This window comes from Neoarius graeffei, chromosome 13, assembly GCF_027579695.1.
Source record: "Neoarius graeffei isolate fNeoGra1 chromosome 13, fNeoGra1.pri, whole genome shotgun sequence".
NCBI classification, from domain to species: domain Eukaryota; kingdom Metazoa; phylum Chordata; class Actinopteri; order Siluriformes; family Ariidae; genus Neoarius; species Neoarius graeffei.
In genome coordinates, this window is record NC_083581.1 from 8,451,181 (window position 1) to 8,523,269 (window position 72,089).

Consider the following 72,089-nt stretch of genomic DNA (forward strand, 5'->3'; position numbering starts at 1 on the left):
TGAGACTGGAAAAATACTTTTCATTGTATTTGGTCATTATAATGTAATTTTACAAACAGATTTTCCTGACTTTGTGGCTAATATGAAGTCTTGCGCATAATAGTTTATGCGCATGCGTCGTTACTTCTTCTATTGTTCTGGTGTCTCCGAAGGGACCGTCTTACAGTGCCCCTAGAGGTGTGGCATGTGTATTGCATCGTTTTCAGCAAGCGTTGCGTTGCCATATGGACCTGATATTTTACTGATTGTTGCCCATTTGGACGCGATATATTTTTAAATAACATCTCGTTGCCGTTGTCGTGTGGATGTAGCCAAAGAGGCTATTTCTCAGGTAACACAATAATTAGGCTTCTTCACACAACAATGGGAGGCAGGTAATAGTACGTTAGACTTATTCACAAATTTGGGGGGGGGATTTCATTGTAGACTAAAGTCTGCACTTTGGGCCTTCAAGTGTTAAAAATATGGTGTTAACTCAAAACACTTCTTATTCATTGCAAAATGTTTATTTCAGCGCTGTATACAGGTATTGAGCTCACAATGTGACCGCTTTTATGCGGTAGCCTAATAATAATAGAACAACCTGAAAATTGCAGGGTAACCCCAGACCTGCGCAAGTGATGCGCTACTGGCAAAAGAGCCAGCGACGTATGAAAAAACCCCACACCTTGGACCAAATACATATTATTTTCGGCACACTGCTCCACCAGTCTGTAATGGTATTTTTCATATGATTACATTATGGTGTAAATGTGGTCTTGAGAAAAAAAAAAAACATGTTTGCAGACCTTTTGTTAAAATCACTAAAAGTGATGTTGTAATATTGAAACAATGGGTCTTACAGGGTAAACTACAGTATGGTGTCTAACCTTTTGTAATGCGTAACAGCTCGTTTGGCTGGAATGCGCAAGCTGCCCTACCTCCCATTCAGTGAAAAGGGACCATTCTCACCTGTCTTTGAAAAATGCAAAAGGCATCCCCCAGAACATTCAGAACCTGTTTTTCTGTCTCTTGTAAACTGCTAAGGGCAAACACTCAGAACACACCCTGAAAAAAAATGAGACTTTGGATAAACTGTGGAAAAACCAAATTAAATATTAATTTATGTCTATCATATATAATTTGTGCTGAATATTTTATTCGGCATTAATAAAAACATTTTAAGATGCCTAAATTTGCGGATGTGGTCTAATCTCGCGTACGTTTCCGATTCCTTTCTGCACATGTTTTTTCAGAGGGGAGACACACACACACACACACACACACACACACAATGCTAATGCACTACTGCCAATGTGCAATTCTAATATTTTTGCCTGTGTGTGTGTGCGTACATAAGTGTGTGTGTGTGTGTGTGTGTGTGAAGTCTTCTTATATTTTATTTTGTTCATACACTGACACTCTCATTCTCTCTCTTCTCTCTCTCATGCACTCATTTTATTTGTTCTTTCATTTGTTTTTTCTCTTCTTTCTTCCTCAATGTCAGTCTCGCTTTCTTCTTTTTCACTTTCAAACTCCTTTCTTTCTTTTTATTTATTTTTTTCTTATTCCTTTTTATTTTCTTCATTTCCTGTGTGAGAGAGAGAGAGAGAATAGCCTCAGTGTAACATGACACTCTGGCCAAACGCTGTCAGGGTTTTACACACACACACACACACACACACACACAACATGCGGACAGATAGAGAAAGATTGAGAGAGAGAGAGAGAGAGAATAGCCTCCGTGTAACATGACACTCTGGCCAAACGCTGTCAGGGTTTTACACACACACACACACACACAACATGCGGACAGATAGAGAAAGAGAGAGAGACATACAGATAGACACAGAGACAGACAGACAGACAGATAGATAGATGCAGGCCCGGCGCCATGGGGGGACGAAAGGGGGCGTCGCCCCCTCGTGGCTACAGCCCCGCCCCCTCAACGGAGACTCATCTCATTCTCATTCTCTCTAGCCGCTTTATCCTTCTACAGGGTCGCAGGCAAGCTGGAGCCTATCCCAGCTGACTACGGGCGAAAGGCGGGGTACACCCTGGACAAGTCGCCAGGTCATCACAGGGCTGACACATAGACACAGACAACCATTCACACTCACATTCACACCTACGGTCAATTTAGAGTCACCAGTTAACCTAACCTGCATGTCTTTGGACTGTGGGGGAAACCGGAGCACCCGGAGGAAACCCACGCGGACACGGGGAGAACATGCAAACTCCGCACAGAAAGGCCCTCGCCGGCCCCGGGGCTCGAACCCAGGACCTTCTTGCTGTGAGGCGACAGCGCTAACCACTACACCACCGTGCCGGAGACTCAGATCACTTAATTGTTTTCTTATGAAAGTATAATGTATTATAGACGTATTAATAATTTGCATTTTCAAATACGAAATATTAAGTGGTTGCGCATTGCACAAAAATACATTTCACGTAAATCACTACTAAAACTGGCACGGTAGAACAAATCTGATTGGTTGTTATGATTCTTACGTTGCAATCGTAGAATTCAACTGTATTAAGGTAGGATTATTTCAAAAAGCCTGAATTTAATATTAACCCTGTTTTAGACATATGTATCAATCCTAACTACTGGGGACTAGTTATTGTGGGTGTGTGTGTAACACAGCCGCGCACACACAGACCTGTGATAAGGACAAGGGGAGGGGTCGTGCGGGCGGGGGTTTTACATGTACACTTACAAGTGCACTGTCTGCAATATCCTGTAATATGCAGTCAGTTTACGGGAGTAGTCTTTCCCCCACCGAATTAAACAAATTCAATCACATTATTGTGAATCCATTTTCTTTCTTTGTAGGCTAAGTTTATATCCGTTTATGTTGGTGTATGTGTTCATATATGGTCCGCTTTGTGCGCAAATAGCGTAAGAATATGTGTCGTTGACGTCACCCCCATGCAGCGGGGGTGAAAATTCATCACTTCAGAGTGTTTAGTCCCCTACACGCCTAAACTGGGATCATGGATTAAGTGGTTAGCGTTGACTCGGTGCGAGTCAGGAAGGCTATTACTGGTGCAGCCGAGTATTTTTTTTTTTTTTTAATTATGATTTGGCCGCCGAGCCAAGTACCTTAGACTTGCATTGACGTTTTGTTTTCATGCCGCGGAGCTATTTGTATGTATTTTAAATGTAAAGGACTTGCCTGTAGGTTTGTGTGTGTGTTTTTTATGTTTGGCATCTTTCCGGTTGTAACGCGTGTCTGTGAGAAAATCGGAGGGGAGGGTTAACAGGTGGGCACGGGGGCTGATAAAGCGCAACTGCCCTGGTAATATGTCACATGATTTTCCCGGACTAAAGCAACCTTCGGGGCCGTGGTTTTGTGGTTGGCGCAGTTAATTGTTTGAAACACGTCAGACCGCCATCACTACTACACACTATATGAAAAATATTTGCCCCCTTGCGATTTCTAATTGCCCCCTTAGTAAACTCAGGCCCGTAGCCAGCATTGTGGAGGGGGGGGATCTTTTTTCCCCAAAAGTGGACTTCATCTGGCCCCCTACTCCCGTACCCCCCAAATACACGAGCACACTTCAAATCTTCTAATTTAGACATTTTTTTTATTCGTTATAAGTTCTCTGTTGTCTAACTTATTATTATCTTCCTACAATTGTGCTGTGACTTCATTGTCTGTCTCTGTTGCTCACCTCAGTTGTCTGTTGTTTCTCTTTTCCATTGCCTGTCTCTGTTGCTCTCCTTCATTGTCTGTCTCTGTTGTTGCTCTCCCCTCCTCTGTCTGTCTGTTGTTGCTCTCCTTTATTGTCTGTCTGTTGTTGCTCTCCTTCATTGTCTGTCTCTGTTGTTGCTCTCCTTCATTGTCTGTCTGTTGTTGCTCTCCCCTCCTCTGTCTGTCCGTTGTTGCTCTTCTTCATTATCTGTCTCTGTTGCTCTCCTTCATTGTCTGTCTGTTGTTGCTCTCCCCTCCACTGTCTGTCTGTTGTTGCTCTTCTTAATTGTCTGTCTCTGTTGCTCTCCTTCACTGTCTGTCTGTTGTTGCTCTCCCCTCCTCTGTCTGTCTCTGTTGTTGCTCTCCCCTCCTCTGTCTGTCTGTTGTTGTCTGTCTCTGTTGCTCACTTCAGTTGTTGTTTATGGCATCAGAACACTCCTGATCTGCTCATGCTTTAGCATAAAAAACAACAATAATTTCTAATTGAGATAAATGTTTCAAGTAATCCTGAGATTGAAATAATATCGCACAGCCCTATAAGGATAATTAATTTAAAATTGCCCAAATGCAGCAACAGTGGGTGTTTTCACACACACTGGTCTGAACATTTTCATTTTTCAGCTAGTGCACACGTTTCTTTTCACTCTGATCCAAATGCCAAACCACTGACAGGGCGTCATGTTACCATGATGCCATGTTACCATGACGACTGAAAAACATGTGCTCTTAAAATCTCGCATTTTACTGTCTTCACACCACACCACAGCTCCGATTTCCCAAGCTGAAAAAAAAATAAAAGCAGCCCCAGGTCCGACGCTACTAGTACCTAACCATCAAGCCACCTAACTCATCTCTGTGTGTGCGTGTCACTGACACACATAGACTGACGGACGGGCTGATGCTACCCCCCACAGATCACTCTGACAGATCGATCTACCACTACTGTTGTAAACAAAAGAAAAACAAAGTCCTGCACTCAGCACCTTACCCATTTTGGCCCTTTTTTAGAACATGGCGCCAATATTTTGAGACAAAGTAGCAGCAGATTTCTTGCGTTTTCTGTCTTTATCTTCTTTTTTCCCCCCATTTTCTCTTCTATCCAGGGCTACCGCGTGACGTCACCATACCGCGACATTTTGTTAGGCGCCATATTGGAAGACCAAGTACATGCATACATACATACTCACAATATAAAACAAAGTACGAGCGAGAGTAAAGTGATACGATGGCTGATAATTCTGGTTATGTGAGTACATTACCAGTTGCAGAAAGGGCACAGTATGTGGAGAAACTGGCTGTGATTGATGGGTTTGACCCATATGATAAGACTCGGGGCAAGGGAGAATGGATTTTTTTATTTCATAATTTATTTTTAATTTACTACTCAGGGACGTCACTAGGTTTGAGAGACAGGGGTAGCTTAGCACCCAGAGGAGAAAAGGTATTGTGCGCGCGCCGAACATTTTTCAGAGCACCTACTAAGGCTGTCAATCAATTCATTATTTCAAGAGCATCACACCTTGGGGACACACTTCCCACCATTTCTATTCTATTTTAAAATTGCTTTCATCATTTAATTGCTTGCTGAAGCAACTTCACCAGCTAAACTACAAAAATGTGAAAAAAACAATGGTAGGTGTCATGCATTCCTGCGCAAACGAAGCCCGCACCGCGCCTGCTGCAGAATGCCCGCGTAGTTTTTTAAGTCCTACTAGCCTACCACTCGACGTGACGCTTGCCACAGAGCCAATGAGGAGGAATCATAACGATATTAATAATATTGCATTAAACAATAAATAAGCAAGCAGAAACTGTTGTTCGGATTAACTTGCGTTGTTGATGGCTCATGTTCAGTGCTTTACTGCCTTTGTTTTTTTTGGGAAAAAAAAATAAAAATATAAATAATTTAAAAAAGGGCAAAAAATATAGGGTGGCTTTGCCATAAGATAGGGTGGCTGGAGCTACCCTAAAATGGGTCTGGCGACGTCTATGTTACTACTTATCTGTTTTTATTTATATGTATTTGAATTATTTGGACATGGGGAAAAACTATATTTAAAATCCAAAGAGGGATGGAGGGAGGAAAATTAAAACAAAAGAAGAAATGAAATATAGAGTAGAGTACATTTGATAAAATTAAGGATGTTTTTATTCAGTAAACATTTAAAAAAATGTTCTACAACACTCTAGCCTAGTGACTTACCAGTAACAAAATAGACTTGAAGTATTCAGATCCGCTCTGCATAAAGCAGCTAAATCCTCTCTCTGTCTCCCGGCAGAAAGCTCCTTGGTTTGCTCCCCTTGTGCATAGCGCCACCTTCCTGACTCGCACCGAGTCAACGCTAACCACTTAATCCGTGATCCCAGTTTAGGCGTGTAGGGGACTAAACACTCTGAAGTGATGAATTTTCACCCCCGCTGCATGGGGGGTGACGTCAACGACACATTCCTACGCTATTTGCGCACAAAGCGGACCATATATGAACACATACACCGACACAAACGGATATAAACTTAGCCTACAAAGAAAGAAAATGGATTCACAATAATGTGATTGAATTTGTTTAATTCGGTGGGGGAAAGACTACTCCCGTAAACTGACTGATACAGGATATTGCAGAGACAGTGCACTTGTAAGTGTGCATCAGTGGTGTAGTCTATTTTTTTGCAGTGGGTATACTCAGTGCTTGCCATGCAACCCCTCCCCCCCCGGGGAAAAAAAAATTATACTCACACACACATTTTATATATATATATATATATATATATATATATATATATATATATATATATATATATATATATATATATATATACACACACACACACACACACATACACACACACACGTGTGTGTTGTGGCTATACTGTTATACTTGTACTCATCCATCTTGTAACTGTCCGATAACCTGAAAGCAACACCTCATGATTTGAAGTCATATTTATGCAGAAATATAGAACATTCTAAAGGGTTCACAAACTTTCAAGCACCACTGTATCTAATATGGTAAATAATAAGTGAAACTATTTAACATTTTTCTACTATAAGATTTTTTTTGCAAGCATCTTTTTCAATTGAATGATTAAAAATTCACATGAAAGAATGAGCAAATAATAAGCTAAATAATTAATTAAAATGTTTTTCCTGTGCTCACTCATTTTATTGTTATAAAATCAAGAGCTTAATTTCCCTTATAAATCAGCATGCAGCTGAGTGGTATTTGGTGTGTGCAGTGGAGGTGAAGAAAATGAGGAAGCTGACATTTACGAAAGGCAACTTGTCAAACAAGCAGTCAGAGTACAGGTGGCTAAGAGTGTCAGTGCAGCCAGGAGCTGCTCAACATTGAGAAGGAGTTGCTTCAGTTGTTCCAAGACATGCATGACCAAAGGGAGCTACAACATCAAAAGCGGATGGCCTTTAAACCGGCAAAACTAGACCTGCTGGCCAGACAAGTGACATTTCAGAGTGGATTCGCTGGAATTATTTCAGCTGTTCTCCACAATGCCAAATGGACAATGTTTTGCATATATATGTGTGTGTGTGTGTGTGTGTGTGTGTGTGTGTGTGTGTATAGCACCCTCCACAATTATTGGCACCCCGGTTAAGATGTGTTAAAAGCCTTAAAATAAATTCAATTTTTATTGCAGAAGCATAATCTCACACTGAAAATTGTAGAAAAATGTAACCCTTAACTCAAGTGAATTAAAAAAAAATCCCTGACTAAGAAATAATTATTTTTCATAAAATCACCTGTTGCACAATTATTGGCACCCATAACAATTCCTAGAAAATAAATGTAATTGAAGCATTTCTGTCATTTCTACTGTAGTTTATAAAGTTGATCAGAGTATCTAGGAACATTTAATTAGTAATTCATCACATCTTGTTTCCCTGGGGTATAAATATGATGTGACACAGAGGCCTATTTCTCTTATCCACTCTTCAACATGGGAAAGACAAGAGAACACACCATTCAAGTAAGGCAGATGTGTGTCGACCTTCATAAGTCAGGCAATGGCTACAAGAAAATAGCCACTCACCTACACCTGCCCATATCTACAGTCAGAGGAATCATCAAGAAATTTAAAACAACTGGAACAGTGGCAAACAAGCCTGGATGAGGATGCAAGTTTATCTTGCCACCACGCACAGTGAGGAGGATGGTAAGAGAAGTAAAAAGTTCTCCAAAGATCACTGTTAGAGAATTGCATCAAAGAGTAGCATCTTGGGGTCACAAAGTCTCCATAACAACCATCAGGCGCTATCTACATGCCAACAAGCTGTTTGGGAGGCATGCACGGAAAAAGTCTTTTCTCACTTACAAGCATAAACGTAAACATCTGGAGCTCACTAAATGGTACTGGGGCTTCAACTGGGACTGTGCGCTTTGGTCAGATGAGACCAAGATAGAGCTTTTTGGCAACAAACACTCTAATACATCACAAAAGATGAGTATGCGGAAAAGCACCTCATGCCCACTGTGAAGTATGAGGGAGGATTGGTGATGCTGTGGGCCTGGTTCTCTTCCAAAGGCCCTGGGAACCTTGTTAGGGTGCCTGGCATCATGAAATCTTTGAAACATCAGGACATTTTAAATCAAAATCTGGTGGCCTCTGCCCGAAAGCTGAAGATGGGTAGTCACTGGGTCTTTCAGCAAGATAATGACCCTAAACATGTGGCCAAATCTACACAAAAATGGTTCACCAGACACAAACTCAAGCTCCTCCCATGGCCATCTCAGTCCTCAGACCTCAACCCAATTGAAAACCTGTGGGGTGAGCTGAAGAGGAGAGTGCATAGGAGAGGACCCAGGACTCTGGACGATTTAGAGAGATTGTGCAAAGAGGAATGGTCAAAGATCCCTCTCTCTGTATTCTCCCATCTTGTGAAATGTTATAGGAGAAGATTAAGTGCTGTCTTGTTGGCAAAAGGGAGTCGTACAAAGTATTAACATCAGGGGTGCCAGTAATTGTGGCACACATGATTTCATGTAAAATAATTATTTCTTAATGTGGGATTTTTTTTTCCCACTGAATAAATGCACTTGAATTAAAGGTTGGATTTTTCTCTTTTTTTTTTGCATTGTTGTCCTATATTATTAAAAAAATAATTTATTAGAAGCCTAAGAACATATCTTAATGAGGAGTGCCAATGTTACAGGTTTAGCAATTTGTCTTATTTATGACATTAAATTAAATAATCACTTTTGTTTTGTACAATTGGAGAGTGAAAAAAAGAAAAGGAACACCATGTGAAAGTTTGGGCCCCCCAATACATTTGAGTTCTCAGCTAACTTTTACCAAGGTTCTAGACCTTAATTAGCTTATTGATAATCTTCTTAGTTTATTTGTTTATTTTTCTTTCAGATGTGCACTAAGCAATAATAAGACAGCAGGAAGGAAAATATCTGTTGTGACCACTATTGAATCATAAGCAGGCCCTCTATATGTTTGTGTCATTTTTGTGACAATGATGCGGGACAACATGCAAGTAGGAATTTCATTGCTTATTGTACTTTTGTATTGAAAGTTCTTCCTTGGTCTTTTTACTCAATAATTCAAAAAATAATATTGTCTAAATTTAGAAGTTCTGTTCGATGAAAAATTGGCTCAAGTGACATTAGCACTTTAACGATTGCAACTCTATCATTAAGTCCTGGCTAGTACAGGTTAACTAGCTGATAATAATAATAATTATTATTATTAACATCATTGTTATTTTTAACATTTCATCTAATTATGGAACAGAAAAGGTACCTGGTTTGGTAAACAAAAAATTGAGGAGCGTTTTTTTTTTCCCTTTGTTACACTGCTGTATGAGGTTCCCATGACCTTGGTCGAAAATCAAAAGAATCTTAGCTGCCTGTTGGACCTGAGTGTATTCAGACATAGATAAAGTGGGGTGTTGCATTATCTCATCTCATCTCATTATCTGTAGCCGCTTTATCCTGTTCTACAGGGTTGCAGGCAAGCTGGAGCCTATCCCAGCTGACTACAGGCGAAAGGCGGGGTACACCCTGGACAAGTCGCCAGGTCATCACAGGGCTGACACATAGACACAGACAACCATTCACATTCACACCTACGGTCAATTTAGAGTCACCAGTTAACCTAACCTGCATGTCTTTGGACTGTGGGGGAAACCGGAGCACCCGGAGGAAACCCACACGGACACAGGGAGAACATGCAAACTCCACACAGAAAGGCCCTCACCGGCCACGGGGCTCGAACCCGGACCTTCTTACTGTGAGGCGACAGCGCTAACCACTACACCACCGTACCGCCGTGTTGCATTATATACCAATGAATTTCTCAAAAATAGACAAGCTTTTGAGGTAAAAATCAATTTATATCTCCCTGTGCTTCTTTAAAAAAAAAAGAAAGAAAGAAAGAAAAAAGAAACAAACACGAAAAAGTCCTGTGTGAACATTGTTTGAATGGACTACTTCTCCTCTGATCTCGAGTGAGGATATGAAGGGTTTAGAAAGCAATGCTGAAGTACTGGTTTAAAGACGCAGACTGGTGATCAAGCAAACAGCACCAGATGTCTTTGTAATGATGTTTGCAAAGATAAGGTGTATAGCATTTGAAGAGAAATTCATCTGAACTCTCCTCCCATTAAACTATTGAAAGCTATGAAATAATACAACACAAAAACACCCCCGACCACAAAAAAGAAAGAGAAGGAAAGGAAGAGAAAGCCCACACACATTCTAGTTTTAAGCTACACCCTGATCAGAGAAGAAACACAATCAGGACAGCATGAGGACGATAATTACTATGATGATCATTCTGTTCATGACCGTAAGTTTTTAAAGGCCTGTATTTATTTTTACATTCACATTTTTACAAGGAGTAAACTGATTAAATAACTTTCTTGCATGCATCCTAAATGTTATTTATATTCTAAATTCTTGATATGGATACAGTAGAGGGAAAATGGACAAAAAAATACAGAACGAATAGTCGAAGCAGTAGACGCATACTGTTTTTGTTTGTTTGTTTGTTTTTCCAGAATAACAGTAATTATATTAATGTTTGATACAATGAATTTAGGATTATGCAGGAATCACAGATATGCCACATAATGTTAATATAAATAAATAAAAATATGTTGTATAAATAAATAAAAAATATGTTGGTCTGTATTTCCCATCATCTCCAAATAGACTTAGGTGCTTTCAAATCATTACCTAATGAACACTGCTGATAAATACCATTGTCTCAGGTAAAGACTCAAGATCTAATCAATAAAATGATCAATTTCAGGGACATTAATCACATATATTTTTGTATTATGTTCAGTATTTACTTTTCTTACAATTATATTCAAAGCATTTCAGCTTTTAGATCAGTGTTTTTAAAACAGTTCATGGCAAAAGTTGACCAGGTGTGCTATTTATCAAAAATTAATATGAAGTAAATTCACACTATGCTCACAATTACTGACTTATATCAAAAGGTGAACCTGGATAAAAATGAAATGTTGTTGGTCTATATTTCTTGTCATCTCCGCATAGACTTAGGTGCTTTCAAATCATCACCTAATGAACACTGCTGATTAAAAGAAGGTCAATCAATCAGAAGTATAGCAACAAGACAGTGCTGGCCTGAGTTTCCTAAAAGCATCGTAGCACACACTGTAAAACCTGATAAGGTCACTGAGCTCAAAAGTTTTATTGAAACCGATTGCGTAAAAAATTTTGAGGTAAGTAACTTACATTTTTTAAGGTAAGATTTCTTAAAAATTACAATTAAGTGTAACTATAGTGTAATTTTTAAGAAATCTTACCTTAAAAAATTTAAGTTACATCAAAAATTTTTACATAATTGGTTTCAATAAAATTTTTGAGCTCAGTGACCTTATCGGGTTTTACAGTGCAAAGATCATCGTTAAATAGTAGAGTGAGCAGCACAATGAATGCTCTCTCTCCTACTTAAGATGCTCTTAGTGTTAAGAGGCTTTTGGGAAACCCATCCCTGTTCATTTGAGGGGATAAACAGGAACAAATTCGTTGTAGCATACTATATTAACAACCGCATCACTACTACTAATGAATACCAGGTAATTACTTAATTCAGTAAGCAATAAAAGCAATGATTTCATAGTTCAATATGAAATAAGTAATAATTGCTTCTTGTATATGGTGGTGTAGTGGTTAGCACTGTTGCCTCACAGCAAGAAGGTCCTGGGTTCAAGCCCCGTGGCTGGCGAGGGCCTTTCTTTATGGAATTTGCATGTTCTCCCCGTGTCCGCATGGGTTTCCTCCAGGTGCTCCGGTTTCCCCCACAGTCCAAAGACATGCAGGTTAGGTTAACTGGTGACTCTAAATTGACCGTGAATGTGAATGGTTGTCTGTGTGTCAGCCCTGTGATTATATATATGTGTGTGACACATTTATTTATCTTTTGCCATAGGAAGATCGATCTCTATATATACACACACACACACACACACACATCATTGCATGGGAAACCACAACAGCTTGCGCCAATTACAGTGGCCCCGTTGTACCGAATCTGCATGTCTTTAACCCTTTGGTGACTGACCCCTTGAAAATGGTTCCTCCAGGAACGATGACGTTTCAGTTGTCAAGACAACGGAAAAACTAAAATACAAAAACAGAAAGATACGTCACAATGCTCTTGTGCACAAAACAAAATGCTCTTGTATTTGTATTTTAGTTTTTCCGTTGTCTTGACAACTGAAACGTCATGGTTCCTGGAGGAACCATTTTCAAGGGGTCAGTCACCAAAGGGTTAAACTGTGGGGGAAACCGGAGCACCCGGAGGAAACCCACGCGGACACAGGGAGAACATGCAAACTCCACACAGAAAGGCCCCTGTCAGCCGTGAGGTTCGAACCCAGAACCTTCTTGCTGTGAGGCAACAGTGCTAACCACTACACCACCATGCCACCCATACACAACTATTGCCACCCCTTGTAAAAATGAGTAAAATGGTTTGAAATAACTACACCTTTTAGTGAAGTCGGTTCATTTCACGCTGAAAAATAAGAAAATTTTTTCCAGAGCAAGATATATGATTTTTTTTTTATCATAAGCATTTATCATACTTTAAAAATTGTTTATGTATTATTCAGTTCTACAAGTGTTCACTTAGGAAGGGATCAGAATAAATTAACTGAAATGTGTGAAGAGTTGAGTTTATTGAGTTTACTGAGATACCCTTTAGCAACTTATAGGGCTAATTTTCCAGGGTTGGTAAACATAATACATAAAATATACAAAACATACCTATACAGGCACAACATTTACATTATATCAATTTTAAAAAGGTATAAATTAAAAGATATCGGCGGTCAGAATTGTTGAAAATATCTCATACAATTGATGTATTTACTTTCTGAATATCAGATACAGACTGTAAATGTGTTGTAATGCATTCATATGCATTACTGCTCGATATGTAAACATCCTTTTCCTGCTGTTAGTTTTCAGTAGAGTGAAGTATAAAGATTGTATTGTAGAATATTTATGAACTGTGTTTACCGGGACCAGAACTTTGTGGATGTTTTTTGGTTCATGTGTGATAAGAATTCTGAAGAACAATTTCAATGTACCTATGGGAAACCTATTTTTGACTGGTAGCCAAACAAGATCTGAGTGCATTTTACTAACAGATAGATTAAAACAAATTGTGAAATTGCAGCAGCTCAAATGTTTAGTATTTTTGTGGTCTATCTCATGGAGGGCTTCTTTATTTCTCTTAGTGTGTGGTTGCAGTGTCAGGCCACAGCAAAATCAGGCAGAAGAGAGATTGGATTGTTGACTCCTTCACTATAGAGGAAGAAAGCCCTGGCCCTTTCCCATATCCACTCGGCATCGTGAGTGTCTTCTTCATTTCAAATAAACCTGTACATATGGAATCTTTGTGAGCAGACAAACTGGAATTTCACACAGTTACACAGCTGAGGTTATTAGCTGTTCATTACCTTCAATACACTCTGAAAACACACTGTGGAATTTGCATGTCCTGTATGTATCTTATTTGGAACTCTTTTATCATTAAACAGAGCATGACACATCTTGTTAAAACTTTGTTAGGTGCCTCTTCTGAAATACTGTGTACATGAGCACAAAGATTTCTCTTCTTTATGATATAAAACAAACACTGTTGTGCTGATGCAATTATGGTGTGATGAAAAAAAAAGCGTTTAGTGTGTGATACCGCTTGTCCCTTCAAAAAACAAGCAAGGTATTGTGGGATATAAAACTATAAAGGGAAGGAAGATTTATTGTTTTTAATTATCAAGATTATATGTTTTTTTATAGTAAATTTTGAGTCTTGGAGACTCATTATTTTCTTCTTATTTAAAGTCACAACATTCCTCCTATTAAATATCAGAAACTATATGCAATATATGTAACAAAATTAACCTTATTTATTAAAAACCCTTATTTGCATGACTGGGTGATATGAGAATATACGGTAATATCAATGTTAAAACACAGACTATCATAATTATGACTAGAAGCAGCTGATCTGATGCGAATATTTTGTAATCTTTAAATCTATAATTGTTACCTATTAAAAATGCTTACTTTTTTTTTTAGATATTTAGCTTTTTCAGTGTTAACAATTTTTGTATTTATTTTATTTTGTTTTTAAACTGAAAAAAAAAAAACATTTTGTAGATCTTTTACAAAGTATCATCTGTTTTAGTTTTTAAATGTAACACAACTACTTTGCTGGCAGCTTGGAAGCAAACCTAATCGTTTATCATAGAAATGTCTTTGTGTATCATGATATGATGTTTTTGTGATATTACCCACCTGTACTTATGTGCACCCATAAAAACAAATGTCATACTTTCAACTGCTCTAAATTGGACTTAATGATAACATGCTTGCTCTGCAATCAAACCAGTATTTCTGGGTGTGTTTAAAGTGTATTATGAAACCAATTATAAAGCCCTGTTCTGCATACATGAGCACACAGAATATGAATGTCAGAGAAAATATGCCCTTCCCACCCACTTCCAGTCATGGATGACTGTGGCATCATCCGGATTCAAACTCACAATCTCATGATGATCAGGCAAATTATTTGTTGCACCACTAAATGGTTATGCACTCACTAGAATATTGCATACATTTCTTTCTTCTTCTTCTTCTTCTTATTATTATTATTATGTAACCCCTTTTATGTATTTTTGTTTCAGATTAATGTGGACAGGAAATATTTAGTAGAATTCAGACTCACTGGCAAGGGTGTTACTGAAAAGCCCAAAGGTGTGTTGAGTATCGACAAAAATACTGGTGAGGTTCTTGTGCATAAAAAAGTTGACTACGAGCGCGATACATTTCTCACGGTATGTATGAACTTATGACCTTAAAGTTTCAAGCAACAATTAAAATCAAAATAATTACAATTATATACATAAATCAGTTGTGTAAATGATAAACTTATACACTTTACAATTTAAAGTATCTTACATAATTTATTATTTTCATTTGAATTAATTCATTAATAAGAACACAAAAGTAATTTAACAGCAATTGCAAGAGTCTGATTTTCTGAGATTTTCACTCATTTGTTTTTAACCATTCATTAAACTGCACAGATGTTAGATTAGATTAGATTAGATTAGATTAGATAAAACTTTATTGATCCCTTTGGGAGGGTTCCCTCAGGGAAATTAAGAATGTTAATCCAAAATAAAATCTCTGTTCCTATTGCAGCTCAAGTTTGAAGCAATAGATGTCGCTTCGGAAAAAGTGGACACAAGGCTCGGTGTTGAGATCAAGGTCCAGGATATTAATGATCATGCCCCTGTTTTTAAACCTCGTAACAGTGAAACCACACTTGATGAGTCTTATCCTCAAGGTAGCAGAACACTACACACATTATGTTCAAATAACGTATATCGTTTTAGCTACAAAGCTACAATGAACTGGGCCACTTTTTGCTAAATCTTCTCTGAAACATTTTTAAAGTAATCCAATAAATATATTAAAACAATAACTCAAATAAAATTACATTAAAATACAAATAATTGTTAAAAATGTTTCAGCAAGTATACTAACAACAGTTATGACATGTATAATTACTTCGATTGTATCTTTATTTATTCATCTTTTTACTTGATTTACTTACAAAATTACTTACTCAGTCATTAAAATTAGTTCACCCAAGGATTCTCGACTCAACAAAACCACAGAAAATCTTAATTGTGCTGTGGCTCCTTCTCATTGTATTGCAACTGCACTTGTTTTTATGGAAAGGTTGCTTTAATTTTCATTATTGAAACTCATTTCTATCAGGGATAATTTTTTACTGAGTCACTCATTTTTTTGACAACTCCTTAATAAACCCCCTCTAATCATGAAGCTGGTGATGTTAAAAGCTTGTTCACAGGGCCACAGCAGTATAATATATTTGACTGTCCTCTCTAGAGTAAAGACAGGGTCAAACTTCTCATCTCATTATCTCTAGCCGCTTTATCCTTCTACAGCAGGGGTGCCCAAATTGATCCATAAAGGGCCATGTGGCTGCAGGTTTTCATTCCAGCCATGCAGCAGCACACCTGATTTGGCTTATTCAATCAACTGACACACCCACCCTTTAATCAAGGGTGGGTGTGGCTGCAAGTATTTGACTGTGTGAAGACAGTTCAGTTGATTGAATGAGCCAAATCAGGTGTGCTGCTGCATGGCTGGAATGAAAACCTGCAGCCACATGGCCCTTTATGGATCAATTTGGGCACCCCTGTTCTACAGGGTCGCAGGCAAGCTGGAGCCTATCCCAGTTGACTACGGGCGAAAGGCGGGGTACACCCTGGACAAGTCGCCAGGTCATCACAGGGCTGACACAGAGACAACCATTCACACCTACGGTCAATTTAGAGTCAACAGTTAACCTAACCTGCATGTCTTTGGACTGTGGGGGAAACCGGAGCACCCGGAGGAAACCCACGCGGACAACATGCAAACTCCGCACAGAAAGGCCCTCGCCGGCCCCGGGGCTCGAACCCAGGACCTTCTTGCTGTGAGGCGACAGCGCTAACCACTACACCACCGTGCCGCCCAGGGTCAAACTTTTTGGGCATATTTAAGGTATCAAATGCCTGATCTAAGACCAAGTTTAGCATGGTTTTTTTTTCTATCAGAAAATTTCCTTTGCAGATAGGGTTCATCTGAGCATCACTAAAACATTTCCATTGCTTTGTGGCTGGGTCTTTCAGTGTTGGCTCAGTTTCCTGAATTTGTTATATAATTTTATAACATATTTCTAAAATGTAATGCATGTTGTGTAATCTATATAATAAGTAGCAAAGTGTGTTGGTTGGTTTGTCTTGAGCTAATGTGACCATTTCTCAACAGATTTTCACCAAATTTGACAATAGGTCCAGGGATGATCCAGAATTTTGCACATATAAGCAAAATTCATGTATGGGCCCCATAGAGATGCCTGGGGGCCTTTCATGCTACATTTATCAACAAAAACTCTTCACAGATCTTCACTATACTTGACACATAGGTACAGGAGATACAGTGGTGCTTGAAAGTTTGTCTATATTTCTGCATAAATATGACCTAAAACATCATCAGATTTTCACACAAGTCCTAAAAGTAGATAAAGTGAACCGAGTTAAACAAATGAGACAAAAATATTATACTTGTCATTTATTTATTGGATTAAATGCTTCTCATTTAAACCAAAAAGTTCTATTTTGGTTTCATCCATCCACAAAACATTTTTCCAATAGCCTTCTGGCTTGTCCACATGATCTTTAGCAAACTGCAGATGAGCAGCAATGTTCTTTTTGGAGAGCAGTGGCTTTCTCCTTGCAACCCTGCCATGCACACCACTGTTGTTCAGTGTTCTCCCGATGGTGGACTCATGAACATTAACATTAGCCAATGTGCGAGAGGCCTTCAGTTGCTTAGAAATTACCCTGGGGTCCTTTGTGACCTTGCTGACTATTACACGCCTTGCTCTTGGAGTTTTCTTTGTTGGTTGACCACTCCTGGGGAGGGTAACAATGGGCTTGAATTACCTCTATTTGTACACAATCTGCCTGAATGTGGATTGGTGGAATCCAAACTCTTTAGAGATTGGTTTTGTAACCTTTTCCAGCCTGATGAGCATCAACAACACTTTTTCTGATGTCTTCAGAAATCTCCTTTGTTCATGCCTTGATACACTTCCACAAACATGTGTTGTGAAGATTATACTTTGATAGATCCATTTTCTTTAAATAAAACAGGGTGCCCACTCATACCTGATTGTCATCCCATTGATTGAAAACACCTGACTCTAATTTCACCTTCAAATTAACTGCTAATCCTAGAGGTTCTCATACTTTTGCCACTCACAGATATGTAATATTGGATCATTTTCCCCAATAAATAAATGACCAAGTATAATATTTTTGTCTCATTTGTTTAACTGGGCTCTCTTTATCTACTTTTAGGACTTGTGTGAAAATCTGATGTTTTAGGTCAAATTTATGCAGAAATATAGAAAATTCTAAAGGGTTCACAAACTTTCAAGCACCACTGTAGCCACAATTTGGCAGAACTCAGAAATTCCATATTTGGGCCCCAGGGGGTCCCTGGTGGGCCCCTGGGTGGTAGATGTTTGGATTTTTGTTTGTCTTGGGTGAACACCACCATTTCTTGATGGATCTTCACCAAATTTAACATGGAAGTCTGGAGGCAACCCAGAATTTTGCAAAAACCTGGGCAACGCCTGGGTAACCTGCTAGTGTGTAATGAAATTGTTTTGGGATGTTACAATGCATTTACTTTATCAGACAGCTTGCATTGCACTCAGCACATGAGCATGGTCATATATGTACCCAATCGGTAACTATATCAGTGCAATTTCAAAAAGACAATTGTTTGATTATCATACATTAAAACTTTAAAAACCTCAATCCTGACTGAATTGTTTTTCCCCCAAACCTGGAATGAGCAGGTTTTCACGGGTAGGTTTCTCAGTATACTCTGCATGGCTGTTGTCAGTAATCTTGACTTGTTCCAGGGAAGAAACAAGCATGGAAAGATTTTGATGAATTCACAAAATGCACAAAAAGGGAAATATAAACTTTAGCCAATGTAACATGTGTATGCCTACATCGTGCACAAAGCATTTATTGGTAAATACTTTCTATTTATAAAAGATTATTATTCACTATTTAGAAATAATCACAAGCTTAATCATGATTATGGCTTCCTGAAAGTGACTGAAATTGAGCTTGCGAAACAAGGTTGGATTTCATACCTACAAAGACATAATGTTCAAAAGTTAACCCTATATCCCTCATTCTAATAACCATGTTTTTCTGTGGGTGGCACGGTGGTGTAGTGGTTAGCACTGTTGCCTCACAGCAAGAAGGTCCTGGGTTTGAGCCCAGCTGCCGGCAAGGGCCTTTCTGTGTGGAGTTTGAATGTTCTCCCTGTATGGGTTTCCTCTGGGTGCTCTGGTTTCCCCCACAATCCAGAGACATGCAGGTTAGGTTAATTGGTGCCTCTAAAGTGAGTGTGAATGGTTGTTTGTGTCTCTGTGTCAGCCCTGCGATGACCTGGCCACTTGTCCAGGATGTACCCCACCTCTTGCCCATAGTAAGCTGGGATAGGCTCCAGCTTGCCTGTGACCCTGTAGAACAGGATAAGCGGCTACAGATAATGGGTGGATGTTTTTCTGTGAACATTTTCTGTGAATTGTTACAAATTTTCAATGCTGAGACTATGCTATTATGTATTAAAACAAAATATCTCAACAGGTAAATCAGTTACAACAGTCTTTGCATCAGATGGTGATGATTCATCAACCCCCAATGGAACCTTCACATTCAGACTTGTCTCCGCCACCCCAGAAACAGATAATGTTGAATTTTATATAAGACAGAACAACAACATAGGAAATATTTATTTCAAAGGCTGCTTGAATTATGAGGTAAATACATTTCAGTGTTCTGCTGTATATAGTGTTTTATTCTACTGTGCTATAGTCTTTTCCCCACAAACATGGTTTTGTAAATGGTTCTCTTGATAACCTGTTTGAAAACCTTTAAGTACCAACCAACAAAAGTTTGAGAAACGGGGTGTAATCAGAGTTTATACCAATCATCTGTTTGTGGGAGAAAAAAAATGCAACACTCATGAAAAAAGTCCACAAATTCACAGTCAGCTGAAGCCTCATAAAGAGCATGGGCACACTGAACCATATATGGTGGCTTACATAAGTATTCGAGCCCTTGAACTTTTCCTCATTTTGTAGTGTTACAACTTGTGAACTGAAGTGAATTGGACCTAACTTGGACTTTATCTCCTGAATCTACACAATGTAGCCCATGATATTGAAGTACTCATGGTTAATGGATAGCCAGGTCAAGGAGAAACTTGATGACTGCCCCTTACAATTACATTTAGAGACGGCCCTTGGAATAATGCCTGATTTTGCCAGCTGAGAACATATATTGTTGCTGTGGAATATTAAGTCCAAAAATATCATTTGACAACTTGTATCATTATGTTCCCATCACAGAAAAGTTTTGTTTATGTAAATAAATGCCTATTGCTCAGTAAACTACATACTGGCTGTTGTTACTGCTCTAAAGTAGGGGTGTCAAACTCATTTTAGGTAATGGGCCACTTTACACTTACCATTAACAATAAGGCCAATAACAATAAAAAAAAAAATAATAATAATCATCGCTCATCAACACAAATGTAAAAGTTGTGATTGCATAAGTATTTGCCCCTGTTTTTGAAAAGCTTCTAAAGTAAGTTATTTTGAAAAAGATATTTTTAGGTTGCAAATTAAATATCAGCACATTTTGATGTTTCATCAATAGAGGCTTTGCACCATCACATGACCCCCATAGCAACGGTAATTACACTGCCATGACAGGGGGCATGCTTGTAGTGCTTTATTCAGCCATATTAGTCATTATTGAACAGTATGGGAAGGTTTTGCTTTGTTTTTGGATGTACAAATCATTTTGAACAAAAAAAAAAAGTTATTTGATTTTTTTTTTTTTAAATTTACCAAAAGCAATTCATCATGGGGGGGGGGGGGACTAGAGAGATTTCTAAATGTAAAAGGAAAAATGGGGAGGGGGAAACATTCGATGGGACTTGGTGTCAAACGGAGAGGTCAAAAACCCTGTGGTATGCTCACTTCATTTCCAAGGGATCAAAGCCTTTACAGCATAATTTATAGCCCTGACTTTGTGCCCTGGTGGTGTAGTGGTTAGCGCTGTCGCCTCACAGCAAGAAGGTCCGGGTTCGAGCCCTGTGGCCGGCGAGGGCCTTTCTGTGCGGAGTTTGAATGTTCTCCCTGTGTCCGTGTGGGTTTCCTCCAGGTGCTCCGGTTTCCCCCACAGTCCAAAGACATGCAGGTTAGGTTAACTGGCGACTCTAAATTGACCATAGGTGTGAGTGTGAATGGTTGTCTGTGTCTATGTGTCAGCCCTGTGATGACCTGGCGACTTGTCCAGGGTGTACCCCGCCTTTCGCCCGTAGTCAGCTGGGATAGGCTCCAGCTTGCCTGCGACCCTGTAGAACAGGATAAAGCGGCTAGAGATAATGAGATGAGATGAGACTTTGTGCCCCCTAGTGGAATAACAGAGACTAGTCCCATGTCCCCTGAAGGTTTCAATTCAGTGACAGCCCACAAAATTACCTGAATTCAGAATATAAGTTTGATGGGCAGGATTAGAACCTTACCAGGGCCAATTCTTCTTCTTGGCTGTGGGCCCAAGGTTTGACACTGCTGTTCCAGAGAATATTCATTAAAAGTTGAAAATTGTTTTTTTGCTTGTAACATATTAAAAATATAAAATTATGTAATAATGACTTAAATTTTATTAATTATTTCTAGAAAGCACAGAAATATACCCTCCAAATCGAAGCCAAAGATCATGGGGACAAAGTTCAGCTGTCCAGCACAAGCACAGTGGTCCTGAACATCATCGACCAAAACAATCACCTCCCTGAAATCACTGGTCACACAGTAAGTACTTAACTGTTTATATCATTAAGCAAACTTGCTAGTCAGTCTGCTCATACCAGATTGGACTGAAGTTTGAATACAATCATCCCCCAAATAAACAAATGAAAATGTAATACAATTATTTAAAGGGTACCTGTACAGCACTTAAATATGATCGATACTGATAGTACAAACCATAATTATAATAATGCACTCAAGTGCAGCTACCTGAATAGTGATAATAAGTAGTTTAAAGTGCTTAAAAGTCCATAAGCACGTCATTTTATTGTACACAGGCAACCAATATGGTGCCCAGGATGTGACGTCAAGTTGTTGATAGCCAAGTAACCATACTTATTAGCCTGGATTTAGTCAGACAAAAAAGTGATCTTCAAGTCAGTATGGACAGTGGAGAAACCGGATACTTGTATGAACCTCGGAAAAAGGACTATCCGCATCTGGGAAATTATTTGTATGTATATCCATACAAGAGTTTTCACTTGTTCATATTTGTACCCGTACCCTGTGTACAGACTGTTTTTCTTTTAAAATAAAATGTACCTGGGCACGAACATCTTACTCGCTCCGTGGTTCAGATATCGCGCTCTGAGTACAAATTATGCGAGAGAATCTCGAGATTTCTGTTTTTTCCATCTTAATTATTGTTTGCGTCACAATAAAAAAGCAAGTTGCACCTTTAAAGTGGTAGGCATGTTGTATAAATCAAATGGTGCTAATGCCTCAAAAATCCATTTTAATTCCAGCTTGTAATGCAGCAAAACATGACAAACACCAAGGGGTATGAATACTTTTGCAAGACACTGTACACCATCACTGTCTACAAACAAAAAGAGGGTTTTTTTAAACCCCCCCCCAAAAAAAGAAAATTATGTGACATGCTTTTGTTTGTTTTTATGCACTGAAAAAAGTGATCTTTTTAGACATCAAGAATCGCATTGCTATTACAATGACACCATGAACTGACCTAGTGGTTAGCATGTCTGCCTCTCAACTGGGAGATTGCAAGTTCTACTCGCAGTCGGTTCATACCAAAGACCATCATAAAAAAATGGTACCTACTGCCATCTGGCAAGACATGCTGCAATACAGATGCGAGTAGGGAGTTAAACTCTCGCAGTGACCAGAAGACCAGTCCCCCACTGTAAACCTAGCTATATCACAGGTGAGAGGCCGAGGGCTATAGAAACAGAGATCAGTGCCGCACCCATGCGCCTCAAGAGCTGGTTTGTACTGGGACAGGACACTGCCTGGTAAGATCAGTTCCTGGTGTGGGAGGGATTATGAAAATGACATTGGTTAACTAGTGTCTGTGTCAGTACTGCATATGCATTATCTAACTGAGTGAGATTAAAACTTCCTAAAAATGAAGTCTGTTGATTTGCATATTTTGTTGCCAGTAAAAATCACATGGTTACAGAAAATTTCTGATTAGATTTTTAGAATTAGACGCCTTTATTTGTCACATATCCATTACAGCACAGTGAATTTATTTTTCTGCATTCAACCCATCTGAAGCAGTGAAAACACCCCCGCGCACACGCACACACACAGAGAGAGAGAGAGAGAGAGATGCCTGGGGATTTTTTTTTAATTAGAAGCCTTTATTTGACGACTGTGTTACTTTTTTTTTAGCAATATCATAACTTTTGAAATGATTAAATTGTTGTTATAAAGTTTTAGTTTTAATTTAAGTCTGCAGGGGGCATATCAGAGCACTTGTCATTGGCAAACAGCATTTATTTTTGGGTTTTGTTTTACTTTAAGCAGCGAATCATCAGATGACTGTAAGGAAATTGGTGGTGCTTTGCAAGTGCAAAGTCAGAAAGGCAGATCAAATGGGTCGGCAGCTATCTGGTGCCGATGTGGAAAGTGTGCCAAGCAGAAAACTGACAGTGAATGTGTTTGTTGTAAAGAGCACAAACTTTTATATGATAAATACAGGCAGGGCGGCATGGTGGTGTAGTGGTTAGCGCTGTCGCCTCACCGCAAGAAGGTCTGGGTTCGAGCCCTGTGGCTGACGAGGGCCTTTCTGTGCGGAGTTTGCATGTTCTCCCCGTGTCCGCATGGGTTTCCTCCGGGTGCTCCGGTTTCCCCCACAGTCCAAAGACATGCAGGTTAGGTTAACTGGTGACTCTAAATTGACCGTAGGTGTGAGTGTGAATGGTTGTGTGTCTCTATGTGTCAGCCCTGTGATGACCTGGCGACTTGTCCAGGGTGTACCCCGTCTCTCGCCCGTAGTCAGCTGGGATAGGCTCCAGCTTGCCTGCGATCCTGTAGAACAGGATAAAACGGCTAGAGATAATGAGATGAGATAATACAGGCACAGTCACTGCACTGTTTCATGGATGAACGGTTTCGAAACAGATATTGAACACAAGCCTGCACTGGAAATGGCCTGTATATAGGCCATGACAACCAGGCATGTGAGAGGGCAAGCACCAGATGGAGAACTCACAGATCTGTAAGCAGCCTAGTATATATAGAAACTCAGTGTAGTGTGTGTGTTAATGTGCATGTGTGTGTCCATACTAGATATAAAGCCCATTTATTTATGATGTGTGTGAAAGCAGGTATAGGCATGCAATATGTCACAATAGTTTTTATGGTCATAATATAGGCTAATGACAGCTCGAAGCTGAGTGTGACTTTACAGTGGAGCTCCCCGTGCGTGGAGTGAGGCTCCATACTTCAGAGAATATTAGTGGAGCTCCCTGTACGTGAAGCAAATGGAGCAAAGCTCCATACTTAAGAGAATATATTAAAGCATCAACCTGATTTTGGATGGCTTTTACGACCATACGTTACCCAATCGCAAGTGCAAGGCAATGTGTTTCATAAACACTTGACCATCGGACAATGAAATTTGTATCTTCATTTTCATAAGATAGATGGGTTTTTATCCAGCATTTATTTTTAATTTGCTTTAAAAAAATGTGGGGCTATTTAATAACACATTTTACACTCCTTGGGAGCTCTGCTTTTAGGAAGTGCCTTCATTTAACTTGACACTGAAAATTTGACAGTGAAGCAACACTATTTTTTTTAAGCAAGGCAGCATTTTTGACTGAAGCTTAGATCTAGATTTAACAGTCTCTCTAATTTATATTACAAGTGAATTAATATATTAAATGTTATACCTTTCTTGCATTTCTTCTAGCTAATTGGCTTACATGGCCTGAATCCCCTTTCTGTGGATGCTGTGGATGGAAATATTGCTGACACAACACAGGTTTTGAGTCTAATGTGACCTGTGTAGCCCAAGAGCTCAGCCTGTAGATTCCTTTCAGAGCAATCGGCCTCAAAATGGTCCTCACAATCAACAAAATTTTGACCAAATGAGAGTGTTTCCAAAGTGTGACCTATTCCCAAATTGTGTAGCCACTGTTGAGCAAGTTATATACATTGCTCAGTTGTCGGCAATGGAACACAGAAAAAATGCTTTCCCTTATTACCCTGTTTATTGTTTTTGTGACCATACACATTGCACTCCACCATTTTTCAACAATGTTTTGTACATTTTGTTACATCGTAGTGTCAGGAGCAGTGAGCCAATCAAGATACATGAATGATTCTATCAGTGATAGAAATACTATCAGTGAGTCTATCAAAAAATACTATCATTGATTCTTTGTCATGCTGATGTTTGACACTGGCCACAAAATGGCAATATGGCAGCGCTCTGAAGTGGAACTTAAGTGAACGAGAATACAAAAGAATTTTAAAGCACTGCTTTATGCAACACAGTGTGACAATACAGGGTCATCAGAATGTATTTGTGCAAAATGTGTAGCATTTCTAGCCTATGATTATTTTTGGTGCAGGTACCCTTTAAGCTAACAAACTAAAAGCTTGATTTTGATATTTCAGACTTTTATATAATAATCTTTTTTTTTCAGGGTAATGGAACAATAAAAGAACGAGATAGTGGAGTGGAAGTTCTGCGCTTGAATGTCAGTGACAAAGACAGTCCAGGTTCACCAGCCTGGAAAGCTAAATTCACCCTTCATGGAGATAAGGAAAACTATTTTAAAATCCAAACCGACCCCAACACTAATGAAGGAATCCTGACTGTTGTAAAGGTACTTAGTTGTTTTTTTTTTTTGACAAACTGCAAGCTAGAAACCAGTCATCTTCTCATCTATGTTGTCTATGGTATGTTCATAGACAGCATACACAGTGAAACTCATTGCATGTATGTGGGGAGGCCTGGGAAATCACTTCACATGATCAAATTGTACAATTTCTAATATATGTAGTTCTAAATTTTACATATTTTATAATATTACAACCTGTAACTGAATTAAAAAAGGGATTATTATTTAAATCTACTTTAATTAATAACTTTCAATTCATAAAACAGCCCATAATACTGAACTGGGTTCTGGCTAGAGGAAGCTGTCCACTATATGTCAGTGACCAGGCAGGCAGGTGTGGCTGTGGTGGCTCAATGATTAAAGCTCTGGGTTACTGATCAGGAAGCTGGGGTTTCAAGCCCAGAAACCCCTATTGTTGGGTTTAGGGCCTTAACTCTCTGTTGGGCCTTAACTCCTCTCTACTCCAGGGTGGTGTATCATGGCCAGGGCCGCTGACAGCTTTGGCTGGGCCCGGGACAGAATGCTCTGAATGGGCCCCCCCGCCAAACGCCATTAAATGTATTCCGTTACGCCCCAAGCCTTCATGCGACAACCCCCGCAATGCCTTCCTAAACTCGTGGATAGTCTACTATAATCACGCGATTGGGGTGCTCTTGAAGGAGCAGCGATGGACGGGGGATTTTGGGCAGGGCTGGGGGCGAACATAGTATACTGAGCGTGCGTACTGTCCAGTGTGAAAAGCAGAGAAGAACACACCACTCGAGAAACGGCGGGATATGATTGCGGGCTAATGTGAATATTCTTAGCTTCAATCAGATATATGAAACACAATGTTATTAAGCCGTTGTGGTTATGAAATGATTCAGTGCCCTGTGCGTTTGATATGGTGTTCAGTGTGACTTGCTCTCCCCTCGTTTGTAACATGAATTGCGTGCCGCGCGTGCCTTGGTTGGGGTTACTTTACGGGGCTGGAAAAAGTTGGCCGTGTCTTACCTGGCTCAGCTGCCCCACTGCCTTTGCTAGTACCTGCTGCATCATCCGAATCTTTTTTAAAATATTTATGCAGTGAGCCCCTGAGTCTCTTGGTTTCTTCCTCTCTTTTTCTCTTTTCTTTTCTGTGCTCCTGACTTGTGCATGTTGGCAAATGGCACGCACGCTGATTGTCGAAGCGCTATGATCGAACGATGTCATTTTTTTCCCCTTAATCAAAGAGTCAGACCAAACCATTTTTGCATTAGGGGTGGTAGGGGGTTCTTGACGCCTTTTTCAAAGACAATAAAGGCAAAAGATCTAGAAATCATTTATTGAATGCAAATATAGCACATTTCTCCCCCAAATCAACACATTTTGAAATAGGGCTGCACAATTATGGAAAAAATGATAATCACGATTATCTTGATCAAAATTGTAATCACGATTATTAATCACGATTATTCTTGATATTAGGGAAATCACTTAAATTTTATTTCACTATATTCAAACACGGCGGCACGGTGGTGTAGTGGTTAGCGCTGTCGCCTCACAGCAAGAAGGTCCTGGGTTCGAGCCCCGGGGCCGGCGAGGGCCTTTCTGTGTGGAGTTTGCATGTTCTCCCCGTGTCCGCGTGGGTTTCCTCTGGGTGCTCCGGTTTCCCCCACAGTCCAAAGACATGCAGGTTAGGCTAATTGGTGGCTCCAAATTGACCGTAGGTGTGAGTGTGAATGGTTGTCTGTGTCTATGTGTCAACCCTGTGATGACCTGGCGACTTGTCCAGGGTGTACCCCGCCTTTCGCCTGTAGTCAGCTGGGATAGGCTCCAGCTTGCCTGCGACCCTGTAGAAGGATAAAGTGGCTAGAGATAATGAGATGAGATATTCAAACAATATAAACAGCTTTCAGTGCAGAATGAAATTTAAAAGAGAAATTCTGATTTCCAAATGACAAATAGTCTAAATGAAATTTATCCAAGAAATTACCAAAGGATGAAGGAACTGAAAACTCAATTGCAACAATTACATAGCATTATACTGAGGCCTACAAGTTTTTAGCTAGAAAGACCAGCCTATCAACATGCTCTGGCTTTAAACATGAGCGAAGGCAGGTCACAACATTGCCTCCAGTGCTAAATACGCTCAATCTGTTACCTCCTCTCACGCTATCACCCCTTGAAGAAGATACCGCTGCACTGAAGCTCTGCGCACTTGGCTTGCTTGCTTATTTAGGCGGAGTAATGAAACCTTACATGCGTCGGTTCGCCCCCTAATGGTTTGGCGGAGTACTGGTCAAAAAGTGCTTGATCAGATATGCAGCAGAGCTCGCATTTTAAATGGAAATAAATCGCGATTTTCATTTAATTTAATCGTGGCAGCCAAAATCGCGATTTTCGATTAAATTCGATTAATTGTGCAGCCCTATTTTGAAATGAAATAAAATAATCACAACTTCATGAGAGCCCAGTTCTGGGCCTTCCCCATTCCTGGGCCCGGGACAACATACCCGTTTGTCCCCCCCCTGTCGGCGGGCCTGATCATGGCTGACCCAGCTCTTTGTCCTCCAGCATCCAAACATACTGGGATATAGCCTGGGAAATCCCATGCTGCTTTGCACAATTGTTCCGATCTGAAAAGACAGCATGGAAACTATGGTCTAAAGGCTCGCCTGAGTTAGGGAGCCAATCAGAGAGTGGGGAGGGGTGGAAAGACGGTGACGCGTACTATTCGACAAACGGAAGCTTGTAGTTTATTTGGGACTGTTTACGGATCACATTTAACATGGCGGCGAGCGATACGAACCAAACTTTCGATCAAGCTTTAGACACTGTTCTGAAAAGTTTAGAGCGAAAGTTTGTTTTAAAAAAAAGAACAGCGTTTGGCGTTACAGTCTTTCGCCTCTTCGTCGCTCTAACTACGTCACTGGGTACAACTGCCATGATTGGCCATGGGCTACGTATACGCCAAATGATAGACATTCGCAACGTCCAATAAACGGCCATTGACAATCGTAAACCACACCTCCCCTACGAGAAATTCAATAGGCGGATTCCAGACCATATTTCACTTGTGATATGGTCTGGTGTTAACCAGACTAACTGGGATATGATATATAAAGGCCATTTCTTCTTCATTCAATCAAGAGTAACTGAAGGAGCTGGAAAAATCCTCACTAGGATAACCACAATGCTAGTGCTCCAAAAAGCTGTGCTTTATGGGTGGTGATCCATATGAAATTACTTTTAGTGTTTGCCAAAAGACATACTCAGATGAATATTCAGTAGACAAGTGAAAAAATATAACTTTTTGGCTTTGGCCTGAGAACCTCCACATTTAAATGTGGTGGTAGCATAATGCTTAGTGTTACCCATGGTCTCTTAGTCTCTCTGACACTCTCATACAGGGGACATCATTCTCTAGGCTGAGGCATTTTATGCCAAATGCTTTCCATTTTTGCAATTTCTTGATTTAATGGTCCATGGGATATTCTATCTATTTATTTATTTATTTGTTTGTTTATTGAGAACATAACCTTGGGTGGTATGGTGGTGTAGTGGTTAGCACTATTACCTCACAGCAAGAAGGTCCTTGGTTCGAGCCCAGTGGCCAGTTTGGGTCTTTCTGTGTGGAGTTTGCATGTTCTCCCTGTGTGGGTTTCCTCCGGGTTCTCTGGTTTTTCCCACAGTCCAAAGATATGGAGGTTAGGTTAATTGGTGGCTCTAAATTGACTGTAGCTGTGAATGTTTGTGTTTCTGTGTCAGCCCTGCGATAACCTGGTGACTTGTCCAGGGTGTACCCTGCCTCTCGCCCATAGTAATCTGGCATAGGCTCCAACTTGCCTGCGACCCTGTAGAAAAGGATAAGCGGCTACAGATAATGGATGGGTGAATGGAATATAACCCTGATTAATAATTTTACAGAACTTCGGCCAAGGCTTCTTTTGATATTTGATTTTGATAGTCTTTTGATAGCCTTAATTGTGCTGTAAGTTTAGGTTTTTTGTTTTGTTTTTCTAACAAACTCTGCACACTGGTCAACTACACTGAATAATTTATGTGTCTTATAATAGCAACTTATGGGGTTTCCCAGCAATGGGGTGAATATTTCCATGAGTTTTAGTTGTAATTAATTTAGTAAACTGTACTGAATGTCCCCATTCACATATTGCGGGTTATTTTGTGTACATTCAAGATTCATGACATGTTCCCAATTAAGTCCATTTCAGCTCCAGGTCATTAAACTGCAAACTGTATAAAGTTTCAAGGGCAGTAAATATTTATGTAAACCACTATAATTTATAGTGTTTTAAAATCTGGTTACCAGGATTATAAGGTTACAAGGAAATTTTCTTTAAGTAGAAATGTCAAACCATAGTATTGGTAGAAAAACAATTACAGTCAACATCATATGTTATCTTTTGTAAGTTTTCCAGAACTTGCCAACGAGTGCCACAGTGACATCCAATGAGTTTTCCCAGACCACCACAAATCTATGCAATTTAATTTGACAGCTATAGCTGCAGAAATGGATACTGCTGAAGTTCATTTTCTAGAATTTTTTTTTCTGTACATTTCAAAACATTATGCACAATTAGAGCTGTCTTATTTAATTTGTCCATACCTGTTAATTTTAATTTTTTGCTTTTCTAAATAGGCAATGGATTATGAGAAGCAAACTTCAAAAAATGTGTCAATCAGTGTGGAAAATGAAGTGCCCTACTTCTTCTGTAAGGTGAAAAAACGTCCTCCGCAAAGTTTATGGGACATAGAGACTTCTGCTGAAGGGTCCAGCACAGGTGCACCTAAGCGTTACCCAGTCACAATTTTTGTTGAGGACATCAACGAACCACCAAAATTTGTACCACCTATTCAAGTAACAATGATCAGGGAGAATACAAAAGTAGGAACCTCCTTTTACACCCTTACAGCCATCGACCCAGATGTGTCATCTGGAGGTTTATTTCAGTAAGTGGAGCAACATTTATCATAACTGTGTGCTTGACTCTTAAAACCATAAAATAATTCTGGCTGTAGAAATTGAGAAATGTGTACAATTTGTGAGTGTGACAAAAATATTTTTGCTAAAATGTGACATACACACAGGATTTTAATTAGAAGAACTTTATTCATCACAAGTACACTTGTGAAACTCCTCTCTGCATTTATCCCATTTGAAGCAGTGAACACACACATAAGCAGTGAGCACACACACACACACATACCCAGAGCAGTGGGCAGCCATGCTAACAGTGCCCGGGAAGCAGTTGGGGGGTAGGTGCCTTGCTCAAGGGCACCTCAGCCTAAGGCTGCCCCATGTTAACCTAACTGCATTTCTTTGAACTGTGGGGGAAACCAGAGCACCCAGAGGAAACCCACGTAGACACAGGGAGAACATATAAACACCACACAGAAAGGCCCCCATTGGCCGTTGGGCTCAAATCCAGAACCTTCTTGCTGGGAGGCGATAGTGCTAACCATTATACCACTATGCCACCCATGTTTTCTGACAAATCCTAAATTGGCTCAGCTTTTGTCTGTAGTCAAGTGAGAAATATTGGCTTATTTGTAGTTTGTTTTTTTTTTTTTAAACACATCAAGTGGTTGCCAGGCCAGATTCTGGGCCCAGGTTTGTCCATACCTGATCTAAAACAACAATTAAAAATGCATAGTACACTAGGATCCAAATGTTCAAAGGAATTAATTACCAAGAACTGCAACTGGATATTTATACCATCTCAATATCTGTATTTCTTCTAGCTTTGTGAAAAGAGAAGATAAAGATAACTGGGTGACTGTAGATCCAAAAACTGGCAAAGTTTCTGTGGCCAAGCTTATGGACAGAGAATCACCATTTGTGAACAACAGTGGCTACAGTGTCATCATGCATGCTGTGGAAAATGGTAAGAAACAGTAAGAGTGATTCTTTGACTTTTATTTTTGATATACTGCAAGTACTAACAAGTTGGACCTCAATAGTTTTGAGCTGTTGACCAGAAGGCTGTGAATTCAAACCCCAGCACATTCAAGCTTCTACTGTTGTGCCTCTGAGCAATGCCATTATTCTTCATCTTCATTATTCTCCCAAGCTCAACTGGAAGTCATTTTAGATAACAGCATCCACCAATTGTCAGTGTAATTCTTATGTTGGTTTTCTCAGATATTTTTTTATCAACAATCTACAACCCCAATTCCAAAAAAAGTTGGGAAAATGTGTAAAATGTAAATAAAAACATAATGCAATGATCTGAAAACCCTTTCTGACCTATATTCAAATGAATATAAAGCAAAAACAAGGTATTCCATGTTCAAACTGAAACTTTTTGTAAATATACTCTCAATCTGAATTTGATGCCTGAAACATGCTCCAAAAAACTTGGGACAAAAGCAACAAAAGACACGGAAAGTTGTGGAATACTCAAAAAGCACCTGTTTGCAGCATTCTTTTGGTAAACATGTTAACTGGTAATTGGAAAGGCTCAGACTTTCACAAGCAAGGATGATGCAAGATCCACCACTTTGCAAGAAACTGTGTGAACAAATAGTCCAACAATTTAAGAACGTTTCTCAATGTACAACTGCAAAGAATTTAGGGGTTTCACCATCAACAATCCATAATATCATCAAAAGATTGAGAGAATCCAGAGAAATCTCTGCATGTAACGGACAAGGCTAAAAACAAACACTGAATGCCCATGACCTTCAATCCCTCAGGCAGCAATGCATAAAAACTGACCTGACTGTATGAAGGATATGATTACATGGGCTCAGGAACCCCTCAGAAAACCAACATCGGTAAACACAGTTCATAGCTGTGCCTACCATGCAAAGCGAATGCCAAATATCAACAACATCCAGAAATTCAGTCAAATATGATGAGAGAGCTCTTAAAAGAAGGGGGGGAAAACAGAAGAAAAAAAGCATCCCAGAAGAAGGGGGGGGGGATGCTATTCACATGTATTTATAATCAAATATAAGACCAGCAATCAATTCAACGTGCTAAAAGTAAATCCTGGTTCAGGTTGAAAATATGTTTTTTAGTTTTTATTTTAAATGTTTTAATTGTCATCATCAAACTTTTCATGAAGTTCATGGGTTTGAATGGTCTTTGTTGGCCATGTAGGCTTGTTCCAATTTATTTTCCAAGACTCCTCTTAGGCTTTTTACAGGATTCTAACCAGATGCCCACAGGGTAAGAGCAGATCTTGAATAAAATGCTCTTTCTGACCCCTCGATTTGAATGGACTACACTCCATAGACAACATAATGACGAATTTGTTCTTCTCCCCCATTTTACCGACAGCTCAACCTTCACTAACAGGTACAGGGACGCTGGTCATCCATCTTTTAGATGAGAATGATAATGTACCACTGTTGGCAGTGAACAAAGCAAATATGTGTTTGTCAGACAAGGAAACCAAGACTAACATCACTGCTGTAGATCTGGATCTTCAACCATACAGTGCACCATTCCACTACGAGCTCCTGGGAGATGTCAAGGGAAAATGGAGAATCGAACCAAACTCTGGTAAACATTTGACACCATCACTGCTTCATTCATCTCATCTCATTATCTCTAGCCGCTTTATCCTTCTACAGGGTCGCAGGCAAGCTGGAGCCTTTCCCAGCTGACTACGGGCGAAAGGCGGGGTACACCCTGGACAAGTCGCCAGGTCATCACAGGGCTGACACATAGACACAGACAACCATTCACATCTACGGTCAATTTAGAGTCACCAGTTAACCTAACCTGCATGTCTTTGGACTGTGGGGGAAACCAGAGCACCCGGAGGAAACCCACGTGGACACGGGGAGAACATGCAAACTCCACACAGAAAGGCCCTCGCCAGCCCCGGGGCTCGAACCCAGGACCTTCTTGCTGTGAGGCGACAGCGCTAACCACTACACCACCGTGCCGCCCCATCACTGCTTTTCACCTAAAATTGGGATAACAATATACATGTAGCATGATTTCAAGGCTGCAAATTTGGAAGCATTCTAAGACCCAAATGATCAGAAATTTCGATTTTGTGGACTTGAATATGATTTTTCATTAGTTAGCCAGATAGACTGGCAACCTGCCCAGGATGTACCCCACCATTCACCCAAAGTCAGCTGTGATTGACTCCAGCTTCCCCTATGGCCCTGATGGATAAGAAATACAGATAACGGATGATTAGATGGATGAATTTTTAATTATCTTTGGCTAATAAGAGATGTGAGGATTCTAATTTACCAAGATTACCTTAACAGCTTGGTGCTTCCCATAACCACAAGAGCAAAGAAATAGGTTCTAGCAATAACAAAAAGTTATTACGAGCGAGGCAAATTATCTAACTAGCATCTGCCTCTGACAAAAATCAAGGAAACAGAAAAAAATGGAAATAAGTGGAAAATGTGGAGGAAGGGTTGTATGTTGTAGAGGCAATTACACAGTGCTTACTGCCTACAGTTTCAAACATGCTTGAAAATATCAGCACATTTGCGATATCCTATAAGCTGAGAAAGCTATATTTATATGACACAATTTGGATGCACAATAAATTTGACCCCATTTTTGTCCCAGATCCCCAAAATTAGTCTGCAACAAGAAAAAAAAAGGCTGAAAGTGTGCAATCAGCTTAAAAGAAAATGTTAAAATATCTTAAACATCTCACTCAGAAATGATAGGAGCAGAAGCCATAGCTTAAAGGGGAAGTCATGGCTTAATGGTTAGAAAAGTAGCTTTGGGACCAAAAGATCACTGGTTTGATTCCCTGAACCAACAGTAATAGCTGAACTGCCCTTTGGCAAGGCACCTGCTCCCCAAGCTGTGTTGGGTGTGTTATACATCACTCTAGATAAGAGTGTCTGCTAAAAGCATGCAATGTAAAATGAATAGAAACTCCAATCAAAATACTGCAATTTACATAAACTGGCAATTATGAAGCTACAGTAATCAAGTGTGTAAAAACAGATAAGCATGCATTAAATTTTTATACACACATCTCGTCTCGTCTTCTTCCGCTTTATCCGGGACCGGGTCGCGGAGGCAGCAGTCTAAGCAGGGAAGCCCAAACTTCCCTTTCCCCAGACACCTCGGCCAGCTCCTCGGGAAGAACACCGAGGCGTTCCCAGGCCAGCCGAGAGACATAGTCCCTCCATATATATATATATATATATATATATATATATATATATATATATATATATATATATATATATATATATATATATATATATATAGACTCATACCGGGCGACATGAGGGTGTAGTGGTTAGCACTGTCGCCTCACAGCAAGAAGGTCCGGGTTCGAGCCCCGTGGCCGGCGAGGGCCTTTCTGTGCGGAGTTTGCATGTTCTCCCCGTGTCCGCGTGGGTTTCCTCCGGGTGCTCCGGTTTCCCCCACAGTCCAAAGACATGCAGGTTAGGTTAACTGGTGACTCTAAATTGAGCGTAGGTGTGAGTGTGAATGGTTGTCTGTGTCTATGTGTCAGCCCTGTGATGACCTGGCGACTTGTCCAGGGTGTACCCCGCCTTTCGCCTGTAGTCAGCTGGGATAGGCTCCAGCTTGCCTGCGACCCTGTAGAAGGATAAAGCGGCTAGAGATAATGAGATGAGATGAGATAAAATTATTAGTTCATATGTTTACAGTCTTTATTTTTCTGTAAAGCTGTTTTGCAACAGTGTCTATTGTGAAAAGGGATAAAGAAATAAATGATGACTGTTTTTAGGAATATGCTGCAGGCCTGAAATGAAGGAATGGATGTATATTAACAAATGAAATGAAGTCAACCAGAGAAAAAATGAAATACCTTGTGTTTATACCATATCCAGTGAGATACAAGTCAAATTTGTTAGGGTTTTGCTGGGATTCAAACCTGGTTCGTTGGTGTAATGATCCAGCAAACCCCCACTAGGCCACCAGGGGAATGACTCAAATGCAGAGGCGTGAGGCGGAAGTAGAAAAAGTAACAAAAGGTTTATTTATACTATGTACACTATATACAATCCAGGGCAAAACAAAAAAAAAAACAAAAACAAAGAGTATAATTCAAAAAGAAAAAGGCAAAAATGCAAAAGCTCAGAAGATCCACAAAACACAGTACAAAGGAAACTGGAGAAAAACATAACAGCACAAAGACTCCGTGACAAGAGGACTGAACTCAGGGGTATAAATACACAAACTAATTAAGGACACAGGTGAAGATAATTAGGACTAACAGGCAATTAACACAAAACACAGGAACAGTGGCGGCCTCTAGAGGCCAAAATAAACAAGACACAAAAAGGAAATAACAGCGGCCTCTAGAGGCCAAAACAGTCCAAGTCCTAACAGGACCCCCCCCTCTAGGAGCGTCTCCTGACGTTCCCAGGATGATCCGGATGGGCCGAATGGAAGTCCCGACACAGTTCTTTATCTAGGACATCCCGAGCAGGAACCCAGCAGCGCTCCTCAGGACCATAGCCCTCCCAGTCCACCAGATATTGCAACCCGCCGCGGACCCGGCGGGAGTCAAGCAGGCGATGCACAGTGAACACAGTCTGCCCCTGGAAGATGCGGGGGGGTGGGGGGTTCCTAGGGGCAGGGGCATACGTAGACGTCAGTACAGGCCGCAACAGGGAAACATGGAAAGTGGGGTTGATCCTCAGAGTCCGGGGCAACTGGAGCCGGTAGGAGACAGGGTTCACCCTGCGCACCACCTTGAAGGGGCCAATGTAGCGAGGAGCAAGCTTGCGGTTCTCCACCCGCAGCGGAAGGTCCTTAGTGGACAGCCAAACCCGCTGCCCAGGGTGGAAAGTGTGTGCAGGTCTTCTATGGCGGTTGGCCTGAGTCTGGTTGGTTCTGGAGGTCTGTATGAGGGTCTTCCTGACCTTGCTCCAGGTCTTGCGACACCGTCTCACATATTGGTTGACCGAGGGCACCCCCGCGTCCTCCTCCTGGTCCGGGAACAGAGGTGGCTGGAACCCGAATTGGCACTGGAATGGCGACAGCTTGGTGGCCGATGACTGCAGGGTGTTGTGGGCGTACTCTGCCCATGGCAGCCAGGTGCTCCACGATGTCGGGTTATCCATAGCCAGGCCTCGCAGGGTGGTTTCCAGGTCCTGGTTGAGCCTCTCCGTCTGACCATTGGACTGTGGGTGAAACCCAGAGGAGAGGCTGGCAGTGGCTCCGATGACCTTGCAGAACCCATGCCACACTCGGGAGGAGAACTGGGGCCCTCGGTCTGAGACGATGTCCTGTGGAAGACCAAAGACTCGGAAGACATGATTAAATATAAGTTTCGCTGTTTCAAGAGCAGAGGGGAGTTTGCACAGAGGTATGAAGCGGCAGGCCTTGGAGAATCTGTCAACAATGACCAAAATGACCATGTTACCTTGTGACTCAGGGAGACCCGTGATGAAGTCGACTGCCACGTGGGACCAGGGACGCCGGGGAATGGTCAGAGGATGCAGGAGACCCTGGGGACGCTGTCGTGGGTTCTTGGTTCTGGTGCAAACCTCACAGGACAGGACAAATGACCTTACTTCCTGCTCCATGTTAGGCCACCAGAAGCGTCTTTTCAGGAAGTCCAGGGTCCTCCGAGCTCCCGGGTGGGCGGTGAGAGGGGAAGAGTGACCCCACTGGAGAACCTTGGCCCGGGCTTGATGTGGGACGTACAAGAGGCCCGGTGGCCCCGTCCCAGGACCGGGGTCCTGGCGTTGGGCTCGTCGAACAGCCTCCTCAATACCCCAGCGGACAGGGGCCACAATCCGGGACACCGGGATAATAGGCCCGACTTCATTCTCCCTGTAAGTGGCAGAGAACAGCCTGGACAGTGCGTCAGGTTTGGTGTTCTTGGAGCCGGGACGGTACGAGAGGGTGAAGTCAAACCGACTGAAAAACAGGGCCCACCTAGCCTGTCGAGGGTTCAGTCTCTTGGCTTGCTGGAGGTACTCCAGGTTCTTGTGGTCAGTCCAAACCAGGAATGGATGTTGCGCTCCCTCCAGCCAGTGCCTCCACTCCTCAAGGGCCAGTTTGACCGCTAACAGTTCTCGATCCCCCACATCGTACCGGGACTCCGCAGGACTCAGGCGGTGGGAGAAGTAATCGCAGGGGTGCAGCTTTCCTTCCGAACGTTGAGAGAGTACCGCGCCGACACCACTGTCCGAGGCGTCCACCTCCACGATGAATGGTTGGGAGGTGTCCGGGAGGACCAGAATGGGTGCCGTGCAGAAGCAGGCCTTGAGGTCTTTGAACGCCTTTTCTGCCTGAGGAGACCAGCCATAAGATCCACCTGTCCCTTTGGTGAGGTCTGACATGGGTGCTGCCACAGAACTGAAGTTCCTGATGAACTTGCGGTAGAAGTTAGCGAATCCTAAGAACCGCTGAACCTCCTTAACGGACTTGGGAGTAGGCCAGTCCCGGACGGCCAGGGTCTTGGCAGGGTCCATTTGGAGTTGGCCTGTCCGTACAATAAATCCCAGAAAGGAGACCTCGGGAACATGAAATTCGCATTTCTGGGCCTTGGCGAACAGATTGTTCTGTAGCAGCCTCTGGAGAACCTGGCGGACATGGTGGCGGTGCTCCTGCATGGTCTTGGAAAAGATAAGGATGTCATCGAGGTAGACAAAGACGTACAGGTTAATCATGTCCCTTAAGACGTCGTTGATTAGGGCCTGAAAAACAGCTGGTGCGTTGGTGAGTCCGAAGGGCATCACCTGGTATTCGTAGTGCCCAGACGGGGTGTTAAAGGCAGTCTTCCACTCGTCTCCCTGTCGGATACGGATGAGGTGGTATGCGTTCCGTAGGTCCAACTTGGTGAAGACGGTGGCGCCTTGGAGCAGGTCGAAAGCAGTGGACATCAGCGGAAGGGGATATCGGTTGCGCACAGTGATCTTGTTCAGGCCCCTGTAGTCAATACATGGTCGAAGCCCCCCATCCTTCTTGCCGACAAAGAAGAAGCCGGCACCAGCAGGTGAGGTGGAGGGTCGAATGAACCCAGAGACCAGGGCGTCTTTGAGGTATTCCTCCATAGCCTTGCGTTCTGGCTGAGAGAGGGAAAACAGTCTACCACGAGGAGGGGTAGTCCCAGGGAGCAAGTCGATGGCACAGTCGTAGGCCCGGTGCGGAGGAAGAACGGCGGCCCTGCTCTTGCTGAATACTTCCTTGAGATCCCAGTACTCTGTGGGAACTTGAGATAACTCGGTGAGATCAGGGGGCTCGGCAGGAGACACAGGAGAGCTAGAGAGCAGACAAGAGGCATGGCATGCAGGGCCCCATTCCACAACCTGGCTTGTTACCCAGTCTATGCGAGGGTTGTGGCGAATAAGCCAAGGAAGGCCTAGAATAACTGGGAACTCAGGTGAAGGAATCAGGTGCAGGGATATTTCTTCCTTGTGACCTTTAGACTGGAGGAAGACTGGAGAAGTAACTTGGGTGACTCTTCCATCACCTAACGCTTGGCCATCGAGGGCAGACACAGACAGTGGGACTTCAAGAGGTGCAGTCGGAACATTGATACTTTGGGCGAAGTGAATATCCATAAAGTTCCCAGCCGCCCCTGAGTCTATCAAAGCTTGACAAGAGTGGACAGACTCACCCCAGGAGATGGAGACCGGGATGTAGATTCCTTGACCAGGGAGTCTGGGAGAGAGGGTAGGCCCCGTCACAACCCTCCCTCGGCTGGACGGGGCGGTCCTTTTCCCAAGAGTTTGGGACATGATGCTCGGAAGTGACCAGGCTTGCCACAGTAGATGCAGCACTTGTCCCTCCTTCTGCGCTCCCTCTCAGATGCGGAGAGGCGAGTACGACCCACTTGCATGGGTTCTGGACAGTCACTGAAGGAGGTAGATGGTCTCCAGGTAGAGGTAGGGAGGCTGGGGGGGCTCAAGGCTTGGTGGCGTTCTCTCATCCTGTTGTCCAGACGAATAGCATGTGAGATGAGGGTTTCGAGGTCACTTGGGCATCCAATAGAGGCCAGACCGTCCTTGATGGGGTCAGACAGACCATGGTGGAAGGCTGACACCAGGGCAGTCTCGTTCCATCCACTTACTGCTGCGAGTGTTCGGAACGAGATGGCGTAATCTGCGACGCTTCCTCCTTGCCGGATGGACATGAGCTTTCTGGCTGCGTCGGTACTGATGTCTGCCTGATCGAAGACCCGAAGCATCTCTTCAGAAAACAGCTGGAAATCAAAGCACTCAGGTCCCTGTCTTTGCCAGATAGCAGTAGCCCAGGCTCGCGCCTTACCAGCTAATAAGGTGATCACAAAGGCAATCTTGCGGCGATCCGTAGTGTAGGTGGTAGGCTGAAGCTCAAAGGTGAGTTGACACTGGGTAAGGAACTCTCGGCACTCACTGTGCTTGCCGTCATACCTCTGTGGTGCAGGAAGGCTGGGTTCACGAGGTGAAGAAGGCAGCATGGCAGGAGGCACTGGAGCAGGAGCTGGATCAGGAGATGCAGGCAGAGATGTCAGCTGTGCCAGGGTTTTCCCAATTTGCTGAAGCAGTTCCTCGTGGCGAGCAAGGGCCTCACTTTGGCTGGTGAGCGTACGTCCATGAGCGTCCATGGTCGCTCCGAAGCATGTCAAAGCTGCCATAATTCCCTGAAGGTTGGCCGGGTAGACAGTTGAAGCAGCCTCTGCTGAGTCGGTCATGACGGAATCTTTCTGTTAGGGTTTTGCTGGGATTCGAACCTGGTTCGTTGGTGTGATGATCCAGCAAACCCCCACTAGGCCACCAGGGGAATGACTCAAATGCAGAGGCGTGAGGCAGAAGTAGAAAAAGTAACAAAAGGTTTATTTATACTATGTACACTATATACAATCCAGGGCAAAACAAAAAAAAACAAAAACAAAGAGTATAATTCAAAAAGAAAAAGGCAAAAATGCAAAAGCTCAGAAGATCCACAAAACACAGTACAAAGGAAACTGGAGAAAAACATAACAGCACAAAGACTCCGTGACAAGAGGACTGAACTCAGGGGTATAAATACACAAACTAATTAAGGACACAGGTGAAGATAATTAGGACTAACAGGCAATTAACACAAAACACAGGAACAGTGGCGGCCTCTAGAGGCCAAAATAAACAAGACACGAAAAGGAAATAACAGCGGCCTCTAGAGGCCAAAACAGTCCAAGTCCTAACAAAATTAAATTTAGAAATCACTGCTTTCTTGTTTTATTTTCATTTTCCACACCGTCTCAACTTTTTCTGATTGTGGCTGTACTTTACAAAACTACAGAGCTCTATGACCAAAAGCACTCCAATCTTTCAGTTTTCTTTTTTTTTAAATATTTATTAAACATAATTTAATAGAAAAATACTAGCTATTTATTTATGCACAGTTTAAGTCAAATTCTAAGACATAATGGAAGAAAAACAAGTTGTATCATATTAAACAATTAATTACTGTTCTTGTACAAAAATCAAAATGATGAATTAATGTGACATAAAGAAAATATATTCTCTGATCTCTCTGCAGGCACAACTGTGAACCTAATCCGAGAGAAGAACGTCTATTCAGGCCCTTATGAGTTTCAGGTCAAAATATCCGACAGCCAGGGCTTTGGTTTAGTCCAAAACCTGTCCGTCACTGTGTGTAACTGCAGCATCACACCCAGCTGCGATGTTCGCAGATACATGACTGCAGGGCTGAGCCTTACTGCCATTGGGATCATAATCTTTGCTTTGTTGTTACTGCTAGGTAAATCTGAAATTCAGGAATATTCACATTATGCATAGGTGTAGCTTTTACTGAAGAATTACAGAAATAAACACTTTGTGTTTTTCTTTTGAATTAAATAAGTGACACAAGGATTTTAAATAACTGTGAAATAGGGCATCAAAATGAACATGCAGTTTCAGTTGAAAAATAAAATATTTCTCTTTATTAAACAATTAACTCTATGGAGCCCTAGAAGGGATATGGAGAGAGAAAAAAAAAACAAATATGTACTTTTGTGAGATCTCGGTAAACTTTTTCATTTATTTTAATGTATTTCCAGGTCAGTTCAGCTACATGAAAAAACTGATGGAAACCACAGTAATGGAGTGCACAGACCAGTGGGAGAGGTTCACAGAATCTTGAGATTAGGCTCAAATATAAATATATTAAATCCATTTTGTAGATGTGTTTGTGTGTTTTCATGGCATTTGAGTTGAACACCAATGCTAATGCTAAGGTAGCCACTTAAGATAAGATAAGATAGCCTTTTATTATCCCATAAGAGGAAATTTACATTGTAACCGCAGTGACTTTTGCATATGAGAGATGGTCACACAGATACCATAAATACTGATAATGCAGTGCCATTTTGAATATACTACAGCTAGCGCAGGGAAAATAGTAAACTCTAATGCATTTAACATTGGGTAAACTCTATTTAGAGGTGTGTACATGCTATTTCAGAAAAGTAGGTGGTGTATAAACACCATTTACATGTGTTTAGCCTCCACTACAGTCCTGTTTCCATGTGGGCCTCACAAAACTGCATTTTTTATGTTAGCTATGGGGTTTTTTTCCCTTTCATGTCAATTCCAGGGCTCTGTAGAACTCAATACTTATGATTGGATTAGTAAAATATTTGATTAATGCTGAATAAATGATGGAATACATTTTTTTGGAGTACACTGTATGAACACAAGTTACATTATAATTTAATAACATTTATCTTACCTAATTTTCATTTTGAAAATATATTCATAATGAATCATTTTACTCATAAATAAGATTTAAAAGATGCTTCTACATCTTTCTATATCTTGAAGCTATATATCTCTGAATTTGTATTACAGATAAAACAACTGAAAATGTGTGTGTGTGTGTGTGTGTGTGTGTGTGTGTGTGTGTGTGCGCCCCCCATGTGCAGTGTCTCTTCTGGTGGCTTTTTTAATATCCTGCAAAGAGAAGAAATTTATTATCTCAACTGATGAGGCTGCTGACAGTTATCTTCTTAAATATAACACTGAGGCACCTGGCACTGACCAGAAGGTTACTGAAAATACATTATATATACACTATAATATGATTTTTTTCCCCATTATTACAGTTTTAAGCATTATTTTAAATGCATGGACAAATCTACACTATTAGTTACAATAAATACATACAAATGTACACCTTCCAAATTAATGGCTATCAAATATTATTCCTATCAGTGTTTTTGCATTTAAAAAGTTTTTTAAAAATGAAAAAATGGAGGTTCTGATTCATAATAAGCTGTGTGTGTGTCACATAATTTGGTTCTGTTTATAGTATTGTCATGACTCTCTTTGGCAAGCACTAATAACACTTATCTTTTTCCATAAAGGTGCCAAATAAAATAACCCAAATGGGCATGAGCGAGAACAGTGTGAAAACTTATAATTCTCGAGGAGCTCAAAATGGAATTTCCACACCGGAGTCAGTGCTTCACAAGGTACAGGTATGTGATACCACAAAGCACAAATCTAGTACAACACAGTGCATGTTATTATTCAGTATCATAACGATGGCTACTTTGTTTGCATTATAATTAAAGCACCTTTGTATAGTTATAAAATTTATATTGTGAGTGATATTAGACAAAAAACAGTCTAAAATTAGGCAATACTTTTTGATGTTTGTTGTCATTACACATGTCAAATACATGAACTTGACTACTTGGTTAAATATTTCAGGCGTGTTCGTGATTTTATGTTTTCACAAGTTTGGGAGCTGCTTTTAGCACACAATGCTTTGTGAATTACTCTTAATAGTTTCATACACACACACATTTATTTATTTATTTATTTATTTATTTTTAAACTCAGATAATTAGGAGCAATTTAACCTCAAGATTCTTTATAAATACAGCCTCAGCAATTTAGTTAGGCTGGAGATTATGCTGAATGAACAGAATGTCACACAGGCACCAGTTTCCTCAAACTAATCAATCCTGGCCATCTCCGTGATGCTCACTTTTTTTTCCCATTTCTGTCCTGCAGGTTTCCCATCAAAGATTTGCAACATCAACTGAACAAAATATGAGCAGGAGAACTCTCCAAAGGGTAAATATAACTTTGTAAAAACGCCATGTCTGTTCATTTTCTTTTTACAGAATGCCTGTAGTTTGTACTGCTTGATATAGGACAGTGGTATTTGTGTTCAAGGCAATGAGGTGGTGATTGATCGTGTTACACACATACTGCAATCTCTGAGTCAGTTTGCGTTGGAATAAACACATGGCAATAATAACAAAGTTCATTTAATGCCTAATTCCATATGAAATGAACAGAAGTGAGTTAGAATTGCCACTGTAAATTGAACATTTACAAGCTGTAGATGAATTTTGTTAAATTCATTGTACATAACATCTCAACAAGACTCTCAAAACATGTTTAAATGTGCACTGAATGAGTAGAAGCTGCAGTCACATCTTGAGACAAATACCAAATGGTTCCAGTTTATCACAGGAATCAAAATGCCAAATGCAGGTTTATCCTCTTGCAATGTACTGACAACAGTGCACACTTAACTTTTCTGAGCTGAAATTCTCTGAGATCCAGGAGCTTTAAGATTAAATATCTTTGTTCACAATCAAATTAGGTTCTTAACATTTGCTGTGCATGACCTGTAACCATGGAGCTGACCTATGCGGCTGCAGTTCTTATAAGCCCCTTAGACTTCAAAATACTTTTTAAAGGTTTTTTGGTGATAATGTATCCACTATGACTGGCAACAAAAAATGTGGTGTCTTTATACTTGAGATCGAGCTGAAAGTATGCTTCTATAAACTATAATGGCAATATTCATTCAGGTACAGCATAACTGCAAAACAGAACTATTCGGTACTATGTTCTGTTAAACTGTAAACCATTTTGCATAAAAATGCAGTGGTGTCTGGTTCACATGTGATGATATCTGCTGCTTGTTTAGAAGAAGCCTTTATGTGTCACATGTACACTGAAACACAGTGAAATTCCTCATCTCATCTCATTATCTGTAGCCGCTTTATCCTGTTCTACAGGGTTGCAGGCAAGCTGGAGCCTATCCCAGCTGACTACGGGCGAAAGGCGGGGTACACCCTGGACAAGTCACCAGGTCATCACAGGGCTGACACATAGACACAGACAACCATTCACACCTACGGTCAATTTAGAGTCACCAGTTAACCTAACCTGCATGTCTTTGGATTGTGGGGGAAACCGGAGCACCCGGAGGAAACCCACGCGGACAACATGCAAACTCCACACAGAAAGGCCCTCACCGGCCACAGGGCTCGAACCTGGACCTTCTTGCTGTGAGGCGACAGCGCTAACCACTACACCACCGTGCCGCCCACAGTGAAATTCCTCCTCTGCATTTAACCCATCTGAAACAGTGAACACACACATGCACACACAAGTGAGCAATGAGCACACATACCCAGAGCAGTGGGCAGCTATGCGACAGTGCCTGGGAAGCAGTTCACTGTTAATAAAAAAAAGGGCTTAGACATGTCTTATTTAAATACCCTTAAATGTAACACTTAGAAGACATGTCTAGGGTATTTAGAAATGCCTGGAAGACATGTCTTGTGTCTACTGATAGACGCTGGTGTCTTTATAATAGGCACACGTGTTTTCTTGCATCCTCCATATACACCCATGTCTTCCTAGAAGACACTGAAGTATTATTTAAATACCCCGGTATTTCATGTAAATACCCGAGACATATCTTTTTTTTTTTTTACAGTGTAAGAACCCAGAGGTAATAATTAAAGAATTAAGGAATTAAAGCAAAGTATAAGATGACAAAATCAACAATCACTAGAAAGAAGTGTATCATCTGTTGTGAGACTCTAGAAGTACCTCGGGCTTAGGTGCTGTGTCGCATGAAGCTAACTTGAACTTAAAATGAATATTAAAGATGTGATCACAGACATGTATAATATATGCAGCATAGACTAGATCAGGCAAAATAAAAGACAGTTAAAATAAGACTAGACGAAATTCAATGTACAAAAATAAATAAAAACATAGCAAGATAGCACACAGAAAAAAAATAGTCATACTGGTTGTATCTGACACAATGTTTTTCTTGTGTGCACATTTCAGAGTTCAACACAACGGTCATACCAGGAGATCAAGCAGTATGATGCGATGGTAAGAGGTCATTTGTAACATTCTGGAAAAGATTTGGCTATTTAGGCTACATATTGTATTCTTTTATACATGTTATATGGTATCATATGTTTTGTACATTCCCAGAAAAGTTGGAATATTTTCCAAAATGCAATAAAAACAAAAAGTCTGTGACGTGTTAATTCACATGAACCTTTATTTAACTTACAAAGGTACAAAGAAAAATTGTTCAATACTTCTACTGATCAACTTAATTGTATTTTGTGAAGATAAATGAAGTTAGAATGTGATTTCTCCAACACACTCAAAAAAAAAAAAGATGGGACAGAGGCATTATTACCATTCTCTTAAATTACCTGTCTTTTTAATAACATTTTTAGTTGTTTTTATTGCATTTTGGAAAATATCCCAACTTTTCTGGAAATGGGGTTTGTATGTAAATATTAACTGAATTCAATGATTGCTCATTTTTATGAATTAAAATGCAAATCGCATGTAATTGTTTTTTGCTATGTGTGTGCAAGTGTCATTGTGTCAGTCAAATCCTTTTAACAGGACAATTTCACTAAAGTTGTGAAGTTTATACTTCAGAGATTGGTATATGTTTTTCATTATTATGCAGTTAGTAAGATTTGAACACAGCTGATATGCTGGTATCTTTTCCCCATCCAGGGCACAATGAGCAGAAAGTACTCTACCTACTCCTCAGATGTCTCTCTGAGACATAAACTGTCCTTTCTGCTTGAGCAGGTAATGCTGCAAGATTTTTCTTTTGTTTCATTTTATGTGATCTAACAACCCAGTCTCATGAGAGTAGCTCAGGTAAAGAAAAGTTAACCCGATCAAAATTTACTGAATAGCTAATAAGCTAAGAGGTGAGAAAAGGAAATAGCATTCTTGTATGCATCAGTACACTTTGGTGTGATTTATTACATAATCAGTTGATTGTAAACTGGCCAGTCATTTACATCATTATAAATGTTAATACAAATCCAGGTTCATACTGGATTATGGGCGATACACCCAGTCACTGAGAATAACACTGAATAAATGCTTATGGGCGCTGTGTGAGACGGCTGCCTCTCCAGTAGCTCTGTAGTTTTTAGCTCTTTAAACCTCTTTTTTTTCCACCTTTTTTTACTTCTCTGCTCTTCTTACGAAGACATAGTGTGTTTTACTATATAACATGGATATATTTAACCTTAACACGCAACCAGGAGCCAGTTTTCTCTCTTATTCGAGAGAGGAGCTGCTGGCCCTGAAAACAATGGGACAAGCCGGGATACGACACCCCATCTTGGCGGAGCTGAGGAGGAAACCCAGGGGCTGCAAGGCTGGAGCTAAGCTAAAGGCTAGGCTAGCGGACAACCGGCGGTGCTACAAACCATCCATTCCTTCCGTTATCATGGGGAATGTGAACTCGCTGCCGAATAAAGTCGATGAGATTTCCGCTCTGAACAACCAGCGGATTTACCGGGAGAGCAGCTTATTTATCTTTACGGAGACATGGCTAACACACCTCGTACCAGATGCTAATGTGGACCTGCGGGGATTCACTGCTGTGAGAGCCGACAGAGACACTAACACATGCGGGAAAAGCAAAGGTGGGGGACTCATCATTTATGTGAACAATCGCTGGTGTAACCCAGGACATATCTCCGTAAAGACAGTTTTATGCTGCCCGGACTTGGAGCTGCTAGCCATTAGCCTGCGGCCATATTACCTGCCGAGGGAGTTCAGTCACGTGATCACCATCTGTGTTTACATCCCTCCGAGGGCAGACGCAGACGCTAATGTGAGGGATGCATACAGAGTCACACCCCTCCTCCCACTAGGGAAGTCTGACCACAACCTGGTTCTTCTACAGCCGAAGTACACCCCCCTGGTTCAAAGGCAGCCTGCAACAACTAGCTCCATCAGGAGGTGGTCCCCTGAAATGGAAGATGCCCTCAGGGACTGTTATGACATCATGGACTGGGATGTGCTGCTTAGCCCACACTGTGAGGACATATGCCCCTTTTCCACCAAAGCAGTTCCAGGGCTGGTTCGGGGACAGTGCTTAGTTTGGAACCGGGTTTTCTGTTTCCACTGACAAAGAACTGGCTCTGGGGCCAGAAAAAATGGTTCCAGGCTAGCACCAACTCTTTGCTGGGCCAGAGGAAAGAACTGCTTACGTCAGTGGGGGGAAGGGGGGAGTTGTTAAGACCGACAACAATAGCAAGACCGCGAAAGGTCGCCATTTTTAAGCGACGCGAAGCAGCAGCTGTACAAACGCAAAGTCATCCATTATTGTTGTTGTTGCTGCTTCTTCTTCTCCGTGTTGTTGTTGCGTCGATGTTCGCGCCAAGGTTTACGCAAATGCAGCGACGTAACTGACGTATACAGCGACGTAATGACATGGCTCCCCTTAGCACCCCGAGCTATGGAAAAGCAAACTGGTTCTCAGCTGGCTCGCAAGTTGAACGAGTTGTGCACCAGCACTGGCCCCGAACCAGCCCTGGAACTGACTTGGTGGAAAAGGGGTAATTGAGGTTTTTCACCCACGTGACCAAGTCATGTGATGCTGCCATTTTGGACGTCACGGCTCGAATCAGTTTGAATGCGAGGAAGGCGACAAACGAAAAACATAAAAGAAAAAGGAGCGAGATGCAGAAAACACCTTCACTATCCAGCGACGTAGGGCATTTACAGGGCGAGCAGAGGGAGAGGTATTTGCAAAAATTGAGGTTAGCAGGCTTAGAGAACGACGTTTACCTGCTTCCACCAGGATTGTTCACTGACATACGGAAGTACACGAAGCCCTCGTCTTTACCTGACTTCGGCCCACATGATCTGTATACCTATGTCGTTAAAAACCCATCGCCATACACAGGTATTGATCTGAAAGCGTACAAGAGTTTGGATGCCTACAAATATTTTGTCAGGCTGAGTAACATGCCTACATCAGTGGGTCGTCCCTGGAGCCGGTGGTCGCCATCTTATTACAGCTAAGGTTTGTTCACATTTTCATTTACTTTTGGTCCTCAGGATAAACAAAATGTTATTAAATGTCATTGAAATAACTTCTTAATCTGTTGAGACATGGCCCGTTATAAATTTGCTGTTACCAGGCAATGACCAAGAACTGTATTATTAGGGTCGGTGTCTGTGTTGTAGCAGTGTACTAGCAGCTAGCTGTTAGCACTAGCTAATGTCAACAACAGTAGCTAGTATGTTACTGTAGCAATGTTTATGTTCAGTCATTTGGATGACTGTTAAAACCTTTCAGTCTCAAGTTTTTCCTTTACTGTATTTACGAGTTTACTGTAATTATGATCCAGCAGCTATGTACACCGGATCCAGTGTAAATAGCTGCCGAAGCCGACGTCCGAGCTTGCCGGAGCTAGCGCGCTCGGGCAGGCTGGGAGCTAGCGCGCTCGGGCAGGCTGGGAGCTAGCGCGCTCGGGCAGGCTGGGAGCTAGCGCGCTTGGGCAGGCTGGGAGCTAGCGCGCTCGGGCAGGCTGGGACGTCGGCTCCGGCAGCCATTTACACTGGATCCGGTGTAAATAGCTGCCGGATCATAATTACAGTAAACTAGTAAATACAGTAAAGGAAAAACTTGAGACTGAAAGGTTTTAACAGTCATCCAAATGACTGAACGTAAACATTGCTACAGTAACATACTAGCTACTGTTGTTGACATTAGCTAGCTTGACCTTCAAAATGGCGGACACCGGGGCGTCACGTGACCCTGTGATGTCAGGTGAAAAACCTCAGTAGAGGGGCTGACACACTGTCTGACGGATTACCTCAACTTCTGTGCAGATGTGGTCTCCCCCACTAAGACTGTATGGTGTTACCCTAATAACAAGCCATGGGTAACACAAGAAGTCAAAGCTGTCCTCAGCAGGAAGAAGGCTGCCTTCAGGAGCAGGGATAGGGAGGCAATGAAAGCAGCACAGCAGGACGTAAAACGCTGCATGAGGGAAGCTAAGGACAGTTACAGGAGAAAGGTGGAGCAGAAGCTGAAGGAGAACAGCATGAGGGAGGTCTGGGAAGGTGTGAAAACCATCACAGGCCACAATACAAAGACCAGAGTTGTTGAGGGGACAGTGGAGAGGGCGAATGAGTTGAATGACTTTTTCAATCGGTTCAACCAGCCCACGTCCCCCCCACCCTCTCCCTCACTGCAGCCATCTCTCCTTCTTCCCTCAACACACCTCCCCCCAGTCATCACAGCAGTCCCCTCCTCCCCCACCTCAACACAGACTCCTCCATGCATTACTGCAGACCAGGTCAGAGGTCAACTGAGGAAGCTTCACCCCAGGAAAGCAGCAGGCCCGGACAAGGTGTGTCCCCGACTACTGAAGACCTGCGCTGCTGAACTGGGTGAACCACTCCAATGCATCTTCAACCTCAGCCTGCAGCTGGGGAGAGTGCCAACCCTCTGGAAGTCATCATGTATTGTTCCAGTTCCCAAAAAGAATCGGCCCAATGAGCTGAACAACTTCCGACCGGTGGCACTCACTTCACATCTGATGAAGACGTTGGAGCAGCTCTTCCTCAGCCTCCTCAGACCCCAGGTACAACATGCCCAGGACTGTCTGCAGTTTGCGTACCGGGTAGGTGTTGGTGTGGAAGACGCCATCCTCTGCCTGCTACACCAAGCCCACTCGCATCTGGATAAGGGAAATGGCACGGTGAGGATCCTCTTCTTGGACTTCTCGAGTGCCTTCAACACTATCCAGCCCCTATTGCTTCAGGACAAACTGAACAGGATGCGAGTGGACCCCTGCCTGGTCACCTGGATCTCCAGCTACCTCACTGAAAGGCCGCAGTACGTCAGGCTGAAGGACATCAAGTCTGACACTGTGATTAGCAGCACCGGAGCACCCCAGGGCACGGTGCTGGCCCCTCTTCTCTTCACCCTGTACACCGCAGACTTCTGCTACAACTCGGAGCTGTGTCACATTCAGAAGTTTGCCAATGACACAGCCATTATTGGGTGTATCAGTGACAACAGAGAGGAGGAGTATAGGAGCCTGGTGAGGGACTTTGCTGTGTGGTGCAACAGGAACCATCTGCAGCTCAACACCTCAAAGACCAAGGAGCTGGTCATTGACTTTGGGAGGTCCAGACCAAGGTTACGACCAGTTCTGATCGAGGGAGTCGAGATGGAGGCTGTGGATTCCTACAAGTACCTCGGGCTGTGGCTGGACAGCAAGCTGGACTGGACTTGCAACACCAAACACTTATACAGGAAGGGACAGAGCAGGCTATACTTCCTTAGGAGGCTGTGGTCCTTTAACATCTGCAGGAAACTCCTGTGGATGTTCTATCAGTCTGTGGTCGCCAGTGTCCTGTTTTACACCGTGGTGTGCTGGGGGGGGCAGCACATCCAAGGACACATCCAGGCTGGACAAACTGATCAGGCGGGCCGGCTCTGTGGTTGGCATGAAGCTGGACTCTCTGGTGACGGTGGCAGAGAAGAGGTCTATGGACAAACTATTGAACATCATGGACGATGCCAGTCACCCTCTGCACACTGTCATCAGCAACCAGAGGAGCCTGTTCAGTGACAGAATGCTCCTTCCCAAGTGCAGGACGAACAGACTTAAAAACTCCTTTGTCCCTCATGCCATCAGACTGTACAACTCCTCTCTGGGGGGGAGGAGGGGTAACAGGAGGACAGAGGATGGGAAGGAGCAGTAGCCTAGCCTAACAATAAGCAATACCGGACAATGTGCAATATAATGTGGAATATAAAGTGCAATATCTCTCCTGCCACCGCCCCCCCTTCTCCTTTTCCCCCCTCCTTCCCCCCTTCCCCATATCTTATTCTTTTTATATTTGTATATGTAAATAATTTATTTTAATTTATCTAGAAGTTTTCTCTATTTATTTTCTCTGTTTATCTGTAATGATGCTGCTGGAATCTTAATTTCCCTGAGGGAACCCTCCCAAAGGGATCAATAAAGTTTTATCTAATCTAATCTAATCTAATCTAATCTAATCTAATCTAATCTAATCTAATCTAATCTAATCTAATGAGGAGGAAACAAAGTAGGAGTACATTTTCATCTGTTCTCTCTGTTCTCTAGCATTTCAGATGGAGCAAAGAATACTTCAACCACTAAAAACCTAGTCTTGTAAACAGCTTTAAGTGACCTGACTCAAATAAAATGTTGCATTTTGAGACCCCAGATAATATATTTAAAGATATACAGTGTGTTTTTAAATTATTATTCCATCTCTTAAAAGAAACAAAAGCTACAGTTGATAAGAACTTACTCCCAGTTCCTACTGGACTTTGTCACACCCTTAAATGTTTTTTCTTTCAGACAACATGTACTTATAATGTAATCATGGTGGTTATTTTCTCTACAGCGTCTCCTCCAAGTTGAAACGCAAGAGGACCTATGCGATTATGAGCCACACTGCTATGCAAACGAAGGAGAATCTGAGACAGATGATGACCTCGATACCAGCTCAATTTTGGAGATAGATTTTGATCCAGACATCCTTACAAATTTAGATTTCCGATTCAAGGATTTGGCAACAGTGTGCAGGCCTGATCTGTCATAGTTTGAGTAAAAACCTAAACACTAATAATCAGTAAATGTTTTTGCTCACCCTTTGAGAGAAGCTTATGGTTTTGGTGTATGCTTACATGACACTGAGATATGCAGGTGATCCTGATTTAGCATACCTATCTCATGGATGGATCGATGGACAATGTGATTATGTTCTACTAGGTTACTTGCAGGAAGAGAGAAAATATTTAGAGAGAAAATAAAACTGATGTGGGTTTACATGGTTCTCTGCATTGAGAATGGTTAAAGTGATAGGGGTCGAATGATTCAAGCTCAAGCAAAAAGGACTTTATTTGTAAAAAAAATCTCCCCTGTTTAATCTACTGTTGTTTAAGCTGTCCTGGTGGGGAAAATGGATTTGTTCCAAGCTTAGGTCACTACCTGTGTGGAGTTTCATATGTTCTCCTTGTGTCTATGAGGATTTCCTCCAGGTTGTCCAGTTTCCTTCCACCTCTTTAAAACATACATATATGGCTACTCAACATTAGTTCTAGGTTTGGATAAGAGTGTGTGTGTGTGTGTGTGTGTGTGTGTGTGTGTCTGTGTACACACTGATATCCCACCCAGGGTGTATCCCCTTTGGACATAATGTGTACAATTGTACACACGAAGTTCCAGAGCATTTTAGTTCCATAGCATTTTTCCTTGTGTCCAAAGGGGGTATGCCTGACTTCAGGAGCGATTTCTCAGAGACAACAAGGGAAGCCGAGCTTCCCCTAAAATTCTCTCCCCAAACTGCGGCATCTATGACGTTGAATTCTCATTAAAACAATAACTTGCATAACATAATATATGCCCAAGATTGTATTTACGTTCATAACTATCCTGTAACTTATTTGAGTGATGTCTGACGAACTTGCAGTTCGCTACGAGAATCACCTTTGCTGCCAGGCTGTAACCAGCATTGCCAGATACTGCTGACATTTTCCAGCCAAAATATGTTCAAAACCCACCAAAATGCACTTAAAACCACCCAATCTGGCAACACTGGCTGTAACCTTTCTTATTTCAATGGGCTCTATGGACTGGCAGCCGGGTATCCGTTGCAGTCTATGAGACGGCTCTGAACAGCCAATTTCGGCTAGTTGTTATTGGTTAAAATTGACAAAATCGTCACTTCCAGGGAAGCCGGGCTTCTCTGGGACTAAACGAGACAGTGGGAGGGGCAAGAAGCCGGGCTGATGAACGATTATTGGAGGTAGTGTTTGAAAGACATGAGGAGGGCAGGCTCTGTACTTCGGCCTCGGCGAGGAACACGGCAGCATGATCAGTCCCTAGCGGATGTCGAGAAAGTGTAGTCGTGTGCCAAAGTGCTGTCCGAATTTCTTTTCATATAAACGTTTCTTCTCATTGATGTCTCTGTACATTACTCTGTAAATAAATGTAAATATTACGCGTTGTGCTCCATTAACTTTCATCTATTCTATCAGTTTGATCATTCGCGAATTCACTCGTTTATTTCATTTGTAGTTCAATCTGGTTGTAGGCTAGCTTGAGCCTTATTGGGATCTGCAGTGCTAGCTGCTAACAGAAATTGGTGAAGTCTCTGGAAAGCACAACCAGCTAGTATGACAGGGTCACAGACCATTTTCTGGAAAAGGAGCAGAGGGCAGAATTTGTGCATAAATAGTGTGCATCATATAATGTTCATGAATCTGAAGTGTGTATATTGTTCAGTAATGTTAAGAGAATGGTGGGCTCTGTGTTATAGGTTATACCTGGGTATAATATTCAAGGTTCTGTGTGTTGCATAGCCTACCTGGTTATGAATTTCCAGACTGTGTTGCAGAAGATGTTCAAGGATGTGTTACACAGCTGGGTGTTGTGTTAAAGACTCTGTGTTGCATATCAGGGTATGATGTTCAAGGCTCTTCGTTGAATAGCCAGTGATTTTTGGATGTTTGATATTTTTGATTAAGGATATGAGGCACTAGCCTGGCAAGCCAGACTATAACATGAAATGTACAAGCAAAAATACTTTCTGCCACTAGGTAGGGTTGTCTAGTTCACTATGCTAATGGGGCACACCTTTCTATGCTTTGATATCCGGCCTACAGGTTTTACGATGAATACGTAAAATGGGCTTCCCGTTTTAAAAACCAGCAGCCGCCACTGCCTGACTTGCTTCTGGTGTTTCTGGTATAGGTTGTGGATCCACTGAGGGTAAAGGACTTACTGAAGAAAAATGAATGCTTAAGAATGAATGAAAAATGGGAGCAATATTTTTGAAAGCTGTTTTAGAGAAGATAATTTTGGGTGCAGTTATAATGGCTTTTGTAAAGTTCTACATTAGGAGTTAGTAGAAGATTTTAAACTCAAAGGACTCAGACTCTTGGGAAAGACCAAAGAATTTACTTGAAGAGGAAATTAATTTATTAATTTATTATATATATATATATATATATATATATATATATATATATATATATATATATATATATATATATATATATTTTGGGGGGGTCATATATATTAGGGGTATAATGCAATGCTATTAACTGTATCTGTATAATGATTTAAATATCTGCGTCAGTATCTGTGGAGCTGGGACACAGTGCTACTGTGAGTCAAAATGGGATTCTTTAAGCAGCAGGTTATTAAAATGTCCGATGATTTTCTGGGAAGCTTTACTTTTAGTAACAATGGAGACCATTTATATTTAAGAACAATGAAACTGTACAATAAATTTACACTTTCATAAGACCCCAGCAGAAATATGCTGTCATGTGCACAGTGTCTGGTCTGTGTGGGCTTATGGGCGCACTGGATCTATAAATAAATGTATTTTCTATTATGAATTTCAGCCCAGTTTGTGTCAATATATGATATAAATATAGTTTAATTTTGGAGCTCAGTAAGGCACTGTTTACGTCAGGTTTTTGGAGCAAACCACTGAAAATAGACCAAAACTTTGAGCCTCATAATTAGATCTGTATATTTGAATAAGTCCCAACAACAGATGAAAGAAAAATTAATGCTTTAAATTAACTGAGTTTATGTTAATTGTGTTTATAAACCTGCATGACTTGCACACTTTTTTTTCTCAGTGAAATCTCTAGTCTCAACCAGATGCTCTGTGAACCTTTTTGGCAAGTTTTCTATTAAAATAATAAGTAAGGTGAATTTTAAATCATGCATATTTCCATGGATTTTCGTCCACCAGAAACTAGAAGCATTAAGATGAGTCAGTGATACAGACACATATATTTACAAAAATTATACAAGAAAGTTCCATTTTGAAATAATTCCCTGGGATCCTTGAGCCCTCAGTTGCTCAGCTGTGTTTAGATTGGATGCTGTCTCACTTGTAAACTATACAGGGTATAAATGTCTGCAAAATAATAATTAAAAAAATGCTCTGACCATTAAATACAACCCCGATTCCAAAAAAGTTGGGACAAAGTACAAATTGTAAATAAAAACGGAATGCAATGATGTGGAAGTTTCAAAATTCCATATTTTATTCAGAAAAGAACATAGATGACATATCAAATGTTTAAACTGAGAAAATTTATCATTTAAAGAGAAAAATTAGGTGATTTTAAATTTCATGACAACAACACATCTCAAAAAAGTTGGGACAAGGCCATGTTTACCACTGTGAGACATCCCCTTTTCTCTTTACAACAGTCTGTAAACGTCTGGGGACTGAGGAGACAAGTTGCTCAAGTTTAGGGATAGGAATGTTAACCCATTCTTGTCTAATGTAGGATTCTAGTTGCTCAACTGTCTTAGGTCTTTTTTGTCATATCTTCCATTTTATGATGCGCCAAATGTTTTCTATGGGTGAAAGATCTGGACTGCAGGCTGGCCAGTTCTGTACCCGGACCCTTCTACGCAGCCATGATGCTGTAATTGATGCAGTATGTGGTTTGGCATTGTCATGTTGGAAAATGCAAGGTCTTCCCCGAAAGAGACGTCGTCTGGATGGGAGCATATGTTGCTCTAGAACCTGGATATACCTTTCAGCATTGATGGTGTCTTTCCAGATGTGCAAGCTGCCCATGCTACACGCACTAATGCAACCCCATACCATCAGAGATACAGGCTTCTGACCTGAGCGCTGATAACAACTTGGGTCGTCCTTCTCCTCTTTTGTCCGAATGACACAGCGTCCCTGATTTCCATAAAGAACTTCAAATTTTGATTCGTCTGACCACAGAACAGTTTTCCACTTTGCCACAGTCCATTTTAAATGAGCCTTGGCCCAGAGAAGACGTCTGCGCTTCTGGATCACGTTTAGATACGGCTTCTTCTTTGAACTATAGAGTTTTAGCTGGCAACGGCGGATGGCACGGTGAATTGTGTTCACAGATAATGTTCTCTGGAAATATTCCTGAGCCCATTTTGTGATTTTCAATACAGAAGCATGCCTGTATGTGATGCAGTGCCGTCTAAGGGCCCAAAGATCACGGGCACCCAGTATGGTTTTCTGGCCTTGACCCTTATGCACAGAGATTCTTCCAGATTCTCTGAATCTTTTGATGATATTATGCACTGTAGATGATGATATGTTCAAACTCTTTGCAATTTTACACTGTCGAACTCCTTTCTGATATTGCTCCACTATTTGTCAGTGCAGAATTAGGGGGATTGGTGATCCTCTTCCCATCTTTACTTCTGAGAGCCGCTGCCACTCCAAGATGCTCTTTTTATACCCAGTCATGTTAATGACCTATTGCCAATTGAGTTGCAATTTGGTCCTCCAGCTGTTCCTTTTTTGTACCTTTAATTTTTCCAGCCTCTTATTGCCCCGTCCCAGCTTTTTTGAGATGTGTTGCTGTCATGAAATTTCAAATGAGCCAATATTTGGCATGAAATTTCAAAATGTCTCACTTTCGACATTTGATATGTTGTCTATGTTCTATTGTGAATACAATATCAGTTTTTGAGATTTGTAAATTATTGCATTCCGTTTTTATTTACAATTTGTACTTTGTCCCAACTTTTTTGGAATTGGGGTTGTATTATGATTAAGATCCTTCAGAAACAGTATTTCTTTTGCACTGTTGTGTGGCTCCATATCCTATCCATGGTTTAAATATATTTCTTTCATAAGAAATCCACAATATCTTAGTTAAAATACACATTTTAGTCATGTCCCTGGGTTTTCACTCAGTCCTGTTACCCAAACATATTACCCCATCTGACAAATTTGGAACATTCCATGAATCACATGCTCAACAGGAAGTTCAGTTGTGTCTTCTGAAGGCCATGGGAAGACCAAAAGTTAGTTCTCTCATTTACTTTTCTGTATATTTGATGATTTTTTTTAAACTTTGACTGATAAGGTCAGTGTCAACATACTGTCCTGTTACTTAAATTATTTCTTAGATGATATTTGTTTATTTTAAAAATACAGATTTCTGGTAAATCACTAGAATGTGCTAAGTGTGGTCATGCCATTAGCGATGACGCCATGTGGCTTAATTCCATGTATTAGCTAATCCTAGGCTAAAAACTCAGTCCTGTTACTTTCAGTCCTGTTACTCATATAAAGAGTATGCAACCATCTTTGACTTTGAAACCTTGTAAAAAAAATAAATAACGTAGCCTGAGGTTGACCAATACACATTTTGAATAGTTAAATATGTGTGTTATTATAATCAGTGTTGAAAAGATATAACAAATTAAGTTTAATTTGGGAGTGGTACAACAAGCAAATGGCACCCATTCGGTGAAATGTCCCATGAGCTTTCATTTGGCACCATGATATTTGACCTTGAGTGACCTTGAAAGTTCAAACTCAATGTCATGGGTTTTCAAAAGGTTGAAATGGTTAATGCTCATAGGACTATAACCTGATGGCTGATGATGGAGAAATATTACCATTATCAGCACATAGGTATAAAATAAGTACTGCCGGGTGAGGTTTGTTTTGCCTGGCAACATTTGTGTTCTCCTTTTTATTTACACTTGAGGAAGACTCTTAGTGGTTGAAATATTATCAGGCAAATTAATTAGAAAGGATAAATATTGGCCATACAGATGTGACATGCAAACATAATCTGTACAGTGTTCGATGGGCCGTCGCAAAAAGACGGATTGACGAAATCTTTGGCAATTTACAGTCTGCACCATGCACTAATTTACTGACCTCAACTCAGCATTCACAATCACAACAGGGTGTAATGTAACAGCAGGGGCTACAGCCACTGTTTCACAGCTTACTCCGACAGAAAAACAGTGAAAAAGGCTGGTTACACAATCTGAATCTCCTGCTGTGGCCTCAGTGTCACGTGAACAGAGACATGAAACTGCATCGCATCGAAAGGAACAGAGCCGTGTGAACTGTGGTTAAGCCCAACAGCAGCCTCTTCAGAGAAACTCAGAGCAGGCACAAAACGCAATAACACCATCGATGGAAATGAGGACAAATTAAAAAAAGAGAGTGAGGAGGAGCGAATAACGCACTCAGTTTTTAAGTGTAACGAGACAAATCCTACTGCCCCCCAAAAAATAAATAAATAAATAGAAGCATAAAAGCTAAAAAAAAAACATATACTGCTTTTAACGGCATGTTACTTGAGTAATAAAATATTACTTGAGTACAGTTTACTTGAGAACATGATGTGCTGTAACTGTATCTCATATTTATCTTACCTCACTCTGCGGTCGCGACTTGCTTGCTTGCTAGCTCAGTCAGGAAACCTGATAAAAGTAGATTAGATGGTATGATAAAAGAGCATTAGACACGGTATACAGCGTTATACTTCAGAAAGTCACATGAAACTGTGACACCGAGCCGACCACCTCTTCAGTCTTTCTCATGCTTGTAGCTGAATAAAAAGACAACACAGACTGAGTTTGAATCCCTATAGAGTTTAATTCTGATTTACAGCGCAGTAAAGTTTGCACGTTAAATTAACAGTAACACAAAACATGTTCAACTATGCACCTTGGTTAGAAACTATTCATCAGCTAACAATAATTAAACAGGTCTTCCCTTTAGGAAAATGGCAGTCTGTGAAATGCTGAAACAGGTGGCAGACTTTGATGGCTGCAGCACAAATTGCCTTAACCGGAAGTGTAAGGTGATTAAAAGTAAATACCTCTCAATGAATAAAATTCATCGATTTCCTGCATCTTTGACTTTCACACTAAAATGTAGTTAAATTCTATTCATTTCTTCACAGCTGATTTTATGCAAAGAAAAACTGAGTAAAATGCAATTATTAAATCATGAAGTTGGTTGATTTCAGCTCAGAGTGATTCCAAACTGCAAAAAGTCTTTTTTTATTATTTATAGGTTACTATTATTTATTTACTAAATATTAATTAACCCAAATCCCAGTTTTTACACGTCTAAATCCTGATTGATACTTTTCATGGATGTTATTCTTATGATGATGTGGGCTGTGCCACAGCTTTTTCTAGGATCTTGGAGAAAAAGATGGTGGTGTGGTGAAGATAATGCCCATCCACCAGGTCCCCCGGTGGCGGACAGGGGAACGGCCTCCATGAGGTTAGCAGTGAATATGGAAATAAGCTGTCCCAGACCAAATTCCTGGGTTGCCCTTTGGCAAGGCATAGCACCCAGCAGCCACCCATGCTAGGGATACAGTGAAGCTTTTCTTTCATGAAACCTACACATGTCGTATGCTGAACCTAGCCAGTGCCTCGTGGTAGCACTTAGGGCGGTGATAAACATACCTATCATCCGGCCAACCGCTGCAGCATGTCGAAACTGCTAACAAGTCTCGATCAACTTTCCTGCCAGTTAGACCACAGTCAAGTCATGCAGAGACAGTGGTTCTGGTAACACAAAAGCCAGTCTCACTTCAAAACAAACTTGCATGCAGTTTATGGATATGGACATCGATATTATTTCTAATACCGGATAGAATGTCGCCCAGGTCAAAAAGGTTCGCGCTGGTACATCCACTTTCCAGTGTCCAGCGAAAAGTAAGCTAGGAAGACGAAAAACGATCAACATCGCAGAATGGAATGTCAGGACACTTCTTGACAGCTCCAAAAGACCAGAACAACAAACAGCATTAGTTGCCAAAGAATTAGAGAGATACAACATTGACATAGCAGTACTAAGCGAAACAAGACTGGCCAGTCATGGCAGCCTTGTAGATCACGGATGCACGTTTTTCTGGAGCAGAAAAAATGAAAATGAAAAACGTGAATCGGGAGTCGGCTTTGCAATGAGAAATGAAATTGCCTTGAAACTTGAACAAGATCTGGTACTGATAAATGACAGACTCACAATAATGAGACTCCCTCTACAGAAAAATACCTTTGCAACCATCATCAGTGCATACGCCCCTACAATGACAAACCCTGAGGAGACAAACAAGGAATTTTACAACAAGCTTAGAGAGACCATGCAAACATGGTCCCAAAGAATGATAAACTGATCCTAGTAGGTGACTTCAATGCCAGGGTCGGAAAAGACACTGAAAACTGGCCCAGAGTTCTTGGGCAACACAGAATAGGAAAGTGCAATTCAAATGGTGAACTGCTATTAACCTTTTGCTCAGAACATTCCTTAGTTATCTCCAACACAGTCTTTAAGCACAAACCCCACCATAAAGTTACATGGATGCACCCACGATCAAAGCATTGGCACCTCCTAGATTACGTAATCACAAAGCAAAAGGACCGCTCAAATATCCTCGATGCAAGAGTGATGAGGGGTGCTGACTGCTCAACTGACCATAATATGATAAGATCAAAGTTTACTTTCTCCTTGAAAAAACAGCGCTCAAAAACTGGGGCCAGATCACCGACTAAACTCAACGTTCAAAAGCTGAAAGACAAGGCTTTTCAGGTGAACTTCGCAGAACACATGGACAAGACAATGGACGAACTGAGTACCCCAGACACAGGCGTAGAAGGTGAATGGGAGTCACTTAAGACTGCTGTACTTGATACAGCCAAAGAACACCTCGGGAGACCAGAAAGGAAAAAATAAGACTGGTTTGACGACAATGACGAGGAGCTAAATAAACTGATCATGGAACGTAACACGGTGAAGATGAAATACCTACAAGTAAGCACAAGAACGAACAGAGCTAGACTCGTCGAAACTCGAAGGAAGCTTCAAAAGCATACAAGAAAGCTTAAATCGCAGTGGTGGGAAAAGAAAGCTGAAGGACTACAACTAGCTGCTGACAAGAACGACATGAAGGCCTTTTACGTCGGCCTAAGAGAGGTGTACGGACCACAAAAGAAGAGTATGACACAGCTGTTGGACGTAGATGGGGAAACGATCTTAGATGACAAAAACCAAATACTCAACAGATTTGCCCAACACTTCAGCCAGCTACTAAACATTCCGAGTGACATAGACCATCAAGCACTAAACAGCATTACCCAGAGACCAAAGATACTTGAACTTGACGAGAAACCGAGCTTTGAAGAAATGCTGAAAGCCATCGACGCAACGAAAGAAAATAAGGCTCCAGCCGTCTGTGGGATACCTACCAAAATATGGAAGTAAGGTGGAACAAAGGTGAAAAGAAAACTTTACAAACTCATTCTGAAAATCTGGGAAAATGAGGAAATGCCGCAAGACTGAAAGGATGCAAATATCATCCCTATCTTCAAGAAAGGTAGCAGAAAGGACTGTGGAAACTATCGTGGAATATCGCTTCTGTCAATCGCCGGTAAAATTATGGCCCGGATACTACTCAACAGGTTAGATGCTTTGCTCGCCCCCAACATATTACCAGAGACACAGTGCGGCTTCCGTAGTGGTAGAAGTACCACAGACATGATATTCAGTCTTCGCCAAGTACAAGAGAAATGCATGGAACAAAACATGCCAATGTATGCTGTCTTCATCGACTTCACAAAGGCTTTTGACACCGTCTCCAGGGAAGCACTTTGGACTGTCTTTCAGAAAGACGGATACACGGACAAAATCATCAATCTGCTGAAATCCTTCCATGACAGAATGCAGGTGCAAGTTGCACAGGAAAGAAACACATCTGAAAAGTTCGAAGTGACAAACGGGGTTAAACAGGGCTGCATCCTAGTGCCCTTGCTTTTCTCATTGTACCTGGTGGCCATGCTCAAGGTAGCCTTTGATGGTATCCAGGAAGGGATCTACATCCAGACAAGGCAAAACGCAGACCTGTTCAAGGTATCCCAGTTCAAAGCACAAACCCTTACTACTAAAAACTTAGTGAGAGAAATGTTCTTCGCTGATGACAGTGCGATCGTGACTCACAGCTTCGAGGGCATGCAATACCTAATTGACAAATTTGCCAGAGCTGCCATACAATTCGGTTTGAAGATCAACATTAAAAAGACAGAGTGCCTCTATCAGCCAGTGAAATTGATCAATCCTGAACCTGACACCATCATCGTCAGCAACAAACCGCTTGCTTCATGTTCAGATTTCAAATACCTGGGAAGCACCGTCTTGAGCAACAACAAAATCAATAAAGAGATCCTAAATAGGATGGGGAACGCCAGCACTGCTTTCTCAAAACAGCAAAATCATTTATGGAACAACAAACACGTCTCTACTAAAGCGAAATGCAAAGTGTACAGGGCCATTGTATTATCAACCTTACTCTACGGAGCAGAAACCTGGACCATCTATTGCCAACAAGTCAAAAAACTTCATGCCTTCATGATGCTACACCTGAGGGCAATCATGGAAGTCATGTGGAAGGATAAGATCACCAACATTGACATCCTAAATCGAGCAGATCTACCGTCCATGGTGGATATCCTTATCGAAAAAGGGCTGAGGTGGCTAGGCCATGTTCACAGGATGGGTAATGAGAGGCTACCAAGACAGTTGTTGTATTCCCAGCTTTGTGAGGGAACGAGAAATCATGGTCGACCGAAACTGAGGTTCAAGGATGCTATGAAAAGGAACATGAAATGGCGAAACATTGACAGTCGCTCATGGCAGCAAGTAGCCGAAAACAAGCCGGTCTGGAGAAAGAACATCAAGCCACCGTAAACAGTCCTTGTCGAAACCGACCGACTGCAAATGATGATGGAGATAAAGGGGAGGTTTGATATCAGCCTATTGTTGGACAGCTGACTGGTGTTAAAGTATGTATTTTTCTCTCTTTTTAAATCACGGGTTTGATAACTGCTAGTTTAAAGGATTTAGGTACATAGCCAGTGATAAAGGAAGAAATGATTATTTTTAGAAGAGGTTCAGTTGCTTCTGATATGAGCTGTTTGAAGATTCATGTTGGTCAGGGACCAGTACCCAAGTTGAAGGTTTTGATGAGGAAATTAGTGAAGTTAGTTTAATTTCTCAAAGGGGAGTAAATCATTTGAATTACTGATCTGATAGTAATATTGTCGTCATCTTAAATTATCTGTCTTTAAATAAATAGCTTGAATTTTTTGTCTGATATTTTCAATTTTGCCACTGAAAAAAAATGTATGAAGTCGTGACTACTGTATATTGAAGGTGTGCATGTGTCTGTGGTGGTCTTATTCCTATTTGATTTTACTGGAGTATTAGATAAGAATCAAGGATTCTTTTTGTTATCTTCTATTAGGGTGGAGGGATACATTGTTCGAGAAATCATTTTTTGTTGGGTGCCAGTGAGGTTCTAATTTTTGAGTGGTCTCTTTTAAGGGGCATGCGTAATTGTTATATCAGGGTGCTGATTTTTTCCTCTCTAATTATTTTCCTTTTCATGTAGCGCGACATTATCTAAAGTATACTCTCACGTTGACTAAGTGTTCAGTTACCTGATTGAGTTTTGTGGGGTCTGACGGTGAGCCAATTTGATAACTCTGGCAAACTAGTCGGGACGGGGCAATTTCAGGCTAGTAATGAGGTAACACAATCAAATAATGATGTGATTTGAAAAAGATGATGTCAACAGATGATTGTAATCATGATTTGGTATAAAATTAGTATCCAGGAAAGGCTTCGTTTTTGGGGAGCAAAGCGGGGCCGAGGATCCCTGGTTTGTCAACAAATTCAAGAGAAAATTTTTGAAATGTTTAAAAACAATGTTCCTCAAAGAAAGATACAAAGGGATTTGGACATTTCAGCCTCTACGGTGCAAAATATAATTAAACTATTCAAGAAATCTGGAGGAATTTCAGTAAGAGAGTCTGAGAGCCAGAGAGAAAGCTCATATATAGTACCTGCCAAAAGGTTGGGCTTGCTCATTACTGTGAATGAGTAAGTGTGTCCAAACTCTTGACTGGTACTGGATATTTATGTGAACTCTCTTTCTGGATCTCACACTCTTTCTTTCACTGAGCAGTTGTGTGTGTGTGTTGCCATGAGCAGAACAAAACAAAGTGCCAAGCAAGCTGAAGGCTGCCAAATTGTCTATTTGTTTTGAAGACAGTTTTAGTTTACTTCTTCATTACCATGCTAAAGGCATGATATATACCACATTCATATATAATCAATGTTGTGTGCACATACGTGCCACAGGTTGGATGTGAGGATGAAGAGAAAGAGTCTTTCTGGAAAAAGATGGATGAAGTGGTAGAAAGTATACCGAGGGAGGAGCACGTGCTGATAGGAGCAGATTTCAACGGACATGTTGGCAAGGGAAACAGAGGAGATGAGGATGTGATGGACAGATATGGTGTAAGAGAGAGAAATGTGGAAGGGCAAATGGTGGTTGATTTTTCAAAGAGGATGAATTTGGCAATAGACAATACATACAAAAGAGCAGCACAGGGTGACGTTTAAGAGTGGAGGAAGATCTACACAGGTGGACTACATACTCTGCAGGAGGGGTAACCTGAAGGAGATTGGAGACTGTAAAGTGATGGCAGGGGAGAGTGTAGCTAGACAACATCAAGTGGTCGTGTGCAGGATGAGCTTGAAAGTGAAAAAGCGGAAGCGTGACATAGTGGAGCCGAAGATTAAGTGGTGGAAACTAAAAGAGGTTGAACATCAGAAAGAGTTTAGGGAAGAAATGAGATGAGCATTGAGTGGTCATGGAAGTCTGCCAGAAGATTGGAATACTACTGCTGTACTAGTAAGAGAGGCAGCAAGGAAGGTGCTAGGGTGGTCATCGGGAAGGAGGAACCAGCTGTATTGTTCATCCTGAGCAGGAAAGACATCTGTGTGTTTAAAAAGAAATGCCAATCATGTTGAGGATGTTTTTAAATGAAGTTCATTTCCTGAAAGCTAAAAAGTTTTACTTTCCCCTATGTATGGAGATGTCTGAGACAACCTGCAGCATTTTAAGAAAAAAATAATCAAATATATTTATGAGAGCTGGGGCGGCACGGTGGTGTAGTGGTTAGCGCTGTCGCCTCACAGCAAGAAGGTCCTGGGTTCGAGCCCCGGGGCCGGCGAGGGCCTTTCTGTGTGGAGTTTGCATGTTCTCCCCGTGTCCGCGTGGGTTTCCTCCGGGTGCTCCGGTTTCCCCCACAGTCCAAAGACATGCAGGTTAGGTTAACTGGTGACTCTAAATTGACCGTAGGTGTGAATGTGAGTGTGAATGGTTGTCTGTGTCTATGTGTCAGCCCTGTGATGACCTGGCGACTTGTCCAGGGTGTACCCTGCCTTTCGCCCGTAGTCAGCTGGGATAGGCTCCAGCTTGCCTGCGACCCTGTAGAAGGATAAAGCGGCTAGAGATAATGAGATGAGATGAGATTTATGAGAGCTATTGATCTTTTATCACTGACCTTTATTTTGTTAAGATATAAGTTATATTATAAGTTTTGAAGTGTTCTGTATCATACAAAGGATACTTGAACCATTTATTAACATTGCTGTTAATCCTGTTTATGATTATTTTACTATTAGTCTTTGTGTCTTTGAAAATGCACAACTTTACAACTTCTTTGTAATGTGGCATAATTTAAACCAATTAAATACAAATGTGTCAATTTGGTTTATATTTGCCAGAAATGCAGGCAACAGCTGGATGTAAAAGCAGGAAAGAGTTTAATCAAGAAAAGCAGGCAGACAAATCCAAAACATAAGGCAAAAGGCAGAGTCAAAATACAGGTGAGGTGAGGTCAGGTGAGGCACAAACAGGCAGAGGTAGAAAGGCAAAACAGCAAAATCCAAAAACAAAGTCTAAACCAGAACAACAGAGCAGGATATCAAAGGCTTGGAAAAGTCAGACCAACAGTAACTGAACGTTTACTTCACAATGAACTGAGAAACTGAATTCCTTAAATGATGAGCCGTGAGACTGTAAAGTGGTTGTGAACAGGTAAGTGCAATTAATAATTAGGGGACTGTGAGTGGTGAAGTGTAGAATGGATGCTGTAGTCCATGGCAGTCATATATGAAGGCCACTCTGTGAATGCTGGGAAGTGGAGTCTTGAGTGCAAGCAGGTGCAGATGTGACAGACCCCTCACCTCCACCCTGAAGAGCTGAATCTGGGAACGATAGTTTTTCTAGACAGCCCTGGGGTCAAGAGCCTGGTTATCTAGATGCTTGACAGAGTAGGGGGTCCAGGATGTCCTGTGTTGGGACCCAGCACTGCTCCTCAAGACCGCAACCCTCCCACTACACCAGGTACTCCAGCCTGCCATCTCTCCTATGAGGTTCCTGATGGTGTAGGCAGGCTGGCTGTTGATGTTAATGGGAGCAGGAGGTGTCATGGAGAAGACTTTAGTGGATAGGGGACCTAGGATGGTGGACTTGAGGCAAGAGAAATGAAACATGGGCAAGAGTCTACTGTGTCTGGGCAAGTCAAGCTTGAATGTGATGTTGTTGATGCATTAGATGACTTTGAGTGAGCCAATGTACTTAGCATTGAGTTTCTTGCAGGTCTGCGGGATCTTTATGTCCTTGGTGGACAGCCATACTCAATCACCTGGGTTATACTGGAGGTTTCTGCTATTTCAAATGTTGCAGGGAGGCCGGGTAGAGGGATGAGCCTCAAAAACTTTGAGAACTGGTCGATGATAACCACAATTACTGTGTTGCCTTGGGACTTGGGAAGATCTATAACGAAGTATATGCCTATGTGGGACCACGGACACTGAGGCATGAGAAGTGGCATGGGTTTGCCTACTGGAAGCACCTGGGGTACCTTGGCCCCATTTTCACATGCTGAAAATGAGGAGATTTAACATTTGATATCTGTTAATGTGTATTTGGTTTGGAACAATTGGAAGTATGATGACTGCCAGGATGCCCAGTGGCAGGAGTAGTGTCAAGTCAAGTTAAGTTTATTTGTATAGCGCTTTTAACAATAGACATTGTTGTAAAGTAACTTTACAGAAAATTAAAGGCTTTAAACATGAGCTAATTTTATTCCTAATTTATCCCCGATGAGCAAGCCTGTGGTGATGGTGGCAAGGAAAATTCCCTCATTTGATATGAGGAAGAAACCTTGAGAGGAACCAGACTCAAAAGGGAACCGATCCTCATTTGGGTGATAACAGATAGTGTGATTACAAATAACTCACTTCGATAACTGTACCCTATAGAGTCACAATGTAGAACTGTGAAAACAGGAAAATCATTAGTTTTAATGTGAAGTCTCTTTTGATGAAGTTGTAAACTATTCATTGAGAGAAACTTGAGTGCAAAACTGCTCATGACAACTGCAGTCCTAAAGTTAGCAAGTCAACTGTTGTCCTCAGCAGGGGCGTGTTTAGCCTATTTTTGGGGGTGCTCAAGCACCCCCAAAAACGAGCTGAGCACCCCCTAGCTCAGCACCCTCAAAAACACTGCTTTTGGAAGTAATTTTCAGAAATAAGTGCCCTCGCGCACTGCGCAATGAATGTGTGCGCGGCAGCGCGGGCGTGTGTGTTCTTGAATTCACCTGTTACGTGATAGTTCTATGAGCAGTAAAATACCCCCCCCCCCCCCCCCCCCCCCGCGTCCCCTCTGATTGGGTTGCCTGTCCGCGCGAGTGCTTGCTACGACATGGTGTTTTTTTTAAACTGGATTCCACGCCGATGAGGAACTCAAAGTAGCACCTGAGTATTACTGACATAGCGAGATGTGAAAGTACGGACTGGAGTTACAATTGTTAAACACAACACAATAATATGCATAATGCAATATTGATGTTCCCTGGTCTATGAACAGAATGATAAAAACGACATTTATCATCCATATCGAGATACTTTTGTGCAGAGCTGTACAAGTGCTACGGTGCTAGACCACCGTGTGTTAGTCAATTTTATTTAATGTAACATAGTGTTTACTAATGTAAACTAATGTAAAATCATAATAATACACACTTATTACACAATACAAAATAACACATTAATTAACAATTACCACTGTTCAAAATGAATAGCTCCAACATTACAAATGCAGTAGTAGGTCTTGTTTAGTTAAAAATATAACGTAAATATTTGTGTCAGTGGTTGTAAATGTGTAGATATCATAGTTTATTGGGTCAGCTTCTGTTAAAACATTGCATAAGTCTAGTCTTGTCTAGTCTAGTCTTCTTGTCTAGTTAAGTCTAGTCTAAATGCGGAATAAATGTGGAAACACTGTCGTTCAAGTCAGGTGCCTCTGTCAGCTCTGGGGGCTAAGCACCCCCAAAGATCAGATGCTAGAATCGCCCCTGGTCCTCAGACACAAATGTATTACTGTACATGTCCAGAGCCTTCTTCCGAGTGCAACTTTCAACTGTCCATATGGGGCTGTCCTCCACAGGAGCGATAAAATGAGACTCAAGCCAGATGTAGGGCATCAGAATGGATCAGGCAGGTCCGAGGAGCAGAAAAGGTCAGCATCTTACTGGTGTCTAAGGATTGACATGTAACTCAGAGGGACAGACAGAGGGAAGGGAGGGAGAAAGTGTGTGCCCAGGTGATCAGCTAGTCCCAGAGGCATAGTGGGACATACAGTGGTGCTTGAAAGTTTGTGAACCCTTTGGAATTTTCTATATTTCTGCATAAATATGACCTAAAACATCATCAGATTTTCACACAAGTCCTAAAAGTAGATAAAGAGAACCCAGTTAAACAATTGAGAAAAAAATATAATACTTGGTCATTTATTTATTGAGGAAAATTATCCAATATTACATATTTGTGAGTGGCAAAAGAATGGGAACCTTTGCTTTCAGTATCAGGTGTGACCCCCTTGTGCAGCAATAACTGCAACTAAATGTTTCCGGTAACTGTTGATCAGTCCTGTGCACCAGCTTGGAGGAATTTTAACCCATTCCTCCATACAGAACAGCTTCAACTCTGGGATATTGATGGGTTTCCTCACATGAACTGCTCGCTTCAGGTCCTTCCACAACATTTTGATTGGATTAAGGTCAGGACTTTGACTTGGCCATTCCAAAACATTAACTTTATTCTTCTTTAACCATTCTTTGGTAGAACGACTTGTGTGCTTAGGGTCTTTGTCTTGTTGCATGACCCACCTTCTGTTGAGATTCAGTTCATGAACAGATGTCCTGACATTTTCCCTTAGAATTCGCTGGTATAGTTCAGAATTCATTGTTCCATCAATGATGGCAAGCCATCCTGGCCCAGATGCAGCAAAACAGGCCCAAACCATGATACTACCACCACCATGTTTCACAGATAGGATAAGGTTCTTATGCTGGAATGCAGTGTTTTCCTTTCTCCAAACTTAACACTTCTCATTGAAAGCAAAAAGTTCTATTTTGGTCTCATCCAGCCACAAAACATTTTTCCAGTAGCCTTCTGGCTTGTCCACATGATCTTTAGCAAACTGCAGACGAGCAGCAATGGGTTTTTTTTGGAGATCAGTGACTTTTTCCTTGCAACCCTGACATGCACACAATTGAGGTATTTCACCCACGTGACCAAGTCATGTGATGCTGCCATTTTGGACGGCACGGCTCGAATCAGTTTGAATGCGAGGAAGGCGACAAATGAAAAACATAAAAAAAAAGGAGCGAGATGCAGAAAACACCTTCACTATCCAGCGACGTAGGGCATTTACAGGGCGAGCAGAGGGAGAGGTATTTGCAAAAATTGAGGTTAGCAGGCTTAGAGAACGGCGTTTACCTGCTTCCACCAGGATTGTTCACTGACGTACGGAAGTACACGAAGCCCTCGTCTTTACCTGACTTCGGCCCACATGATCTGTATACCTATGTCGTTAAAAACCCATCGCCATACACAGGTATTGATCTGAAAGCGTACAAGAGTTTGGATACCTACAAATATTTTGTGTCAGGCTCGGTAACATGCCTACATCAGTGGGTCGTCCCTGGAGCCGGTGGTCGCCATCTTATTACAGCTAAGGTTTGTTCACATTTTCATTTACTTTCGGTCCTCAGGATAAACAAAATGTTATTAAATGTCATTGAAATAACTTCTTAGTCTGTTGAGACATGGCCCGTTATAAATTTGCTGTTACCAGGCAATGACCAAGAACTGTATTATTAGGGTTGGTGTAGTTGTAGCAGTGTATTAGCAACTAGCTGTTAGCACTAGCTAATGTCAACAACATCATAGCTGGTATGTTACTGTAGCATTGTTTGCGTTCAGTCATTTGGATGACTGTTAAAACCTTTCAGTCTCAAGTTTTTCCTTTACTGGATTTACTAGTTTACTGAGCTAGCGTGCTCGGGCAAGCTGGGAGCTAGCATGCGCTAGCCTGCCGGCGGCCGGCGCGCTAGCTCAGTAAACTAGTAAATCCAGTAAAGGAAAAACTTGAGACTGAAAGGTTTTAACAGTCATCCAAATGACTGAACGTAAACATTGCTACAGTAACATACCAGCTACTGTTGTTGACATTAGCTAGCTTGACGTTCAAAATGGCGGACACCGGGGCGTCACGTGACCCTGTGACGTCAGGTGAAATATCTCAATTGTTGTTCGGTGTTCTCCTGATGGTGGACTCATGAACATTATCATTAGCCAATGTGAGAGACGCCTTCGGTTGCTTAGAAGTTACCCTGGGGTCCTTTGTGACCTCGCCGACTATTACATGCCTTGCTTTTGGAGTGATCTTTGTTGGTCATCCACTCCTGGGGAGGGTAACAATGGGCTTGAATTACCTCCATTTGTACACAATCTGCCTGAATGTGGATTGGTGGAATCCAAACTCTTTAGAGATGGTTTTGTAACCTTTTCCAGCCTGATGAGCATCAACAACACTTTTTCTGATGTCTTCAGAAATCTCCTTTGTTTGTGCCATGATACACTTCCACAAACATATGTTGTGAAGATCAGACTTTGATAGATCCCTGTTCTTTAAATTAGACAGGGTGCCCACTCTCACCTGATTGTCATCCCATTGATTGAAAACACCTGACTCTAATTTCACCTTCAAATTAACTGCTAATCCTAGAGGTTCACATACTTTTGCCACTCCCAGATATGTAATATTGGATCATTTTCCTCAACAAATAAATGACCAAGTATTATATTTGTGTCAATCAATCATTTGGTCATTATACAATGACAAAGATAATTTATTCTCTTCTATTCAATTTGAACCCCTCGATTGCCTACGTTATCGAAAGAAAAGCACAGAACTGTTTATTTTATAGTCCATTAAAAATGTTGTGTGAAAGCTTAGTTCTGGCTGGAAATAGTGTTGGCATGACCGCTGTCCATGACCCGATGAAGACTGCGTTTTTATTTACTTTGAAATGTAATAATACAACAGTGTGATATCCTCAATTAGCAAATTTATAATCATTCTTGAAGTTTAAATAGCATATTAAATTTACATTCTGTTTACAGTAGCATTATGCTGAATTAAGGTATTAATTTGTAAGAGACATTAATATTGTCTGATTGTGTGTGTTTATGTCTGTTAACCTAAAGGTTACCACTGTGTGGCAGAGTATATTAGTATTGTATGTGAAATCTATGAGCATAGTGCAACAGGTATAATCATGCATGGGTGATGGTG

The 72,089-nt window shown here is 41.4% G+C and overlaps 1 protein-coding gene and 1 long non-coding RNA gene across 6 annotated transcripts in view; one reads left to right on the plus strand and one right to left on the minus strand.

Annotated features, from left to right (window-relative positions):
- LOC132896402 (uncharacterized) overlaps positions 1–5,972 on the minus strand; it is a 9,015-nt gene extending 3,043 nt beyond the window's left edge. Inside the window, exons 1-3 of one of the 2 annotated variants that reach the window (XR_009656033.1) lie at positions 5,884–5,972; positions 3,661–4,132; positions 952–1,047 (exon numbers count right to left, since the gene is read on the minus strand). This is a non-coding gene — a long non-coding RNA (uncharacterized LOC132896402). The remainder of the gene's footprint in view (positions 1–951; positions 1,048–3,660; positions 4,133–5,883) is intronic. The other variant, XR_009656032.1, reaches the window with a different exon arrangement.
- Positions 5,973–9,101: 3,129 nt separating this feature from the next.
- On the plus strand, positions 9,102–54,706 carry LOC132896399 (cadherin-like protein 26). Of its 4 annotated transcripts, XM_060937200.1 has the most exons (18): positions 10,302–10,484; positions 13,414–13,527; positions 14,866–15,015; positions 15,386–15,530; positions 19,435–19,607; positions 21,537–21,668; positions 25,565–25,747; positions 30,384–30,694; positions 31,487–31,629; positions 33,030–33,047; positions 33,135–33,254; positions 41,175–41,396; positions 42,562–42,683; positions 43,003–43,116; positions 43,658–43,720; positions 45,749–45,796; positions 46,448–46,525; positions 52,142–54,706. In XM_060937200.1, exons 1-18 carry the CDS (start codon positions 10,443–10,445, stop codon positions 52,337–52,339), a joined length of 2,376 nt encoding a protein of 791 aa, XP_060793183.1. In that variant the 5' UTR covers positions 10,302–10,442; the 3' UTR covers positions 52,340–54,706. The 4 variants fall into 4 exon arrangements, with proteins under 4 accessions (XP_060793182.1, XP_060793183.1, XP_060793184.1 ...); XM_060937199.1 differs by lacking the exon at positions 10,302–10,484 and adding an exon at positions 9,102–9,171 and having other exon boundaries at positions 33,030–33,254; XM_060937201.1 differs by lacking the exon at positions 33,030–33,047.
- Positions 54,707–72,089: the final 17,383 nt, after the last annotated feature.

Excerpts from the sequence above, each read along its gene's own strand:
- LOC132896399 (XM_060937198.1), top strand. The coding sequence starts at position 10,443 with ATGAGGACGATAATTACTATGATGATCATTCTGTTCATGACC. Across the intron at positions 10,485-13,413 it reads TGATCATTCTGTTCATGACC|TGTGTGGTTGCAGTGTCAGG; the intron begins GTAAGTTTTTAA and ends TATTTCTCTTAG. Across the intron at positions 46,526-52,141 it reads TGTCCTTTCTGCTTGAGCAG|CGTCTCCTCCAAGTTGAAAC; the intron begins GTAATGCTGCAA and ends TTTTCTCTACAG.